The 69,685-nt window shown below is 57.1% G+C and overlaps 1 protein-coding gene and 1 long non-coding RNA gene across 2 annotated transcripts; one reads left to right on the top strand and one right to left on the bottom strand.

Moving 5' to 3' along the window:
• The first annotated feature begins 34,577 nt into the window (after positions 1-34,577).
• LOC125171146 (uncharacterized) lies at positions 34,578-36,990 on the top strand. Its single transcript, XR_007154203.1, has 3 exons — positions 34,578-34,832; positions 35,514-35,632; positions 36,385-36,990. It is a non-coding gene; the product is annotated as an uncharacterized LOC125171146 (long non-coding RNA).
• A 6,629-nt stretch (positions 36,991-43,619) lies between these two features.
• LOC125170686 (collectin-43-like) lies at positions 43,620-53,344 on the bottom strand. Its single transcript, XM_047867356.1, has 2 exons — positions 52,790-53,344; positions 43,620-43,885 (listed from the first exon to the last, which is right to left on the bottom strand). Exons 1-2 carry the CDS (start codon positions 53,076-53,078, stop codon positions 43,620-43,622), a joined length of 555 nt encoding a protein of 184 aa, XP_047723312.1. The 5' UTR covers positions 53,079-53,344.
• Positions 53,345-69,685: the final 16,341 nt, after the last annotated feature.

Raw genomic sequence — 69,685 nt, 5'->3', positions numbered from 1 at the left:
TTGACCCTGAGCTGAGTCCTGGCCCTCACCAAGCCCTCCGTCTCCTGCCGGGAGCACGGGGCAAACCACGGGAAGAAGGACCTCCTGTCAGGGTCCGGGGTGAGCTGTTCTCAGCCGCCATGGGGCAACAGCTGTTAAGTGAGGGGGGGCACCCCGGCATACAGCCTCAGGGTCCCCCTGAAATGAAACCCAGCGGGGTGTCAGGTGGGGAGGGGGATACCCAAGGGATTCCTTGGGCAGAAGATGTGATGCTAATGGTCCTGCCCTCTCTCCATCCGGCACCCCTCCCTCCAGGCGGAATGGGGGTGCAGAGAGAGCTGGGGTACCCTGAGGGTAGCCTGGAGCCCACCAATCCTGGGCTGTGAACATTCCCTGCTCTGCCTGGGCCCCAGGAGAAGGCCTGTGGGTCCTCCGGGTGCTCGGGTCCCAGAGTCCAGGGCCCGGAGCCAAGCAGGAGCCTGCCAGTGTCGGCTGGGCTGAACCAAGGTGAGCTGCCCATCACCATGCGTCCTCCTCTGCTCCCTGGACCGGTCCCAGCACCTGCGAGGAAGCACGCAGCGCCGTGTAAGGGCCCCCTGGTGAGGCGTCCGTGCTGACCTGGGGGTCGGAGGGGGCCTCCCGGGGCGGGGGTGCGGGGCGGGTATGGTGGCTGGGCCAAACGATGGAGCCAAGCCACCCAAGCGGCCCAGCCCCCTCCCCCGGGTGGATTCCCAGAGGCGCTGAAACGGCTCATTGCACATTCCAGCACCCACGTCCCCGGCAGCGTGATTCACAACAGCCAGACGTGGAAACAGCCCGAGTGCCCGTCAGCGGGTGGCTGGATAAGCAAGACGCGGTCCACTCACGCGGGGGAATACGATTCAGCCTTGGCTGGGGCGGGACTTCAGACACCCGCTGCAGCGCGGATGGCCCTCGAGGACATTGTGCTCGGTGAAGTAGGCCAGTCACAAAGGGACAAAGGGCCGTATGATCCACTCGTGTGAGGCCGTCAGAGGAGTCAGGTTCACGGAGACGGATTAGATGGGGGCGCCGGGGGCTGGGGAGGGGGTGGGGGGTCGGCGTTTGATGGGGACGGAGTCTCCGTTGGAGGACATGAAAACGTCCTGGAGGCGGATGGGGGTGAGGGCCGCACAGCGGTGTGAACGCGCTTGATGTGACTGGGCCGGGGGGGCAAAGAAAGGTCACGACGGTGAATGTTATGCGATGTGCTATTTTATCACAATTGACAAAAGGAGACCCAAGTGACCCAAACTCACTGTGGGACCGTCTAGTGTGAAATGAATGAGTGAGGGGTGAATGAATGAATGAATGAATGGGGAAAAGCACAGGGGAAGTTTGGGGGCCTGAGAACTGGCTTCACTGACCCGGGCTCAAGCGTGTCCCGTGAGAGGCGGGACCCAGATGAGTGCCGATGCGGGGGTGTTTCCAGACCCCTCCAGACTCTGTAGCCGCAAGCAGGGTGGGGCTCCTGCACCACAGAGGCTCACGTGGGATCCAGGGTGCTCCCCGCAGGGACATCTGCCTGGGCAGGGGCTTAGCTCGGGTCGCTGGCGGGTCCCCTCTCGCCCTGGGATGTTCTGTGATGCTGTAGAACTCCCTCCCTCGTCTGTTGGGGAAACCAGAGGGGCTCAGGAAAGACAGCCACGTCCAGGAGCCTGGTGTCATCACCCGGGTCAGTGCTGGGCCCCCGTGGAGCCCGGAGGGGAGGGACACAGAGGGGCCAGGCGTCCAGCATCTTCTATAAGCTGCTGCCTTCCACCCTCGGGCATTTGTCCGTCCTCCACAAAGTCCCTCTGCAGGCACGAGGATGCCGTCCGGGGAGGGGGGAGGAGGGGGGCGGGGGCGGCCCTGGCAGCCAGTGCCAGCGGCACCAAGATCAAGGCCGGGATGCATTCCGTTAAACCAAAGGGAGAAAAAAAAGTCAATTTTCCAATACTTCTTCTTGAAGTGGTCTCTTGAAGCTGATTCAAAAATAATATTGTCTGACATTCAGCGGGGACAGCTCACAGGTTCCCAAGCACGGCCGTGCGATCGCTTTCAGGCCTCGGGACAACCTTGCTGCCGCAGCCTCCCTCGACACGCGGAGGAAGGAAGGCGAGGAGGGTTCGGGGGCTCAACGGGGCGCAGGACTCGGGGGGCGGAGCTTGAGCCCCGGGGCGCGTCTGCGCCCCTGCCCACGTGGCCGGCCCACGGCCCCCAGCGCGGCGCCAGCCTCCCGCCTGCCTTTGTCCCTGTGCTGGGGACGGACCGGGCCCTGTGCCCCGCCCCCCCCCCCCCAGGGTCCTGTCATGCACACACACAGCGCACTATATGCACACACCCAGGCACACACACACACACCCACGCACACACACATACACGTACACACGCAGAGAAATATTTATTTTAAGCAATGGATGGTGAGATATGGAGGCTGGGAGGTTCAAAATCTGCAGGCTGTGTGGGCACAGCAGGGGTGGTCCCAGGGAAGAGCTCAGGTTGGACTTCACCTGATGAGAGGGAGCCCACCCGCATTAGGGAGGCCAATTTGGGGTATGCAAATCCACTGATTTAAATGTTAACTGCGTCCAAACAAACACCTCCCAGAAAGACCCCAAATTAGATTTGACCAAACATCCGGGCACCGTGGCCCAGCCAGGCTGACACATAAGGTGGACCGTGACTCCGTCACCTGACCTGGGCGCCTCTCGCCCTGCCTCCCTCCAGGCGCCAGCCCTGTCGGGACTTTGATCCACCGAGAGGCCCTGGCACAAGGTCACAGCGGCAAAGAGGCTTCCCTGGTTCAACTCCCGTTGGCTCTGGGGGTGCCCGCTAGCGTGTCAGGGGCCCTCACACCCGCACCCTGGTGGGCCTGGCGGGGTGCAGGCATGTGCACCCCACACTTGCCAACATGGGCTGGAAGCTGGGTGCCCCCAGCAGGGAGCGCCCGGTCGTGAGCTGTGCGTGGTTTTGAGCCCCTGCTCTCAACAGACCCGCCCACGTGGCTCCACCGTCTCCTCCGCAGACCGTGCCCCCCGTTCCCGCTGCCTTCCCTGAATCACCCTCACTGGCCATAGAGGCCTGACGTGGGGAGGCCCGACGTGGGGAGGCCCACGGGGCCTTGTCAAGGCCACTCTGATCGGCCCTGAGCCAGGGGCACCTGGTCACCGCTGTGCCCTCCGCGCTTCGAGGCTGCAGGCCAGGGCCAGGCTGTGCAGCCTTCCTGGCCCGCCATCAGGGCACCGGGCTGCGTCGTCCTGTCTCGTCCTGTGTCGCTGCCACAAGCTGGCACGGATCCTCTTGTCCTGCCTAATTGACTGGTGGTCGAAACCCGCTCGGATCATCAATAATCTCTGATTAGAGCCGGATCCAGACTCCCGACAGAGGGCAGGCCCGCTTCCAGCCCTGGGCCCTCTCCCTTCCCGCTGCCCGGGTGAGCAGGACCGTGCCCGCCCCGGGAACTCAGTGGCTGGCCGAACGCTGGCCGCCCCTGCTGCGCGCGATGGGGGAGGGGCACGGGACTGCTCCCAGGACCACCTCCCTGGTCCACCCGCTGTCCCGGCCACCTGCTCTGCTTCCCCTTCCAAGGGCAGCGTGCCCACCACGTGCCCCCGCATGTGTTGCAGGAGAAGCTGTCTGCTCGGCCATGTGGACCAGGAGCTCAGACAATATGGAATCTGCCAGAAGAGGGGCTCTGAAGGGCTTGGCGGAGGGAGCAGGAGGTGATGCTATTGGAGGCCGGACCGGTCTCTGGCTTCCGGCCGTCCCGGCCTCCCGCCCCGTGTGCTCCTGCCAATGAGTCAGTGACGTGCAACCTGCAGGATGCTGGCCGCCGCTGGCCGTGGGCACAGGGCAGGGACGTGCCGGCCAAGAGGACAAATCCCAGTCAGCCAGGCGGGCATCAGGTCTGCTCCAAGCGGGCAGACCCTGTGGAGACACACGTGCGTGATTCCCATGCCAGGGGTCGCGTTAGCAGACCCGCAGGGCAAGGTGTGGCCCGCTGGGCAGCCTGTGGGGTTTGTGCCTGGCCACGTCCACTGTGCTGGCTGAGCTGGGGTGACCAGTGGGCACAGGTGGTGGGAGGCTCCACGTCCCCAGCCGGGCTCCGGGGCAGTGGCCGGGGCACAGAAAAGGGGAGCAAGTCCTGGTGTTAGACTGGCCTGGTCTGTGCAGGGAGGGCGTAGAGATGGGAGCCTGGGAGGAGCGAGAGAGCCCAGGGCTGTGCGCCCCGCGGGCAGGGCGCCGTTTGATGGGGAGGCCCCTCTCAGCGCCGCTTAGCTGGTGGTCTGGGCTCTGCACCGCCTCGTGGGGTGGAGGGTCCCTGCTCTGCTCCTGGGCTTTGGTCGCCCGAGTCCCAACATAACCTATCCCGGAGAAACTGGGAGCCTTGTGCGTCACTGACGGAACGACAGCCGAGCAACGGCGACGGCAAACGGCACGGCAGCTCCTCGGAGAACCACCTCGGGATCCAGACGTGGCACCCCCGGGGCACACACTCAAGAGCCGAGCGCAGGGACTCGGATGTTTGCACACCCGCGTTCACAGCAGAACCAGCCACAACAGCCGAAAGGCGGAAGCAGCCAGGCGTCCCGTCGATGCGTGAAGGGGTGAGCAAAGTGAGGTCCACCCAGACAGCGGGAGACGATTGGCCCCCAAAAGGGAGAAAACTGTGCCACGGGTCACACCACGGGTGAACCCTCAGGACAGCCGCCAGGGGGAGCCGGCCAGACACAGAAGGACCAGTACCGCGCAAGTGCGCTTACGTGGGCGGTGCAGAGCCCTCGGACTCCCGCGGACAGAGAGTGGATGGTGGTCGTGGGGCTGGGGGACCGTGGCTCCTGCGGTGGGGTCTCAGGTCAGGAGGACGCCCAGGTCCTGGGCTCAGATGGTGGTGAGGGTCGCACGACAAAATGTAAGTTTTATATCTTACCACGATGAAAACCAAAAAGCAAGAACAACGCCTATGAAACGCACCCAGGATGCCAGCCCCAAGTTCGGCCGTGGTTGATGTGGACACTTCCTCCGGCCACTCCGTTCAGCAGCGCCGGCTTCTGTGTGGAGCCACCCTGGAGGGGTAGCAATTAGGGAAATAAACGCATCCTTTATTTTTAAGTAGTTTTCTTAAGAAGAACACAGTCCCCTCCTCTTTCACGGGAGCCCAGGGTTGACGGCCTGGGGAGTCTTGCCTTCTCCTCCTTTGTGACACATGCTCCTGTGTTTCCGAAGTTCCCCACCCCACCCCACCCCCGCCGTAAGTGGTCAGTCGAGGCCAGAACACAATTCATGTCATTGCCCAAGTGCGGTCTGAGCCCAGAAGGGGAAGGGAGAGCTCGATCAGTCAGTCACCCGAGCAGAGAGCGGACGGGCCAGAGAGGCCTCGGGAACACAGCTGAGGAGGCCAGAGGACGCCGCTGAATTACGGGTCCCTGGACAGAGCCCACTGGCCTGTCTGAGGGTCTCCGTGTCGGGCCCAGAAATGGCGTGTGGAGATAAATAACACGTCTTTAATGATGCTAGAAAACCAATGCTAACCTGCTGTCAGATGGGCCATCGGTTGTGACCAGATGCTGGTTGGGATCCACAAACACTTCATTGTTCCATCTGCTTCCACGGAGAGCAGCCACTTTGATGGATACCGGGAAGATGCGTTTGCCTCCGGATTTTGTCATTTGCTTCACGTTGAGTTGCTTAGTTGACTTCACGGGCCATTGCCGGGCAGCAGGCTGGGGATGGCTGTGCTTCTGGGGCGGGGCACGGCTGGAGGGGCGCAGAGCAAGGGCACTCCGGGCCGCTCCTTGGGCCCAGCTACCTCTTCCTGGTGACCCACGGGCCCTGGTGCCTGGGACGCCCTGTTGCTCTGCACCTGCTTGGAGAGGCTCCTCTGCCTTGTGCCACTTGCTGTCCTCCTTCTAGGACAGCGGGACAGACCAGGATGGACCAGGACAGAGTCCCTCCCTCCCTGTCTCCCTCCCTCCCTCCTTCCTCCCCTCCCTCCTTCCTTCCTTCCTTCCTTCCTTCCTTCCTCCTTCCCTCCTTCCCTCCTTCCTTCCTTCCCTCCTTCCTTCCTTCCTTCCTTCTTCCCTCCCTTCTCCCTCCCTCCTTCCTTCCTCCTTTCCTTCCCTCCTTCCTCCCTCCCTCCTTCCCTCCTTCCTCCCTTCTTCCTTCCTTCCTTCCTTCCTTCCTTCCTTCCTTCCTCCCTCCCTCCTTCCCTCCTTCCTCCCTCCTTCCTTCCTTCCTTCCTTCCTTCCTTCCTTCCAGCAGCTGTAATTGGCTGCTGAACAAGCTAATTTTCTCTTGTTTTATCTGCAGAGGAAACCAGTTCATTCATTTATTCATTCACTCATTCACTCATTCATGCTCAACTGTTCACAGTTCATTCATCCATCTGTCCAATAAGTCACAGAGCCCACACGCTGCTGTGGACTCTGTGAGCCACAGACTGCCGACACAGCATGGAACTTTGGAAGACCCCTGCTCACACTTGCCACAAGTTACATCATGTTTGTCTAATTGTCTCACTAAAACAGCCGGCTCCTGTTGTGTGCAAGTCAGGGACTGTGGACATGTGGAGGGGGAGGCAGCCCAAGGCGGACGCCCACAGAATAACCCGGAAGGAGCTCGCAGGGGATGGGACTGTGTTCCGTGAAGCAGGGAAGTCCTCAGGGATTTCCTCTGAGTCCCAGAAACTGGGAGCCCAGGGTCCAGGGAAGGCCAACGTCCTTCCCAGATTGTGGGTAATGGCCAGTGGAGCTGGGACTGAGACAGCTCTTCAGGGGCTCCCTCCTTCCAATGGGGGCAGGGTAAGGGCTGCAGGAGTCTGGAAGGAGGTGTCCCAGGTGGAGACCACATGACCACAATCCAGGTGGAGGCGTGGCCCAGAATTAGGGGGCCTGGGAGGGGTGCTGCGGGAGGGGCAGGTGGCTGGGGGGAGGTCAGGGCAGTCCTGCAGTCCTCCTCTGCTGTGACCACACCCCCTACCACGCACACTGACCTTCTGGAGCCCTTGGGGCCCTGGGCAGCAAAGCGTTTGGGGCTGAGCATTTAGCTGCTCCCTGCATGAGCACAGGCCAGTCTGTAGCACACAATTTCATTTACACTGTTATCTCTGGAAAATTCTTGGGGTCAGCGGGGCACCGTGGGGCAGGGGCAGGCGGGCATGCTCCAGTGTCCCTGTGATGCAGCTTCCTGACCCCATTTCACAAAGATGTGATTCACAAGCCCAGGCCCCTCCCCACCCCCTGCTCAGGGGACCCCCACCCGCCACCAGGACCAGAGCCGGGAGCTCCTCCCTCTACCCCCTGGGCAGACCCACTGCACAGGTCCCTTCTGGCTGAGAGGGAAGTGAGTCAGGAGCTGGGCATAGGCTTGGGGCGGAGGGCCTGCGCTGGGGATGCCACAGGACGGCTGGACGGCCCGCCCCCACCCCCATGGCCTGCCCATCAAATCCAGCTTCCGCTTCCACCCCCGGAGGGCAGGGTCTGGTTTCCGTGCCCAGAAGCAGCACTGGGGCTCACGGCCAGTTTGCCAAGGTCCCTCTGGGGGTCTGGGGAGGAAAGTGCTGGTGCGGACGGGTGGAGGCAGGACGCAGGGCGGAGACCGAGGTCCTGCTCGTCTGTCCCCACTGCCCTGGGTGTCTCCTCTCCCGTCCGGAGCTCTGGGATCTTGGTGCAATACGTTCATGTTTTATTTAAGTGGGGAGGCGCTGATTGACATCTCAGCGTCTCCGACTCCACGGAGATCTTTGCACCTTCGGGTCCTCTCCTTCCCCGCCTGCTCCTCTCCAATCTCAGGGCTGCTGCTCCTTGTGCAGAATTTATTAGCTGCCTCGGGGATGATAACGAAATCGGTTTATTACACCGTCTTATCTAAGACAAACCTGACCTTGGCACGGGGTGGGGGCAAGGGGAGGGGGACCGGTCACCGCCTCCCGGCAACTGCTAACTCACCCCGGGAGAGGTGTCCTCGTTGTCTGGGACACCTATTCCCTTCCCAGGGGGACATGACTGGGGGCCATCACAAGACCCCGAGCCTGGAAAGTCCCTCACCGCACATCAGAATGGAGGTTCAGGCTCTGTGTGGCTGGTTAGGTGACGAAAGCCGGGGTCCAAATGCCCGTGCTTTCAGCTACTTTAGTAAAGGGTCCGGGGGAATCTCGGAGGACTGGGGTCCACAGCTTACCAGGCAGCACGCCAGGGGCGTATCAGCCCCCCAGGGGCCACCAGCAGCCAGTGGCCGGGTCTGCCCGCCCTGGCTTGCTCTCCTGGTGCCCGCTGGCTTCAAGGGGCAGTTTCCGGGGCAGCTGAAAAACACACGGACCAGCGTGCAGCCTGGGGCCGGGCTCCTGAGCTGGCCTGGAGGTCCCGGAGGTGCTGCCTGTTTGCGGGCATTCTGTCCCCAGCCTGGTCCCTGGGGAGACACCTGAGCGGACCTTCTCAGCAGGGGGGCGGCGCGGGGCCGCTGTGGACGCGCACCACTCAGAGCCGCTTCTGGAAGGGCTTTCTGTGTGTCCCCAGGGAGGGAGGGAGGTCTGCTTCCAGTGTCCTGTGGCAGCTTCGTCGGGATCTGACTCAGCCTGGAGCCGGGCTGCGCTCGGCCGGTGCCCAGCACGGGGGCCAGAGCCTGGCCTTCTACTCAGGGTGAACCCCCAGGGCGGCCCTTCCCTGCCCCTCACCCCCCGGGGGTGACCCGGGGCTGCCAGATCCGTGTCTGAGCCCCAGGACTCTCGCCCTCAGATCTGTTTCCCGCAGCTCCTGTCTCGCCGCCACCAGCTCCCCTCCACCTGTGGCACTGCCCACTCTGCCTCAGCGTCCCCTCTTCGGAGCCCTGCCAGCCATGGCGCCTCGGGCAGAGTCCAGGGTCCCCACCTCGCCCGACACGGGAAGTGGTGCTCGAGAGGAGACCCCGGCGGAGATGTCCCCACTCGGTGGCTCTGATGTCTGCCCGCCCGGTGGGCACAGAGCAGCCAACAGAGACAAAAGCCGCGGCCTCAGGGGTGCAGCTGGAGGGGGGAAACCATAACTGACCAAATCCAAATGCAGGATGTCGGGTGGCCTGAATACGCATGCAGAAAAGTGCATGTGGTGAAGAGCCGAAGGAGGAGGCTGGGGGGGGGGGGGGTCCTCCTGCCATGTGGGGGGTGGTGGGGAGGGGTTCTCGGTGGATGGTCGGAGCGACTAGTTTTGTCTTAATGCTTTGTTCACCCAATGCTGGTGGGAAGGGAATGTCAGGATCTTGATTGTCTGGGTGGAGAGAGTGACCTGAGCCTGAGGACAGCCCCAGGCCAGAGGGGACGCAGTGCCCGTGTGACAGGGCCATTAAGAGCACAGACCAGCCCAGAGGAAGTTTGGGCTGAGCTGGCCTGGCAGCCACAGGCCAAAGAGAGAATTCAAGGGAAGACAGTTTCCCTAGAGGTGGGCAGGGGAATGGAGAGGAGGGGGAGGAGGAGGGAGGAGGAGGAAGAAAGAGGGAGGAAGAGGAAGAATGAGGGAGGAGGGAGGAGGAGGAAGGAGGAGGAAGAAGAAGGAGGGAGGAGGGAGGAAGAAGGAAGGGGAGGAGGGAGGAGGAGGAAGAGGGAGGAGGAGGGGGGAGGAGGAAGGAGAAGGAAGAAGGAGGAGGAGGGAGGAGGAGGGAGGGGGGAGGAGAAGGGAAGAGGAGGGAGGAGGAGGAGGTGTGGAGGAGCGTGTGGGGTCCCTGCAGAGGACCTGGATCGGCAGCCCCGCGGACCCGGAGGGCCAAGGACGGTCCTTCAGATCTGCCCCACAGAAGGCCTTCGTGAGGCGCGTATTTAATGGTGTCTCGGGAAAACACACCCAGGAACAAAATGAGCAAGCGGTGGAGGGTCTGTCCGGGAGGGAAGGCTGAGGGCGTGGAGGAAAACGAGCCGTGCAGAGACCCGGCAGATAAATGAGAAGTGACAAGGCTGCGGTGAATCTGGCTTCGCTGGAATTAGCGGCATAAGGGAGGGAGCTCGGGAGCATCGCGGCAACACACAGGGAAGATGCAGACAGGATAATGAGGCGGTCGGTGATGCCCGCGGAGGACACACGGTGAATCGTCGCCTCTGTAACAGAAGCCAAGGCGGGTGGGCGGGGCGCTTGCAGGCGGCACCAGGGAGGGCAAAACCTCCCAGCACTGAATGAGCTGAAGATGTTATCCGAAAATCTGACACAGAAATAGCTGCAGACGAACCTTGATTAGGTTATTGGACTTCAGAGATAACAAAATAATTCTCTGGACGTGGAGGCAGAAACGGAAAACCGCAGTCACTCACGAGACACATGCATCAGGCCGCCCGGCTTCCTGGAATGCCAGGTTCCAGCACGCGGTGCGTGAAGCCCGGAGCTCAGGCACAGAATTCACGGTGGCAGATGTCGGGGGGATCCGTGTCCCGCCCGAGCCCAAGCAGGAAGACCGTGTCTGCAGCGTTTTCAGGGGACTCACTGTGACCTGAGAGTTTTGTCATTTAAATATGGAGTTTCGTATTTATTTTTTTGTTGTTGAGATATAAAAATGAGAGCCAGACATTCTCAAGCAGGAAGGAACATACAGAACAGGTCAGCAGGGAGGGCTTCTTGAGAAAAATACAGGATCCGGGCCAATTAAAATACAAAAAACGAAGGCACCCAATTCAGCACAGTATCAATTCCGAAGAATAAATATCGGTTACATGACGTAAAATGAACAAACCTTTCAGAATTCCTAAAAAAAAGGGGGAGAGTTTTAGGTGAGGCCAAGGCAGGACAGCCGCCTGGATGCACAATCTTCAGAAAGAAGAGTGTTCTCCGGGAAGGGAACGTTTGTTGTAGATTATACACAGTTTTTACGTAAAAAGTTGTAGATTATTAGACAGGAAGTTTCATACCTTATTTTAAGTGTCTAGGACATGCAAGGCTGTGTGGCTTTAATCTCATAAGAACTAAAGTAGTAGTTCCTTTTACATATCCTGTGACCAGAATGCTTCCTTACGGTTACTTTCTTTGACAAGGCAGATGCGCATGTGTGCCAGGGGCAGAAATGGTGCCCATGCCTGATGGCATGGAGCCCGGAGCTGCTTTGGACTCTGTGTCCCCCTCTCTCTCTGCCCCTCCCCTGCTCGTGCTGTGTGTCTCTCTCTCTCTCTCTCTCAAAAATAAATAAAACCTTAAAAAATTAAAAAAAAAAAGAAAGAAATGGTGCCTATGCTTTGAGGTTTCACTGAGTCGTTTTGACCTCGGTAAAAGTTAAAGTGTAGCTTCTCTGAGAGCCCAGGAGCAGGGCCCACAAGCATTAAAAGTTGGAAATTTCCTTTATCCATTATATTCGGGGAAAGGTGCATCCAGCAGAAATTTTATATCCAGCTAAATTGCCTCTCAGTGTCCAATCAACCCACAGACCTTCCCCAGCACAGGAGCCTGAGGACACAGGCCTGGAACAAGCCACGCAGACAAAACACCTGCTAGGCAATCAAGACAAATAACTTGGTTATGGAGGTGCGGGGGCAGGGGCAGGCAGTGAACATGGAGCCTTTTAAAAACTAAGACACAATGAAAGACACTACATGAACCATTGTCTTAGAACAAGCTTGACCTCTGTAAACTTTGACAGTGTAAGAACGACAGACAGGATTGAAAACACACCAGGGAAGCTGGAGGTGAGGACAGGGCGGCAAGGACCGTCTCCCCTTCCCCTGTGAGCGGCCACGGGTCCAACATAAAATGGGAGTGTGCTGAGGGAAAAGTAATGGTGTCAACCTGAGGGTTTAATGCAATTATGTTCCCTCTTCTTGGAGGTCACGGAGGATAATAATGCCAGTGGTGGAGGGACAGCTAAGTACAGAATTCTTCCCGTGTCTCTTCCCTCCCTCTTTGTCCTTTTAACGGGGGTAAAATTAGATCGAAATCTCGCTGCAAATACAACCAGCACCATTAGCTCACTTTGTACGGTTGTTCCCACCCTTCATCTGCCTGTCTGCTCACCTCTGTCTCTGCCCGTCTCTGTATCTCTCTTGTCTCTCTAGCGAAAGCCATCTGGAACCCCTTTCCCATCCGGCCGTCGTTTCTGGGCGGTGGGATTGGAGGTCATTGGTTGTTTTCTTCTTTGTGCTTTTGAAATTGCTTTCTTTCTTCCTGAGAGAGGAGCATTGCATTTGCAAAACCGGGGTCGTCACTCTAAGTAGAAACAGAAGAGCTGGATTTGCTCCCCCACAGCGCGTCTGGGGCAGGGGGGCTGGGGGCCGGTGTGGGGCCCACTGGACACGTGGTACGTGCCCGATGAGCCGCCGTGCTCCATGTCCGGGATGCTGGGACTCGGGGTGAAAGGCAACCTCTGTCTTCATCTCGGAGCGTTGCAGGGATGAGGGGGACCGCGTCCCAGCCAGGTCCTCTGCCCCCCACGCACCTGTGCACACCTGGGGGGCGGGGGGGAGGCGGGCCAGAGGACCTCCAGCTGAGCGTGAGAGAGGGGCAGAGTGCCGGGGCGCCCCCGTCCCCACTGTGGCACCTTGCACACCCCCTTATGCGGCGTTTACCCCCCAGCCACTGCCGCCCTGGACCGTCATCGCCCTGAGGCCGGGAGCCGCCCCTGCGCCTCCGCGTGGGACAGCCTTGTGCGGAGCGGGCGTTCAGCGTGCGGCCCGGCAGGAACGGATGGATTTAATCTGGCTGCGCCCGCCAGGTGCGGGGCCCCCACTTCTCACCTCCAAAACGCAATCCTCCCGAGTCCCGGGCTCCTGCGGAAACCTCAGCCCCTCGCAATTAAATTGCTTTCATTTCTCTTTATGAACTGACGCGTGTTTGAATGACCTGAATTTCCATGTGCTCTGAAGGCGGCTCTTGTGGGGGGCCACCTTGCCCCCCCAGGAGGCCACCTTCCCCCCCACCCCCAACCCCCGCCTCTTCCTGGTTAAAGGAAACATCAGGAGAATGACAAGCAGAAGGGTATTTACTACTTGGAAGAGCTCGGTTTGCTCCTGGAAAAAGGGGGGGGACGGGAGCTCCTAGAGCTTTTGCTCCCAATAAAACCGCTGAAGCAAGGTCAAACATTCCCACGAGGAGATAAAATGTTAATAAATGACGGCCATTGTCCCACATTTCTGAATTTATGCAGTGCATCTATATGGCACCGCTCTCTCCTTGGTTAAATCCAGCGAGTAATTTCTGACTGTATTCATTGCCGGAGGATATATTTCTTTGGAGTTAAATATCACTAGCTGTGCATTTTGATACGAGGAATGCAGGCTGCAATTTATAACCGACAAGGCCGTCAGTGGATCCGGGCTGCGCAGGGAAGCAGGGCGCACCAAGTGTTCACAGGCCCCAGTGTTTATTTTAGAATTCATTGGTGAGGAAACATCATTTCAAATTCCACTGTCAAGTTCTCATCCGGGATTGCTCATTCCTTCAGCAGACGCCCAGGGGCGGGCAGATGTCCGGCACCGGGGTCTCTGACGCCCTGTCACCCGCCTCCGCTCTCCCGCGGGCTCACCAGGCCCCAGGGGCGGCGGCACAGCGTCCCGGCCAGGGTGAGGCAGGACGCCCGAAACCCCCACAGAGCGGACAGGTGAGGAAAGACGCGACGCTGGTCTGGGGGTGCCCGCACCTTCCTGCTGGGGGCTCGGGGGGCCCTGGGCCTGCCTGGAGAGGCAGAGGCTGACGACCAGGGCTCCAGGAGGGGCGTGGGGACCTAGACCCACAGGCTTTGCTCCTCTGCAACCAGCCTTCCCCTCCTCCCCTCCCTGCTCCCTCCTCCCCTCCTCCCCCTGCCTCCCTCCTCCCTTCCCTTCTCCCTCCTCCCCTCTCTCCTTCCTCCTCCCCTCCTTCTCCCCTCCCTCCCTACTCCTCCCTTCCTTTCCCTCCCTCCTCCCACTCTCCTCCCCCCTCCCCCTCCCCCCCTCCTCTTCCTCTCCAGGCCTCCTCCTGGACTGGGGGAGGGGGGACACAGCAACCCCTGTTGTCTGGTCACAGTCCTCGGGAGCCCAGTAACACACTGGGTGGCCTTCTTCTGTCCTGCGTCCCTCTGCTGAGCATCTGTGCCCGTGAGTGCTACGCTCTGTAGAAGCCTGTGAGATACAAGCCTGCCCTGTTAGGAGGCAGGAGCATGCAGGCCAGCAGGGAATCCAGCAGGCCGGGCAATCAGGCTGGCCTGCTGGCATGTGGAGGCTTTGGAACCACACTGCCACCTGCCTGCTGTGTGACCCCGGGCAGGTGTCCCGACCTTTCTGAGCTCCTCAGATCGCACGCAGCATGGGGATGATATTTCCAAGCTCAGAGGTTTGCTGTGGGAGTCAGGCTGATGGTCTGGGGCAGAACAGGCAACCAGTCCGCACCCTCTCTGTGCATCACTCCACCGATCCCGAGGGAGGCACAGATGTGGTGATGGTGGGAAGCCGCCCGGGGCTCCAGTGACCTCCGCCCGGGGCTCCGGCGACCTCTGGCAGCCATCCAGCCTGGGTCCGTCCCCTGACTGTGGGGGACACTCCCAGCTGCTGCCGCCCTCGCGGGGCTTGTCCAGCCAGAAAGGTCATGAGACGCACCTGTTGCCCGAACCAGTGCCGGGCACATATTTAACAGTCAGGGCGTGGTATCGCGTTATTTAATTTTCCCTGTCATTGAGAGCAGCGGGTCGCCACCCCAGGCACACTGGACTGGGCGGTCAACAACTGACCGTCAGCCCTTCTCAGGTGGCGCTTGCCTGGCCGAGGGAGGGGCTGTGGGCTGCCCGCCGTCCCGGCCCTCAGATACCATATGGCTCCAAGCACGCCCCAATGTGTACTCTTTGAAAATAGCACAATTCTGAAGCCTCCTGACAAATTTTATGGGTTTTTCTCTTGTGCTAATTTATGGAAAACTAGCTCTTAACCATTTATCCACAAAAGGGCTGCTTGAGCCTTGGCTGTAAAAAATCCATCGGCAGGACCGTCTCTGTTTCTTCGGAAACGACTGTCCGTTACTTGCAGACGGCCCGGGGAAGAGGGTTTTTCTCTACGGAAATGCACCTGGGAGCCCCCCTCTCTCTTCTGGTGCCATCTTGGAACACGTGGGCAGAGACCACACCGTGCACGGGTCAGAGGGTTCCCGACTCTGGCTCACCTCGGGCGGGCAATGGCTGCGGCCTGTCTGTCTGTGACATCTCCCCACTGGCCTCCATCAAAGGGCCCCCGCCGGGCACCGGGAGACACGGGGAGAACATGCAGGCGGCTGCACGGAGGATGAAGAGGGAGGGGCTCAGGGAGGGAGCTGGCCCCGCCATGGGCTCAGCCTCTCCCTTCCATGCAGCTCTGTTCAGTGTCTCTAGGGGACCCGTGGCTAACAGGACAGGTCCCGCTCCTTGTTGAGGGGACGGCCTGGCTGGGGCAAGAGCACAGGGAATTGGGATTCCTGGGAGTCCTCGACAGGATCGGACAGCTCCCACTGTGTTCTGGGCCCTTCTGTGTTTTCTTGGGACAGAAGGCCGATGGGATTGTGCTGCCTAATTTCCTCATCTTACAGGAGGGCGCCCGGAGCCCAGAGCGACCAACTGGCTGGTGGAGGCAGGGCCTACCTGTGTCCTACGCTGGCCCTTCTTCCTTCTTCTGGAGCCAAACTGGCTGAGCTATCTGTGCACGGGGAGAAATAGCCAGGGAAGCTCTGCCTCTCCAGGCCTCTGCTTCCCCCCTGCAGCCGGGATGCAGCTAGGATGACAGGGGTGAGGTCCCAGACACGGGCCCCACTCGGGGCTCCCAGATGCAGCTGACGACATCAGCCCTTCCCCCCGTGCCGGCCCCAGGTGGGTGCAGACCAGCTGGCAGGTTTCTGTAGACAGACAGCGGGGCTGACCTAGGGGGCTCGTCCCCTCACCACTCGTCCTTCACACCCCTCAACGCTGCACCCCCGTGCTACCTTCTGACCCACGACAGGGCGTCCTGGACAGACCACTCAGGAGGGAAGAAAAACTCAGAAGCCCCCCAAGGACAATTCTGCCCACCCCGGTCTCCTCCAGGTCCTTTCTGGACCCCGACATCTGTCCCTTCTCCCTGCCACCTGCAGCCAGCTCCTTGTTCCGGCTTTTCCAGGCCAGGCGTGTGGCCTCCCCGAAGAGGGCCGTCGGGCCAGCACGTGCCCAGGACCTTCTCTGGTCCTCCAGGCGAGGAGGACGTGGCAGGGCCCAGAGGCGCTGAGAGTGTGGGGCATGAGCCTGCCTGACGAGGGTGTGGGCATGGCGGGGCAAGGTCACAGGGACAGAGCGCCTCTGTCTCTGCCTTGCTCCCTGGCCGGCCCCCCCGACCCCCCGTCCCTCTGCCACACCGGCTGCTGGACAGCTGGTCAGGGATGTCCTGCTCCCACATCCTGGGTGGGCAGGTCAGGCCAGGGGTCCCTGGGCACACATGGCCCCTTTCTTCCTCTCCCTCTGACACCTGCCTCCCCTCCCCCGCTGCGGAGCCACACGCACTGGGACTGTCAGAGAGCCGTGGGCCAGGAGAGACGCCGGCCGAGAGCCAGCACCTTCCCCGTGAGGCAGCTGTGCTTCGTGAGAAGGCCCCACAGTCCCAGACACGTCCCCGTCTGCCGCCTGAGGCCACCTTCCTCGCCGTCCAGCCCCCGCGTCGCAGACTTTAGGCTCACCTGCTCTGTGCTCTGCGCCCGCCCCGCCCACGCCTGGCCCCTGTGCCCTGCCTTGGGGTCCCGGGAGCCTCAAGAAACAGCCTTCCGGACCTTTCTCGTTAGGGGCTTAAGAAATGCACAGTGGTGATTAAGAAGCCACCTGGCGTCACTCGGGGCACTTAACGTACGTGTGCTTTTTGCTGTTCCTGCTTCAGATCCTTGTTCTGAAACAGTTACCACCAGGGAATCTGGGCCTGGGCCCTGCACTGCCCTCCCCCCGCCTGATGGCGCTCCTCCCCCTCTGCCGACCCTCTCCTGAGCTCAGCAGGGCCCCACGGGTGGCGGCGGGGGTATGCGCTCGGCTGCGGGTCTGGGGGCATCCAGGCGTGGAGGGGTGATGGCAGGGGCTCCGCTGGTTCTCAGGTGAGTCTGCTCCAGGACTCCAGGACCTGTTGCCTCCAGAAGTCCCTCCCTGAATCCAGGGGGGACAAAGGGATGGCCTGTGGGCTCGGTGGGGGGGGTGGGCCGGCAGGGGATTGGAGGAGGTGAGCCCCGCTGGTGCTGTAACTACCCACCTCCCGGGATGCCCTCCCCACCTTGTGTAGCCCGCCATGCTCCATACCCCCTCTCCAAAGCCCGAGCTAAGTCCCACCTCTGCTCTGACCCCCCCGCTTGCTGGCTGGCGGCCTTCCCCCCATCTCTGGAGCAGATGGAGAAAGTGGTTCACGTCAGGGCCCCCCAGTCCCTAACTCTGGGGCCTCACGGGGTGATGGGCCGAACGCTCAGCTGGCAGGGCGGGGATCCCCGTAACCTGCCATGCACGGAGTGTCGCCATGGACGAGCACCGAGCGAGAGCTCCCAGGCCGAGCGGTGGGGTCTGGCTCCAGGCCTCCCGGACCTCGAGGGCGGAGGAACCTCTGGGGGCCCGTGGGGCTCTCGTCGTATCGGGCAAGGACGCCTTGTCACACTCACGCTCGGCACTGACGACCACCAGCAGCTCCTCGAAGGAAGGGCCCCGTCTTGCACATTTAAAAATAGCCCACGGTGTCTTTCTCTGAGGCTGGCACCTAGGAGGGGCGCTGGACCATGTGTGACTCCGCCCCAGTTGCACCCGAAGGCACGGGCACTGCAAACACCTGCTCAGCGGGCCGCCCGTGTCCAGGATGCCCCGGGCGCACCTGCAGCCGTGCCCGGGCCTCCCCGTCGCCCCTTCCTCAGACCGGAGAGGCCGGCAGGGTCCCATTGGTGTGTCCCAAGGCCGCAGGCCGCGGCAGGGGGAGGTGGCGGGCGGACACCTGTGACCCTGATGAGGGAATCACTGGCTGGGCGCGGGTCTCAAGGAGCGCGATCAGAACACCGTCCGGGGAAGGCGATCTTGCTTGGCTTAAGCTACCAGAGGAATGCAGAGCGTGTGAGGCTGCGAACCAGCCGCTTCCCCGTGGTCCCCAGGCTGCCGAGCAGGCAGCGTGTTCCGGAAAGGTGTTGGAGAATCTGGCGAGGCTGGTGTCGGCTGCAACCCGTTCTAGACAGGGAGGAAGTGGCTCCAAGTGGGTCGATCCGGAGAGGAGGGATGTGGGCTCTCCTGGCCGCCGGCCCACCCGTCTGTCTGCGCTCCCGGAGCAATCTGGGCCCGGCCGCCAGCTCTGGGGCACTTCACTTCCACTTGGAGAGGGCTTCGTGCCTCCGAGAGCATCTCGTGCACACGCTATGGGAAAGAGAGAAGAGTTAAAAGAAAATAACCCTAATCCGGTCACTCGAACTAGAACTATTATTACCTTTTTCTTTTCTTTTTTTCCAGTATTTTTCTTTCCTGTGTGATTCCTTCCGGACTTTTCCTTCGTGCCTGAAACCTTAGCGGGAAGAGCCGACCGGGCCGCGGGCCAGGCCTATCCCGAGCACCCCACAGACCGCGTGCCCCCCGCTGCCACCGCAGGGCAGACGCGGAGGGCGGAGGGGCTGCCCCGCAGAGGGAGGGCCGAGCGGGACCAGAGCGCGGGCTGCGGAGACGGACCCTCCTCGCCCAGCACTGTCCCATGATGGAAACACAAGCACCTGTCGGTCCGGTGCCGCGGCTCACGCGGCCTCTGTCTTGTTTCCTCACGGACCAGACGTGGGCTCCACTCCTCTTGAACGTGTTTACAACACGCACACACCGCCACGTAGCTACCCGTCCCTCCGCGGGGGGCACTCAGGGCCTTGGCAAACGCTCACGGTCACGGTCACAGAGTCTCTGCCGTGAGGCCTCGGGGCTTACTTGCTCCTGGCATGTCAGGTCTTGCCAGAGGAATTCTTTCAGCAGGTGGTGACGTGTGCCTGTGGGCTGGACAGAGGGGGCTGGCCCACCGTGGCGGGGTCCGCGGGGTGGCGAGATGGGCAGGCGTCTCCCCCCCACCCCACCCTGCACACCGATGTCAGATGGCAGTATCGTCCCTGTCAGGGCGGCTGCTAAGTCATGGAGCCAGGATCGGTCCCAGGTCCAGCTTCCACCTGACAGGGGTGACCCCCCCCTCACGCACACACTCACAGAGTCATTCAGCCGTGCCTGCCCAGGGCCACCTTTGTCCTGGGCTGAGCTCTGCACGGAGTGAGCAGCTCTACGTCAGTGTGCAACGTGAGAAAAAGTCCCCGCATGCATGAGCTTACACTCATGAGGGTGGGGTGTGTCTGCAGCAGGTGGGGTGTGTGGTATGGGGTGTGCACGTGTGCTGTATGTAGTGGGGTGTGTGAGTGTGAGTGAGTGTGTGTGTGTGTCTAACCACAGACAAGCTGGTAGGTAAGTGTGTACACAGGACCAGCCCTCGGTGTGGGGCCTGCAGAGGAAGCACAGAAGCCGCCCCTGTGGCAGCTGGAGGGGAACGTGGGGGGGACTGCACTGGGTGCCCAGGAAGACCCCTCCCAGTAGGTGCCGTTGGAGCTGAAGACCTTTCGTTCTAGGGAACGTGCAAATGGTGTAGACACTTTGGAGGCCGCTGGCTGCACATCCTAGGTGTGGGCAGGTGCACGGGGATGACGGGGACAGGCCACCCGGGGCTCTGCTGACTCTGGCCTGAGCTGAGCAGGTTGCAGAGGGCCCTGTGTGGGCCCCAGTGCGGCCTGGGCACTTCCGGGGAGCCCCTCCATGCAGGGGTGCAGACGCTCCCGCCAACACCTGCGGTGATCGCCAGAGCCAGGCCTGTCCTCGGCGACGCGTCCCCCAGGCTGCTGCTCCAGCAGGGTCCCCGGTGAACCCACGCAGGGCGGGCTGTCCGCCGCTGCATCAGTCGGGCTGCAGAGGGAGGCCCGGAGGGCAGACCTACTTGTGCTGTGCGCTGAGGGCGTCCTGGCTGGAGCAGGGCCGCGCTGGGTCCTTGTCCTGGGAGAGGAGGGGAGGGAGGGGACAGACACCCCTTGAGGCACGACCTGTTCCCCGCAGGTTCCTCCCTCAGAGTCAGCGTGAGCTTCCACGACACAGCGTTGGCCTCTGTGACGGCGGGTCCCTGAGGGGAGAGTGCCCCACCCTCAGACGTGCGTGCCCAGCGTGCTGAGTGACCAGCCGGGGGCTCTGGGGCAAGTATGTCCTCAACCCCCAACCACACTGTCGCCTCCACACAAAGGCCACGTGCAGGCCTGCCACGTGAGCCTCCACGGTGCCCCATTAGGGCCACTGTCTTTTCCCAGTGGGGACCCCGGTCAGGTGCTTCTTTGGCTCTTCCCGGCTGTCCCCTCAGCCGCTCCCGTGGAGCTCAGGCCTGGTGCTGCCCGGGCCCCCAGTCCGGCTCCCCACCAACCAGATGGGGGCTCGCACGGCACCACCAGGCCGTCCCCCCACCGTCGTCTTGTCTCGTTGAGACCGCCACGCCCCAGACCTGCAGCTCGCTTACCGTGCCCTGAGTTCCCGCTGTCCCAGCCGTGAATCTCAGCGGTTCTCTTGACACGTCCCTCTCTCGCCTGCTCCCCAGGATCCAGGGGACGTCCACAGCCAGCTGATTTCCCAAATGGACCTAACATCCTCCAATTCTCTTCATCCTCTCGTTGACCGCTCCAGTCAAGACGCTGCGTCTGTCTGGCACCCCTGTGGATGAAAACTGAACATGTTTTGCTGTTGATCGATTTCCTTCTTTTCCTTCTCCCTTCTGTCAGCCTGTTGGGCCACTGGAAGGAAGACCACAGACTGGGAAGCTAGCTGACATCATTTCTCACAGTTCTGGGGCTGAGGTCCCAGGGCCCCCCTCCACTTTCCAGCCTCTCTGACCTTCCTTCACTTCTGAAGCACTGTGCTCTGGTCTGCCCCAGGGCCTTGGCACAAGCTGCTTCCTCTGAAACCTCCTACTATGCATCTCCTGTCCAACGTGCAGACCTCGAGGTAACTTAATGCTCCCTCCCCAGGGACCTTCTCTGATCTCTCCTCAATTCCCTCTAATCTAAATGCAGTCGACTCAAATCAATTCACTTGACTCAAAAACATGCAGTTAGTGTAACACGAATTCAAGCCTTTCTCAAGCAGACTCGCTTCCATGGAGCTCCATCCCAACCATCTCAACTTGGGACAAAACGTGTGGCTCAGCACCAGCTAGATGGAATTGGAAGGACAATGACCCACATTTCAGAAGTTCGTGGACAAGAGCTCTGAAAGATCCACAAGATAGCGAGGAGTTTCTGGAAAGGAACAGAATTCATTCCTGGACTCAGTCCCACTTGGTCATGGTGCCTCCTTCTTATGTGTTGTTGAACTCCATCTGCTCATGTTTTGTTGAGGAAATTTGTGTCTATACTCATGGACGCTGGTCCGTACCTTTCTTTTCTTACAACGTCCTGCTGACCTCACGGAATAGGTTAGGAAGTATTTCCTCAGCTTCCTGTTTCTGGCAGGAATGTGAAGAATTGGTATAGCTTCTTTCCTAAAAGTCTGATAGAATTTACCAGTGAAACATCTGAACCTGGTGGGGTTTTTTGGGAGGGGTGACATTAATCAACTACTGATTCAATGTTCTTAAGGGATACAAGCCATTCAGGTGATCTATTTCTCCTAATACATGTTTTGGTAGTTTGTGTCTTTCAAGGAATTGGTCCACTGAATTTAAGTTATCAGATTTGTGGGCATAAAGCTGTTCATGGAAATTCCTTTGTTTTCCTTTTAATGTCCATGAGATCAAGTATGATGGACCCACTTTCATTTCTGATACTGGTAATTTACGTCTTCTCCCTTATTTTCTTGGTTAGACTAGCTAGAGGTTTTCAATTCTATTGATTTTTTTTAAAAGAAACTATTTCTGGTTTCATTGATTTTCTCTGTTGGTTTCTACTTCTCAACTTAATTGATCTGCTCTAATACTTTTTTCCTGTTTAATTTTTAATTGGCTCTTTTTTCTCTAGTTTCCTAAGGTTGAAAGTAGATTATTGATTTTAGATATTTCTTCTTTTCTAATACATACATTAAATACTATAAATTTTCCTCTAAACACTGTATTCACTGCATCCCACAAATTTAGATGTTATATTTGTATTAAATAAGCTTTTAAAATCTTAGAGAAGTTTTACGTTTATAGGAAAGTCACAAAGATACAAAGAGTTCCCATATATCCCACACCCCATTTCCTTTCTTTTTAACATACATAAATGTCGCCCATTTATTAGTATTAACGAACCCATGTTGATACATTATTGTTACCGAAAATCCACACTTTATTCAGATTATCTTAGTTGTTAACCAATGTCCTTTTTCTGTTCTAGGATCCCACATTAGAGTCATCATTATGTCCCCTTAAGCATCTCTAGGCTGTGATGGTTTTTCAGACATTCCTTGTTTTTGATGCTGTTGGCAGCTTTGGAGAATACTGGTCAGGCCTTTTACACAATGTCCTTTAATTTGTCGCATTATCATTTTCATTTAAATTGCTTTAACTTTTCTTGAGTCTTCTTCTTTAAACCACGTGTTATTTAGAAGTGTGCTATTGAATCTGAAAATAATTTGGGATTTTCCAGATACTTTTCTGCTTTTTATTTTCATTTTATTGTGGTCTGGAAACATACTCTGTCTTATTTCTATTTTTAAAAATTTGTTAAGGTGGGTTTAATGGTCCAAAATGTGGTCTCACTAGGTGAATGTCCTGTGAAAACTTGAGGGGAATGTGTATCGGGCTATCATTGGATGAAATATTCTAGAAGTATCAATTAAATCAAGTTGTTCATTGGTGCTGCTCAGTTCAACTATGTCCTCACCAATATGCTGGGTCTGTTAGTAGCAGAAGAATGCTGAAGTCTCCAAAAATCATAGTGGATTTGTCTATTTCTCCTTGTGGTTCTAACAGTTTTTGCCTTGTTTATTTTGACGTTCTATTGGTAGGTGCATGCATGTTTAGGATTGTTATGTATTTGTGGAGAATTGGCTCTTTATCATTATGTAATTCTGTACTTTATCCGTGATGATTTCCTTTGTTCTGAAGTTGCCTCTGTCTGAAATTACATAGTTATTCCAGCTTTTTATTAAAGTTAGTTTGAGATATCTTTCTTTATCCCTTTAATTTTAACCCCTTTGCGTCTTTATATTTAAAATGGGTTTAGGGGCGCCTGGGTGGCGCAGTCGGTTAAGCGTCCGACTTCAGCCAGGTCACGATCTCGCGGTCCGTGAGTTTGAGCCCCGCGTCGGGCTCTGGGCTGATGGCTCAGAGCCTGGAGCCTGTTTCCGATTCTGTGTCTCCCTCTCTCTCTGCCCCTCCCCCGTTCATGCTCTGTCTCTCTCTGTCCCAAAAATAAATAAAAAACGTTGAAAAAAAATAAAATAAAATGGGTTTCTAGGAGACTACTTGCAGACTTCTCTTTGAATCGGTGTATTTAGACCATTCCCATTAAAAGTGATTACCGATATAGTTGGATTACCATGTATCTACCACATTTGTAATTATTTTCTCCTTGTTGCATTTCTTCTTATTTTTTCTCCCTCTTTTTCTCCTCCTTTTTGTGGTTGTAACTAGGCATTTTATATGATTGAATTCTATCTCATTTCTTAGCAAAGCAATTATATTCTTTCCAGTGGTTGTCTTGGAGCTTTTAATATAAAGTTAAATATTTGAAGTCCATCTATGTACTACTTTTCATGCAGTCTGCTTATAATCCCACTTTCTCCTTCCCATCACTACAGCATGGCTGTCACTTACTTTAACTCTCCGTATGCTATTGTCATCCAATATATTGTTATGATTTCAAGCAACTCTCTTTTAGATCTATTAAGAAAAAGAAGACTTTTACCTTCACTTAATTCTTCTCTGCTACTCTTCCTTTTTTTGGCAGATCCAAGTTTATGACCTATATCATTTACCTTCTCCTTGAAAAACATTTTTTTAAACCTTTCCTGCAGAGCAGGCCTGCTGGTGATGAAGTCCCTCAGTTTTGTTTGCCCGAGAAAGTAAATGAAATGCCATAAGAATAATAACAACCACCATAATAATCACAGATTTATATTTTTATAGCACTTTATAGCTTGCAGAAGTCTTTCACTGACCTCCTTTCCCCCACTGAGCTAATTGTTTTATCCTTGGTACCCCCACCTCCTATACTTCCTGTTTTGCATCTGTCCACACTCTATAATTGCTGACTTATGTTGCTGTCTCTTCCACCAGACAGTGAGTCGTTAAAGGCAGTGGCTGTGTCTGCTTAATTGTTTCATCTTCATAAACCTGACAGTTTCTCAGTATACACATTTTTTAATTAATAGACTTAATTTTTAGAACAGTCTTAGATTTACAGAAAAATGGAACAGGTAGCACACAGAGTTCCCATATGGCTCCATCCCAATACACTTTCCTCTATTATTAACATCTTGCATGAGTGTGGGACATTTGTTACAACTAATGAACCGATATTGATATATTATTATTAACCAAAGTCCATAGTTTACATTTTGGTGCACTCTTTGGGGTGAAAAGTTCTCGGAGTTTTAGCAAACGCATAATGTCATGCACCCACCATTCCACTTTTCATCAGAATGCTTTCTCCACCCCGCAAATCCCGTGTGCCTCACCGAGGCAACACTCCCTCTACCCCTGCAACGTTAGGCAACTACTAAACTTTTACTGCCTCCATAGCTTTGCCTTTCCCAGAATGCCGTGCAACTGAAGCCGTATGTATGGAGGGCTTCTTTTACTTAGCAATGCACACTTTTAGTTCTCCCCTGTCCTTTCGTGGCATGATTGCTCATTTGTTTTTAACTGCCAAATAGTATTCCAACATACGGCTGTATTACAGTTTGTTTCTCCCTTCGCCTATCGAAGAAAGCCTTACTTGCTTCTATTTTTTTGGCAATTGGAAATTGTGAATATGCTACTGTATACTACTACTATATACTGTGAGTTTTGTTGTTGTTGTTATGGACACAAGTTTTTGACTCTGTTGGCTATCACTAACATCTAGTGTCAATGTTCTGGATTGTGGCCATTCTAATAGGCGTCTGGTGGTACCTTGTGCTAGCTTGTAATTTTCTGACATGCAATGTTGAAAACACTCTTAAATGCTTTTCTGCCATCTGTACCTCTTCTTTGGTGACAATTCTGTTCAGATCTTTTGCCTATATTTAAAAATCGGGTTGTTTATTTTCTTGTCGTTTTAATAAGTTTGAGAACTTGAGCGTTAACAACTTCTTTGTGTATTTTAGATACAAGCACTTCATCACATATGTGTTTTACAACAACTGTCCCCCAGTCCGTGGCTTGTCTCCATTCTTTTAGCACTATCTTTGGCAGAGTAGAACTTTTTAATTTCGATGAAATCCGACCTATCAATTCTTTCATGCCTCATGCTTTTGGTGTGGTATCTAAACAGTCATCTCCAAACTCAGGTCACCTAGATTTTCTCTGACATTATCTTCTAGAAATTTTGTAGTTTTGTGTTTTAAAATTAGATCCATGATTGACTTTGAGTTAGGTGTGTGTGTGTGTGTGTGTGTGTGTGTGTGTGTGTGTGAATGAAGTAAGGTCTGTGGCTAAATTTATTTTACTTATTTTGTATGGATGTGCAATTGTTAAACACTATTTGTTGAAGAAACTATTCTCCTTTGAATTACCTTTGCTCATTTGAAAAGATCAATTGCTTATGTTTGTGTAGGTCTGTTTCCAGGCTTTCTATTCTGTTCCATTGGTCTATTTTTTTAATTCTTTCTCAAATACCATGATCTCTTGATTACTGCAGTTTTGTAGTTAAGTTTTGAAGTCAGATAATATCAGTTCTCCCACTTTATTCTTCTTCAATATTATGTTGGCTATTCTGGGTCTTTGCTTTCCCATACAAAATTAGAATCAGTTTGTCCATATCTGCAAAATAACATGCTAGAATTTTTATTGGGATTGCCTTGATTTTATAGATCAACTTGAAAGGAATTGACATCTTAACAATATTGGGTCCTCCTATCCCTGAAGATGAAATATGTCTCCATTTATTGATCTTCTTTGATTCTTCTTTTCATCATTATTGTTGGTATCCTCATGTAAATCCTATACAGATTTTGTTAGGTTTGTACATAAGTATTTAATTTTTTGTTATTAATGGAAATGATATTGTGTTTTTAATTTAAAATTTTTAAATTTTTTAAAAAGCTTACTTATTTTGAGAGAGAGAGAGAGAGAGAGAGAGAGGGAGAGAGATGGAGAGAGAGAGAGAATCTGAAGTAGGTTCCCTGTTGTCAGCACAGAGCCCTATGTAGGGTTAGAACTCACAAACTGGGAGATCATGACCTGAGCTGAAATCCAGAGGCAGACACTTAACCAATTAAGCCACCCAGGAGTCCCTTTAATTTCAAGTTCTTATTGCTCACAGGTAGGAAAGCAATTGACTTTTGTACACTGACCTTGTATCCTGTAACCTTGTTTTATGACTTGTTACTTCCAAGAAGTGGTGTGTGTGTGTGTGTGTGTGTGTGTGTGTGTGTATCTATTTAGGATTTTCTGCACAGACAAATATATTATCTGTAAACAAGTACAATTTTACTTCTTTCCCTAACAGCTTTCTTTTTCTTGTCTTATTGCATTAGCTAGGACTTCCAGGATAATGTTGAATAGAAGTGGTGAACAGATTAGATCTGATAACTAGTGGTGGGTAGAATTGTTCACAAGTCCTTTTATTATCTTTTTAATACCCATGGAACTAGTAGTGATCATGTTTTCATTTCTGATATCAGTAATTCGTGTCTACACTTATGTCTTTCTTAGCCATCCTAGAAGTTTATCACATTCATTGATCTTTCCAAAGAACTAGCTTTTAGTGTCACTGATCTCTATTGATTTCCTATTTTCACTTCTGCTCTAATTTTTATTATTTATCCCCTTCTTATTTAATTTTATTTCCTTTTTTCTTAAGAGATTTTCCACCTTTCTTCTTTTCTAATAGGTGCACTCAGTGCTATAAATTTCCCCTCTAAGCATTGTTCTTGATATATCCCACAAATTTTGATAGATTGGGCTTTCATTTTCATTTAGTTAAATATATTTTAAAAGTTCTCTTGAGACTTTTTTGGACCCATGTATTATTTAGCAGTGTGTCGTTTACTCCAAATAGTTTGAGATTTCCCAACTAGCCTTCTATTATTGATTTTTCATTTAATTCCATTGTAGCATGCAAGAATACTTTCTATGATTTATATTCTTTTAAATTTATTAAGGTGTGTTTTATGGCCGAGAATGTCTGTTTTGGTTAATGTCCCCTGTGAGCTTGAGAAGAATATGTATTCTGCTGTTGTTGAATGAAGTATTCTATAAATGTCAATTATATCCAGTTGATGGATAGTGCTGTTCCGTTCAACTATGTCCTTAATGATCTTGTGTCTGCTGGATCCGTCAATTACTGATGGGGGGTGTTGACATCTTCAACCCCTATAGTGGATTTGTCTGTTTCTCCTTGTGGTTCCCTCAGTTTTTTTCCCCCACATAGTTTGACACTTTTATTAGGTGCGAGCATGCACATTAAAGATTCCCATATATTTGTGGATAATTGATCCCTTTATCATGATGTAATGCTTCCCTTTATTCCTGATAATTTCCCTTATTCTGAAATCTTCTTTGTCTAAAACTAATAAAACTGCTAAGCTTTCTTTTGATCAGTAGTGCATGGTTTATTTTTCTCCATCCCTTGACTCAATATATCTGTATCTTTGTCTTGAAAATGGGTTTCTTATATATAATACACAGTTGGGTCCAGTTTCTTTCTTATCCCCTCTAATGGGAACCGCCTTTCATTTGCTGTATTCGGACTATTCACCTTTAAAGTAGTTATAGGTATAGCTGGCTTACTATTAACCATATTTGTAACTGTCTTCTATTCATTGCACTTGCCAGTTATTTCCATTAAAAAATATTCCTCTCCTTTTCTGCCTTCTCCAGTTCTTTTTAATGTTTTCTTTATTTTTGAGAGAGATAGCATAAGTAGGGAAGGGGCAAAGAGAGAGAGAGGGACAGAGGACCTAAAGTGGACTCCACGCTGACAGCAGCAAGCCCGATGTCAAGCTCAAACTCATGAACTGTGAGATTACGACCCAAGCTAAAGTGGGATACTCAACCAGCTGAGCCACCCAGACTCCCCTGCCTTCTCTGGTTTTAACTGAGCATCTTATTGTCACATTTGCTGTCCTCTATTAGCATTTCAATTTTAGATGTAGTGGTTTCTCTAGACTTTGCAAGATGCAAAGTCCACCTTCAAACAACACTATGTAATCAGGTCGCAGGTGGTGTAGTTACAGAATATTATTCTGGATCTCGTCCTCCCATTCCTTATAACATTGCAGCCATTCTGTTCATATATTCATATGTTATGGGGCATCTGGGTGGCTCAGTCAGTTAAGCTTCCCACTCTTGATTTTGGCTCAGGTCGTGATCGCATGACTGGTGAGGTCAAGCCCCATGCTTGGGATTCTTTCTTTCGCTCTCTCTGTACCCCTCTCCTGCTCACACATTCTCTCTCTCTCTCAAAATAAGTAAAAAAAAACTTTAAAAAATCCACGTTATAACTACCTGATACGTTACTGTTATTGTTACTTTGAACAGTTATCTATTACACAAATTAAGAATAAGGAAAATAAAAGATTTTATTTAACCTTTGTTCTTTCTCTGATACTCTTCATTTCTTTCTGTAGATCTTAAATTTTGATCTATTTAATTTTCCTTCCCTCTTAAGAATGTCTTTTATCATTTCTTGAAGGGCAGATCTTCTGTTGGAAAATTCCTGTTTTTTTTTTTTTTTTTGTTGTTGTTGGTGTTATTTGCTTGTTTGTTTTTTGTCTGAAAAAGTATTTCTCCTTCACTTTTAAAGAATAACTATGCTGAATACAGACATCTAGATTGGTGCATTTTTGCTTCCAATACTTTAAATATTTGACTGCAATCCCTTATTTTCCTGGTTTCTGGTGAGGAGTCTAATGTAACCTTATTCTAGTTTCTGGAAGGATAATTTAGGTTTTTGCTCTGCTTTCTTTCAAGGTTTTCTCTTTGTCTTTGGTTTCCTGCAGTTTGACTCTAATAAGTCTATTTGTAGATTTTTGGTACTTATGCTTGTTGTCCTTTGAGCCTCCCAGAGCTGTAGTTGGGTTTCTGTGATTAATTTTGGGAAATCTTAGTCATAATTACCTCAAATACTGCAAATTCTCTAACCTTTCTATCTTTTATCTCTCTGGTATACCATTACATACATACAATCCTTCTGTAATGATTCTGCAGTTCTTGGATATTCTGTTCCATGCTTTTCATACTGTTTTTTCCTATTTTTATCTCATTTTGCAACTTTTTAGCGAATGCATCAAGATCGCCAATTCTTTCTTCAGCCATGTCTGGTCTCCTTTCATAGCCTATCAAAGGCATCTCTTTGTTTCTGTTCACTTTGATTTCTGTAATTTCCCCTTGATTCTTTCTTAGAGTTTTCATCTCTGTCATTAAACTACCCATCTGTTCTAGAACGTTGTCTTCTTTCCCGTTGAGCCCTCAGCATACCCATCGTGGATGTATCACATTCCCAGGCGGACAGCTCCAGCATCTGTAGCACGTCTGGGTCTGCTTTGTCTCTTCAGACCGCGGTTCTGTTGCCTGTTGGCATGCCTTCTAGTAGTTTTCTTGGAAGCTGGAAATGATACATCTGGTAACAGGGACTGAGGAAATCCAGCTTTTCGTGTGAGTGTTACTTGGCTCTGCCTGGAGCTGGGCTGCGTTCAGTGGCTGCCCCCGCGCCTGGGGTCCGGTTCCCTTGTTGGTTTGCTGTTTCCCTTCCGGAGGACGTCTTTGGGTTCCCTACAACCTCCTTCTTAAATACAGTCTGCATTTTTCAGCTCTTTCATTTGTCACCTTCCGCCATCACACCAGAGCCTGGTTGGCGCTAAGGTGTTGGGGAGGGCAAGGGTTTCAGGGCCTTATGACTACATTTAATTTTTTTTAGCTGGCCTGAGTTCTGGAGCTGTGACTTTCAGAAGTGGCTTTGACCTTTTTATCCCCCCTCACTGAGACAAGAGGGCTGGAGGCCGGGAAGGCAGTGGGAACACAGCTTCCTTGGAGGGTGGGCTTTCTTACTGAGAACAGAAGCCTCGGGGATATCTGATTATTCCCCTGCCCCCTGTCCTTCCCTGATGTATCATTTCCCCCCCCAGTCTCGGCCTCCGATCTTCATCCTGAGACCCAGCTGGGAGAAAGGCTACAAAAGCCTGGGCCCCCTAGGGAGATGTTTCATCTCTGAAAGCAGCCCCCAGACGGCCACCTGCTGCCGTGTGGGTCCCACCAGCTCCTGGCCCGCAGCCCCCGCTCCCCGTGAGCTGATCCCAGCCGTGATTCTCCGCACCTCCCGTCGTCCCCCCAGTCGTCAGGGTGGCCGTTTGCCTCGGGACCTCGATTCTCCACTAGACCCAAGTTGTTGATTTTCAGTTTGCTCATTTTATTTTCATACGGTGAGGACGGGAGTGATGACCTTCAAGCTCTTTTTATGCTGAAGAAGGTGAAGCTGGGAGTCTCAGTGTATTCTGATACCTGGTGCCACGCCAGCCTGGCAGGTGCTTCCCCTGTAGGAGGGGAGGGATCCTCACCACTGGCCCCAGTTCCTTGCTGGTGACATGCCTTGCACCGCCCTTCCTTTCTGTCCTGACGGAGCGGTGGTCTTGCACAGGCCGGTTACTGCGTGGCCTTGCCGTAAAACCTTCTGTAGGCATAACTCCACCTCTGTGCGTCCCCAGCTGAGCCAAGCGCCAGCCCTAATCCAAAGGCCGTGGGATCTGTCCTGACTGTGTCTGTGTGTGACCCGAGGTGTGTGACGTGAAGTGCGAGAGTCAGGATGGTCACCAAGGTCAAGCAGCTGGTTCGGTGGGCGGGCTGCGCTTGGGTGTGAGCGGAGGACGCGGAGTGGCTGAGAATTCTGACTTTGATCTGAACGTCGACGGTGCCGTCAGGGGGACCTCACGCAGGCTCCGGTCCTCAGCTCCTCGTGGCTCCTGCTTGGCGCCCACACGTCCTGGGCAGCACAGTCCCCACGCTACAGGGCCTGAGGGCATCCGCCCAGCTCCCTGCCCCCACCCCAGCCCCCTCCCAAGTGCGTCCTGCCCTGTGGCCGGCGCGATCTGTGAAAGAAAAGACCAGCTGGTGCCGTTCACCCCGCTCCACACCTCCGAGCTTCCCCTAAACTAAAACCGAGGCGCCGGCCCCTGGTGGACGAGGCCTGGGCCACTGTGGTCCTTCCTCCTGGGCCCCCGGGTGCTCACCTGCTGGGTGGCCCTGCTCCGGCCGTGTGGTCTTCCTGCTTCTCAGCCTGCGCAAGCTCTTCGTGGGTGCTGGTAGGCCTAGCCTCTCCCCGGGCCGGCGGCTCCTCACACGACCCCCTTCAGCACCGCCTCCCCCCACCCCCCCATGGCCTGGCCCTGTCCTGGCCAGCCCGCACTCTCTCGCCGCCCCCGCCCCCCATGCTCTTCCCCCTGCCAGGCCTCGTGCAAGCGGAGAGCGCGCTCCCACTCGTCAGTCGTCTCGGGAGGGCCCTCGAAGCGGGAAGCCCAGCGCGGGGCCCTTGGGAGCCACACCTGCTCGCTGTGTATGCGTTTGCTCCTTTTCTAACCGTCCCTAGTTTCCTGCAGGAAATCAAGGTCTGCTTTGCTCCCGTCTGTGTGCTGAGCACGTGGCCTTCAAAGCGCCTTCATCTGTGGAGGAAAGAATGAAGCTGGAAGAAGCCGGTGTCACGGTGGGGGGGGCGGGGCCAGAGTCACGATGTGGGGGGAGGGGCCAGCGTCACGGGGAGGGGGGCTGACGCCACCAGGGGGTGGCATCAGGGGTGTCCGGAGTCACGGGGAGGGGGTGGTATCACGGGGGGAGGGGGGCGGTGTCACGGAGGGGGGGCTGGCGTCACGGGGGGCCTGCATCACGTGGGGGCTGGCCTCACGCGGGGGCCGGTGTCACGGGGGGGCGGGGCCAGAGTCACGGAGCGGGAGGGGCCAGCGTCACGGGGAGGGGGGCCGACGCCACCAGGGGGTGGTGTCAGGGGTGTCCGGAGTCATGGGGGGGGCGGTGTCACGGAGGGGGAGGCCGGTGTCACGTGGGGGGCCTGCATCACGTGGGGGCTGGCCTCACGCGGGGGCCGGTGTCACGTGGGGGGGGCGGCATCACGGGGGGGTGGCACGGAGGAAGGACAGGACCACAGGGGCCCGGGCGCGATTCTTGGAGTGCCCCCCCCCCCCCCACTCGCTGCAGGTGAAGTTTCCACGAGTCCCGGGGGGCCCAGCGGCAGCTGTCTGAAGACCCCCCACTCGTGGGAGGCAGGAGACAAAAGGCGAGGTTCCGGGTGGGGGCAGGAGCGGAGGGGAGAACGTTAAGCCAGTGAAAACCCCTTTTGCATGTGCGGCTGTGAAACTTTTATATAGAGATTTCTCAACACAAGACATGAATAGTAACCGTGCTTTCTTTTCAGTAACTGCCAAAGCCTCAGCCCCCGTGACGCCCTCTGCAAGCTGGGCGATCCCCGGGCGCCCTGCCCCGGGCAGGAGGCCCCCGGGGAAGGAGGTCGGTGTCCAGGCCGGCCTGGGACTCCGGCAGCCGCTTCAGAGGGCGCCATCCGGGGTCTGCCCACCCGTCTCTCCCCGGCCAGGGGCGAGGCCGCCTCCCGGCCGCAGAGCCTGGTCCACAGCAACCTCCAGCGGCCCGTTCCAGAACCTTCTCCCTCCCAGGACCGACCTCGGGGGGGGGGGGGGGGGGGGCGGGAATCCCAGATGATCTCATGCTCCATTTGGGGCTCGATTCTGCCACCCTTTGGCCGTGGGACGTTGGCGATCCCCCCCCCCCCTACCCCGTGCTGGGCCTCAGCTGTCCAAGGGGACAGAGGCCCGGTCAGGCAGCCCTTGTGACTCTGGCTGCACCGATGGAGCATGAGCCCGGCCGGGACGGACGCAGGCCCTGGCTGAGCAGGACCCTGGGGTCGCGGGGTCCAGGTGGGGGCCGGGGGGGGGGGGGGTGGAGGCGAGAACCAGGGGGAAAGATGTACCCCTCCCTCTTTCTCTTCGTCCTCCCCCAGCTCAGCCCTCCCTCTCACCCCACGAATCAGACGACTTCCTTAGCGGTTCTGGGAGGTCTGCTCGCTGTTAAAAGCGAGCAAGCTGTAGTGTCTGCTTCCGCTCCTGCACCCGCTGGCATTTTGAGCCCTCGATGTCACAGGCTGGCTGTGCCCCGGCAGCCCGTCACACAGGTAATGATGTACGCGGGATACTCAGGTGCGGGCTCTTGAGCCCTGACTGCGGACCGCAGGGCGGGCACACCTGTCCCTCCCCTGCGTGGATCCCTCCGCCCCCACCACCGCTCCCTGAGGGCATGGTCTTCAACCACAGCTGACGAAGCAGGGCGCCAGGGACGGGACAGATGTGTGCAGGGTTCACGGGCCTCCTGACTGCAGGCCCCGGGCTGCTTCTCCTTGTCGGCCTGCGGATCAGTGTGTGCACGTGTGTGCAAGTATACATAAGTGCTTGCATATGAGAGTGCCCGTGTGCATATTTTTGAGTGGGTGTGAAGGTATACGTATGAGCACACATGCACGTATACATGTATGTGTGCACACCCACGTTAGAGCAGACGCGTGCATGTGCACACATGTGTTTGTGCACACGTGTGTTTGTGAGGCTGTGTGTGTTTGTATATGTGTGCACACACGTGGACTCGTGTGTGCAGGTGTGTGCGTGTGACCGTATGTGTACATGTGTGCGTTCATGTGGGTGTATACGTACACACGAGTGCATGGGTGTGTGTGTGTCTACGTGTTGGCATGTGTGTGCCCGTGTGCATGTTGGAGTGTGTACATATGTATGTGAGTGTGTGCACATGTGTGCATGTTGGAGTGTGTAAATAGAGATGGGAGTGTGTCCCGTGTGCATGTTGGAGTGTGTACATATCTGTGCGCACATGTGTGCATGTTGGAGCGTGCACATGTGTGTGTGTGCATGTTTGAGTGTGTAAATATAGACAGGAGTGTGTGCGCGTGTGTGCATGTTGGAGTGTGTACATATGTGTGTGTGAGTGCAAGCCCACATCTCACTGCACATCTCAGTGGAGAAACGGAGGTAGTTTCCTCACACGCAGGCCTCCCTCACTGAGGACCTGCCCCCCTAACACGACCCCGTCCGTGTCCTCAGGCACCTCCCCCACCCCTGCACGGCGTCCTCCAGCGCCAGGGAACTGTGACCTCCCTCCCCAGGGCAGGCCCTCCTTCCTAGGTCCTCCAAGCGGGCCCTTCACACACCTGCATCATCTCTCTGCTGATGAAGGTCTCTTGAAATTGCAAGTCGGTGGCGTTTCTCCGAGGTCTCCCTGGAGGGGCCCCGCCCGAGTCCACAGCACGGGGGTCTGTGCTCATCAACACAGAGGGGCAGGCTTGGCCGCCGTCATCCTCCCCATCTTAATTAGGCTGTCAGTCTGTTGGTGACAGGGGCCTGTCTCTTGACCCTCAGAGTCCCCAGCCCCGCCCCATCCATGGCAAAGGCTCTCCGGAGACAAGGAATGGTCAGCTCGGCTGAAGAACCAGAGCCAGAGGCACATCCTCTCTCCCTTGCTTCACCTTATTTCTATTCCACGCAGCCCCCAATTGCAGCAGGGTCGTCTGTGCAGGCCCCTGGGGAGCAGCGGCACCGGGTGCGTGGAGACTCATCGGCTCCATGGCTGGTCCTTCCAGAACACACGGCCCTCTCAGCAGACAGGACCCTGAGCAAGACCGGTCCATTAGGAAGACACTGAGGGCTATAGAGCAGGAGCCTTGAATGATCCGCACCTTCCTATCAGTCTTCCCTACCTCACGCGGCAGACCTGGGCCTGCACGGAGCCCCAGCCCAGCCCCAGCCGTTACCTGGTGAGTTTGCAAATGGCGGCCGGTCCCCATGTGCTCTGACCAATTGGGTTATCTTTGGGGAAAACCTGAGCTCTGCTCCGGCTCAAGAAGCCACTCCGTGCCCAGGTTTCCTCAGCGTCTTCAAGATGCTGACTGTGTGAGGCTGCTCCTGGCCCCTGAACGTGGGCATGGGCCCCCTGCCCTCTGGACTTGGTCTCACTTGCTGGCGTCCGGCGTAAAGGACCCCCAGCTCCTTCCACAAGCAGATGCGCACCTCACGCAGCCACCTACTGCTCACACTCAGTTTGGGAACTTACGTTTGTATTCAGCGTCAGGTGAAAAGCACTTTTGTTTTATTACACAGAAGTTTTCACAGTGATTTTAAATGCTGAATAAATGGCCCACCAAGTGGATCTTCCATAGTTTACTTACTTGCTGCTCTCCCCGCTGCCCCCACAAAAACACCATTGATGTGCTCTTGCCTGTTGGCTCATGTTCTGCAAAGAACCTCGTGGACCCTCCACTGGATGGGACGGTTCGGGAGGGCCCAACTGGAGTCAGGGAGGCCAGTGGGAGGCTGCTGCAATGCGGGGGTCTTGGGCAGAGCATGCCTACATGCCTTCATTGTACGTTACGTTGAAGATCTTTTTCCCCCTGCTGAGACTCCGAACAACTCAAAATCTAGTTCTTGGTCTCACTCAGCTTCGTACAGTGAGCACTTCACACAGAGTCTGGTCCCAGGAAGTATCCAGTGAACGCGGACTGAACACCGAGTGAGTGGTGAGCCGTCAGGAGGAGCAGAGGCCGTGAACCTCATGCAGGTCAGAGAAGGCTCATTGAGGACCTGATCGGACTCCGGGATACCTGGCATGGGGGAGAGGAGCATCTCAGAGAGCAAAGTTAGCACCAAGGGGCAAAAGCTAGAGGAGGTCGATTGAGGTTCCAATAAGGAAGACTTTCAGTGAAGAGGGGTTTCCATTGGGAATGGCTGATCAAAAGGGGGAGTTACCTCATCACTTTCTGGTTCCTACCAGTGCTTAGTTTTCTTCACAGTCTGGATACCTTTAACATATTCCACAAGTGCTTGTTTATTTTTACCTGTCTTTCCTCGTAGAGGGAAAGAATTTTTTTCACTACTAGAGCCCCAATTACTCTAACTGTGTAGCATACATTGTAGACTCTCAAATAGCATGTTCTGAATGAACAGAGGATAAGTGGGTAGATGGATGCATGTGTGGGTGGATCATTGTATGGGTGGATGGGTGGATGGATGGATGGATAAGTAAGCGGGTGGATGGATGGATGGATGGATGGACAGATGGAGAGATGATAGATGGATGGATGATAAATGGATGGATGGATGGATGGACAGACAGATGGATGGATGGATAACTAAGTGGATGGATGGATGGACAGATATATGGAAGAATAAGAGGATGGATGGATGAACGAGTGGGGGGTGGGTGGATGGATGAGTGGATGGATATGGTTGGACTAGACAATCTCCAAGGTGCCATCCAATTACGGAATTTACCTGCTAAGTTCTGCCTCCTTTACTGCATTATCTCCCCAGCTTTTTGACCTTGAATAACTTGAAGTGGCTTCCTGGGTGTGCTTTGTCTCCATCTTCTCCACATCCACCTCCTGGTTGAATGCCTGCTCCTTTCTATTGGTTGTCACCTTGGACTGGAAGTCTGTCCTCTCCTACCACAGTGCAGTTGAGCAAAAGAGGTAACTGAGCCCAGTGTTTGCCAAATTCCTATCACGTGGTAACAGGTGGCCCGAAAAACATTACTTTTATGAATGCGTTTGGGAAAACAGTGCCTTAGGTCCTTCTCTTGGAGATTCAAAATGCTCAGTCCCGTTTCTAAGGCTCTAAAATGCCCTGTCCACCAGGTTAACCTGTGTAATGAAAGGTTCTCCAAATTAGTTCACCGCGAAGCCCTTCCATTGTCAGGAATGAAAGACATCACTGAGTGAGTAGCACCGTGGACCTGGGCTTGCGCAGAACTAGGCTAGAATCTGGGGTCTGTGTTCCACCAGCGACAGCCTCACCTCCTCGTGTCTTTCCTTATGAAACAGGATCTCAGCAGGGGACATAAAAAGTAAGAGAAAACATGAGATCATTTTGCTCGGCACCTGGTGTGTATAAACTCAAAAATGCCATATGTTTGGGGCGCCTGGGTGGCGCAGTCGGTTAAGCGTCCGACTTCAGCCAGGTCACGATCTCGCGGTCCGTGAGTTTGAGCCCCGCGTCGGGCTCTGGGCTGATGGCTCAGAGCCTGGAGCCTGTTTCCGATTCTGTGTCTCCCTCTCTCTCTGCCCCTCCCCCGTTCATGCTCTGTCTCTCTCTGTCCCAAAAGTAAATAAACGTTGAAAAAAAAATGCCATGTTTATTAGTTATCATTCTTATTATTTATTTTTATCGAGGTGCAATTCACATTGAACGTTATATTAGTTTCAGGTGCACGATGTGATGATTCCATATTTGCACACACCACGAAGTGAGCACCACAATAAATGTGACGAACACCTGTGACCACACGTACTTCCAAGTTTTATCACGTGCTGAGAACTCTTTTTTTTTTTTTTCAACATTTATTTATTTTTGGGACAGAGAGAGACAGAGCATGAACAGGGGAGGGGCAGAGAGAGAGGGAGACACAGAATCGGAAACAGGCTCCAGGCTCCGAGCCATCAGCCCAGAGCCCGACGCGGGGCTCAAACTCACGGACCGCGAGATCGTGACCTGGCTGAAGTCGGACGCTTAACCGACTGCGCCACCCAGGCGCCCCCGTGCTGAGAACTCTTAAGGTCTGTCCTCTTAGCAGCTTTCAAGTACGCAACCCAGTGTTGTTAATGATCGTCCCCCTGCCTCACATCACGTCTCTGTGAGTTCATTATTTTATAGCTGGAAGTTGGTCCCTTGGCAACCCTCACGCATTTTACCCACCCCTGTCCCAGCTCTGGTAACGCCAGTCTGCTCTGTGTGTGCAAGCTGGGGCCATACAGGGTCGTCCTTCCCTGTGTGACCTACTTCACGTAGCACGATGCCCTCAAGGTCCATCCGTGTTGTAAGTGGTAAGATCTCATTCTGTTTCACGCTGACCAACATCCCACTGTATATATACACCACCTCTTTATCCATCCATCCATCCATGGACACGGAGGCAGAGTTATCGTTTTCGTTGTGCTAAAACACACACCACTGGACATGTACAAGCAGTGACACGAAAGACATTCGCAGTGTGACACAGCTGTCACCATCGTCTGCTCCCACACTTCATCACCCCAGATGGACACCCGTACGAACGTGTCAGCAATCATTCTCTGCTCCCCCAGCCTCTGGCGGACATGAGCCCACTTTCTGTGTCCGTGGGTTTGCCCACCGTGAACACCGCACGTCCGTGGAATCATGATATGTGGTCTTTGGTGACTGGTCCTTTCACCGAGCGCCACGTTTTCAAGGTTAAGCCCGTGGCAGCCCGTGTGGGTGCTGTGGCGCTCGGCGCCCGAGGAACACACAGGCTGCTTTCCCATTCGTCATCTGATGGCCTTCTGGGTGGATGTTGAGAAGAGGGCGCCAGGAACACGCACGTGCGTGTTCGTGTTTGGTTATCACCGTAACGAGGATCACGAGAGTTCACGGGCCTAGGGAGGAGCGCTTGGGTTCTCACGGGCCCCTCGCTCTGTCCTCTGCAGCTGGAGATCCGCGAAACCTGGCACCGTGTCCACGGCTTCCCACACACAATGTGGACGAGGACCCCGACCCCAGAGCTGCAGCCCGGGGTTGCCGCTGGGATGGACTCCCCGGCACCGCCCGTCCCCCGCGCTGTCACTTCTGTTCGTATTTGTTCTTGCCTCGCGCTGTGACAGACTGGGGTTCAAAGCCGCCCGATGGGGGACTTCCCAGAGACTGGGAGAGGCTCTCCGTCATCAGCCCGTGGCAGGCGGGACCAGCTCATTTCCTGCCCGGTTCTGATACCCCTGCCCGGCTCACGGCGTCTCCTGCTCGTCAGAGGCGGACAATGAGGCCGAGGGTCACCCCCTTCCCTCGGGATCCGGTCCACGCCGTCCGAGTCCGTGAGGGCCTCGTTTTCCCGACCCACACACACGTCCCGGTAGAATGCCCACGCGGCACGACCGCCCCGGCTGGCGTGGAGCACGAGAGGGGCACTGCCAGATGCACGCCCGCCCGCGGTTACGGCGTAAACAGGGAACCACCGAGACGCAGAAAAGCAAGACCCGGGTTTGTCCTTCACTCTGCCGGAAGGCACAAGCCTCGACCCCGTCTCGGAAAAGGCCACGCGCCAGCCGTCTCAGCGAGCAAGGCGGACGGCCGGCGCTCTGGGGGGCCGGGAGGAGAGCCACGCTGACACGCGGCCTCAGGCACACGGGGCTGATTCCTCCCGGACAGAGGTCCCGAGGGGTAATGAGGCCGTTGGCTTGGGGATCTGGAGGGCCCCCCAAATGTCCCCTCCTTCCTTGTTCCACCGCCCCAGAGGGACTCTGGGGCGAGCCTCCATCCGGTTGGAGCCTTGTCGCTCTGTCTGTTCCTCCGTCCTCTGTCCGTGGCGGGCCTCACTAATCGGTCTCTGCACTCAGTGCCTCTGAGCCCAGACTCTTCCCCGCCACGCTTTGCGAGGTGGTGCGCCAAGCAGGCCCCTTCATTGAACAGGTGGTGAGCGGTCGTGCGTATCTCCTTGGCTTGGAGTGTATTCTCTGCAGAGGTGTTCACGTCACGTTCTTTCACAAGAGCACCTGGGCCCCTGCCGTGGGGAAGGCACTGGGCTTGGCACCCTGGGAACCTGACCACAACCAGACATCGTCCTGATGGTGGAGGAGCGAGTGGTCGGGAGGGAGGGCGTCCGCTGTGCTCGGCATGTAATGGGGGATGTGAGAACAGGAAGGCAAGACTCATAAGCTCTGCCGAGAGGAAAAAGGATGCCTCTGCAACGAGGCCGTGTCAACTGGGTTTTGAGGGATGAATAGGAGTTCATCAGGTAGAGGCTGTAACATCTTCAGAGGCTCCGGCCCAGAGCAGGTTAGGGAGTTCGGGGTTCCACAGGTGCTGCAGGGTGGCTGGAGGGCAGGTGTGTCTAAGGGAGTGAGTAAGAGAGAGGAGATGTGAGAGGCAGGCAGAGTGCTGAAAACCGAGGTTTTGTGGGTGATGGCAAATCACTTTAAGTTTCTAAACAGGAAGTGACACAGTCCTATTTATGTGTAGAAATGTGAAATTCAGTAGAGGCCTTGGGGCTCTTCCAGGGCCATGGGTTGATATGGAATCTCAGAGACCGCAGAGAGAGGGTGTGACACAGAATCAGACTCCTCCCCTCCAGCCTCAGGGACGTCCCGGCAGAATCAGATTTCTCCCCGGGCCTCCGCGGCCAGGCTCAGGGCCTCGGCTGTGCTCAGATCCCACACCTGATCACAGGCCCGCCCTGCAGACGCTTCGGCCTCCAGAGACGGTCGGGAAGGTGCGGCCCGCAGGGGACTCCCCGCCAGTGCATTTGGTGGGTGGCCCGCTAAGGCCCCTCTGTCCCCACACGTGGTCCCTTATAGTTCTGGCGCCTCTACGTGTCAGGGTTCCTTCGGGGGCAGAGAAAACAACAGGAGCCCCACAGACAGACGATGGACGCACAGCCTCACAACTCTCCCTTCCCTCTGCCGCCCTCCCTCCCCACCCCTGCTCCCGGGGAGGCGGGCCTTCTCCGGGCTGGAGACTGAGGCAGCGAGCAGGTTTCACAGCTTTGCGACCCGAGAGGGAAGTCCCCAGAGATCTCGGCAGGCCGGTCATCGGGCCCCAGGGGCCGGGAAGTGGGTGCCAGACGGGCCTGAGCCCAATTGTCAGAGCCCAATTGTCAGAGGGCGGGCGGAGCGCGGGAGTCTCTTGTCGTGTGTGCTAGAGGTGAGCCCCTCGAGGGGATGTGAGGGAACCACAGGGCTCCGGGCTTTTACGGCGAGTTCACAGGCTTCCGCAACACGTCCTTGCCTTCCCCTAGTGTGGGGGTGGGGGAGGGAGAGAACAGAAAGACCTTTCCTTTATTTTATTTTATTTTACTTTTTCTCCAATTTGTAAAATCACGCCCTCTGAGAGCACAGTGCCTCCGGGCTCGAGTACAAAATTTGAAAACATTCAATTAAAAACCTGGGAGCAGCCTTTCGGGGGGCTGGGGTTAGCGCGGCCCAGCAGAGGCCGTCCGGGGCGTGCAGAGACCAGAGCAGGAGGAGCCGGGGGGCCTGCCTGGCCGGGTTCCAGGCCCTGGGCCCCGTCTGCAGGTGCGGCGGGCAGGGCCGCGAGGCTCAGGCTGGCGAGACAGCCACGCTGGGTCGGCGTTAATTGGAGGCTGGGGACGGCCGGGCCTGCACAGTCACGTCTCACGAGCAGACAGGCAGGTTTGCCGTGAGTGGGGGTGACGGTTCCAGGCGTGTCCCCCGTCCAGCGGGGCCTCTGTGCAGCCTCCTGGCTTGGGTGTCTCAGTTCCTTGCCAGAGACGTCTCTCTCAAAACTGAGGGTCCCCCTTCATTCTGGGCCGGTCCTTGTCATGGGTCCCCTGTGTCCCCCCAGGTTCATGTTGAGTTCTTATCTTTAACCTGACCTTATTTGGAAACGGGATTCGTTAAGAGGAGGTCACTGGGAGGGCCCAAATCCCCTAGCACTGGGGTCCTCATAAAAAGTGGAAATTTGGGCACGAAGACACATACAGGGAGAAGTTTTTAGGTGAGCAGCGCCCCCCCTCCCCACCTCGCCCCACAGAATTCAGGGAGCGCCATGAGGGTCACCAGCCTCTGTGGTGGCTTTTCCAAGCACATCGAGAGCCCTGGAACTCAGTACTTGAGGGCCGTGTGGTGGGTCACCGTTCGTGAGAGCAGGTGCTTAGCTGGGGACACGGGGGAGAGAAACGTGTCCTTTCAGCCTCGGCAGGTACACGTCGGTGGGTCCAGGTGTGCAGTCTGAGCCGCTAGAATAAATCTTCCTGTAGGAAGGTGGCTGTGACATCACAGTTGTCACTTTGTCTGGGGGTGGGGGGGGGAGTGCATTTGGGTAAAAATCCGCAACATGACCCCTTCTCGGTCGCCCTCGGAATTACAACCTACAGCTGCTGTTTCTCTGTCCTGCCCAGCCTGCAAATCAAGCCTGCTTGTCCCCCGCTCGCTGGGCTGCAGGGCCTGGACAGCAGAGGTTCAGACCCCGATTCAGACCCACAGTCACCCCGCCCCACCTGGAGTTGGTGGTGGATGGCAGGGCTCCCCTCTGATGGGCTCCTCCCCGCTCCCCGTCCCCCTGCCCCCCGTGCGTGAGCATCCTGACGAGTCCCCGCCCGCCCCCTCCCACCCCCCCACCCCCCCACCGTGCACGTGGGTCGAGCAGGTGCAGAGAACAGCCGTCACCACAAGCCCCTTCCACCGTCGGGGGCCCTCACGCCATCGTCTCGATTGTCCCGATGTCTGAAGGTGGCTCTCCTGTGCCCCTGCTTGGGGACCATCTATCTCCTGGGTGCCGTTCTCGCTAAGGTTCTGCCCTCTTTCTCCATTTCTTGCAACAGAGGAAGAGTATTTCAGTCCTACCTGCGACGAGAGTATGGTCCCTTTCCCGCCCCAGCTTTAAGAGGAGTTGAGTGGGTGTTGGTTCCTGGAACTTTCCCGTGGGATCACAAGTGCAGAGCCTCCCCGGGTGGGGTTGGGGCAGCCGAGCTGTGTCCCTCCCCTCTGGCCTTCAAGGTCTAGGGCTGTTCTCCTAACGCAGGTCCACGGCCGCCGCGTGCTGGTCCACACTGAGGGTGCAGACGGGGCCGTCTGGGGTGAGTGTTTGCCAGAACCGCAGCGGGACAGGCTCACCTGCTCCTCCGACCTCTGACACTGAGCTCCCGGAATGTGGCCGCGGACACGGTGTGGGTGACGAGCAGAGCTGGGGCCTGGAGAGCCGGCGTCCCGCGCAGACCCCAGCCAGCGCCACGTGCCTTCCCTGCACCCTGGCGACGCCACGGGTCATGCGGCCCCTTGTGACTTTGGTTTCTAAATGCCAGTCTATTTGTCACAAGTCCTGACCGAGTTTTCCCCCGGCTGCACCACTTTCTCTCGGTGAATTCGAAACCAACACAGAATCGCTGAGGGACGCTTTGCAGAGCCCCCCTCCCCACCCCCCCCGGTGTGGGGAGAGCCCTGCCACGGGGGGCAGAGCGCTCACCTGGAAAGACGGAGAAACCCCTGCCCGCCGCAGACTCTGCACGGCATGGAGGGCTCGCCCCGCACAGCACAGGTCGTGGCCTCACCCCTTGGAGGGCACAGCCCCACGGGGGCCGCGGATGCTGCGTGCAGACTCCCCCACCGGCCATCCCCGGGGGAGGACTGCGAGGCAGGCTTCCTCGTGGAAACAAGGGTCCGCACAACATGGACGTGGCCCCCCCTGAACCCGCCCTCTCGACTGTTCCTGAAGCTCTGAGAAGCTCCTTTTACCCCAAGATGGCCCCTGGAGTCCAGGAAGGGGAAGAGGTCAACGGCTGCCTCGGGCCCTTTCTCTTTCTCTCTCCCCTTGCCCTCCCCTTTCTCCCAGCCCCTCCCACCAGAGCCTGCTCTCCCCGAAGGATGGGAGAGGACGGAGGTGCTTGGTGCGGTCAGTGGGGCGGGCCCGGGGTTGAGGGGCTCTGGAGCATCAGCGGCTGTGTGCAGGGGCTCTGTGAGGCGGGGCAGGCGGGCCGGCGGCCCCCGGGTGTCTGCAGGGGCTCTGTGTGGACTCTACTCCCCTCCAGCAAGCGTGCGGGAAAAACACCAGTGCGTGTTCTGAGAGGCGCCCCTGATGTGCTGACGTCAGAGCGTTTTCAGCAGAAAGTCCGGGCTGGGCCTGACGCAGCGACGGGCCGGCCACCCGCTCTCGGAGCAAAACTTAACTGAGAGGAACAGGGCCGTCAAGACGCTGACAACGGTGACTGTGTCACACTCCGGGCACGAGGCTCCTTCAGCCCCTTTGCCCTGAAGACCAGGCCACCACACGTGCAGAAGCACCAGGGAACGCTGCCCGGCCCGGCCGCGCAGGGCGGCCTTGGGACACGGCTCCGTGCTGTCCTTTCGTTTATCTGTGAGAGAGAGACAGAGCGTCAGCGGAGGAGGGGCAGAGAGAGAGGGAGACACAGAATCCCAAGCGGGCTCCAGGCTCCGAGCGGTCAGCACAGAGCCCGACACGGGGCTCGAACTCACCAACCACGAGATCATGACCTGAGCCGAAGTCAGACGCTCAACTGACTGAGCCACCCAGGCACCCCTATTTATTTTTATTTTAATGTTTATTTATATCTGAGACAGTGAGAGACAGAGCATGAGTGGGGGAGGGGCAGAGAGAGGGGAAGACACAGAATCCGAAGCAGGCTCCAGGCTCCGAGCGGTCAGCACAGAGCCCGACGCAGGGCCTGAACCCATGAACTGCGAGATCGTGACCTGAGCCGAAGTCGCACGCTCTCCTGACTGAGCCGCCCCGGGGCCCCTCCACGCCGTCCTCACAGATGGGATCCCCCAGCTGGGATCCCTGAGACCCGGAAGGCGGTCGGGGTTCCTCCCCGAGTCCCGTCCAGCACTTGCCCGTTTGCCTGTCTGTGAATCATTTATAACTGAGCAGTGGGGGGCCTGGTCACAAACACACCCGCCGCGTTTGGCTCTGCCCAGGGCTGCAGATGCCCCCTCCCGAGGTGCCTCAAACAAACAATTATCGCAGTCTTTACGGATACTGCGCGCGGAACTGCTTGTCAGACCTGGGAATATCACCTCTCGCGCGCGCAAACAGGTCGTTACAGTTTGCGCGGCAGTCGGATTCTGCTCTGGTTTTGTGGCATCGTGGAGATGTGACGAGCTTAGCAACGATTGCGGGAAACACGTGCCGTTGAGTCTTTGGAAAGAAGGACTGCATTTGGGGGACCGAAACGGGATGAGAGGCACGTCACGTCACAGGTTTGTGCTTGGCGTCAGCCGAGGACTGGGGGCTGTGTGGCGGAACCCGCCAGACCCAGGGCACCGGGAGCTTCCCCTCCTCACCCCGGGGGAACGTTCACCCCCTCCTGGCGGAACGTCTCTGTTCCCCAGGGAGCCTGGCCTGGGAGTCGGGGGGCTGAGGAGTGTGCACGCTTACACAAATCCCACCTCCTCTATTTGCTGAATGTGTGAGCTTGTGCCTCAGTTTCTTGGAATAGGGGCCTGAAACGTGACCCTGGGGTTACTGCAAACGTTTGCCGACACAGCAGACACGGAATACGAGACGTCCCAGCTGTTAAGATGGGGATCCCCTTGTTCGGCTGAGCCGCAGACCCCGCCAGCAGCTGGGCCACCTCGGCACCTGTGTCCTCATCTGGAACAGGCCCCGTGAATCCCAGGCCCGCCGCCCTGGAGGGGTCATCGGGGTCCCAGCAACATGATGTGTCCAAACGACTCTAAGGGCTAATGGAAGGAGGAAAAAAAAAAATCCCCATCCCTCCCAAAAAGATGAATGATTTACTCATCGGGAATGACTTCGTATTCAGAAGACCGAAGCCTGAATCTTGGCTCCACAACTTTCTCGTCGGCCTGAGGCTACGAGGTGTTTGTGCACGTCCCAGAGCAGCCAAGGATTGGCAAATTCCCATGGTTCGGCGCACCAGCGTGTGGCGTTTGCTAAACCTCCTACCTTCGCTGGGCCGAGGGCTTTGGGCCGCTCAGGAGATATCCGCGTGGGCTCCCTGGCGCCTGTGGAGCCGGCTCCCCAACCGACTTACGACAGGTGCATTCCTGTTGAATCCGAACCTCGCGGTACCACGTGGCCGTGCGTGGGTCTGGCCGCGGTGAAAGGGGTTTTGCACCATGTGCAGGAGTGACTGCATCATCCTGCCTTATCCCTCTGGCTGGAAGCGGAAGCAAAAAGGCGCTGAGTGTGGCTCCCCCGCGAGATGCCAGCAGGCTGCTTGCTCTCTCTCTGGTCACTTTACGCGGAAACGGATGTAAGGCCGCAGCACGGCATCGAAGGAGAACTTGGTCCTCCTTTGGGAGGAGGAGCATGGCAGACCTTGCCCTCGAAGGCAGCAGAAAGATCCTTTCTGGGAGCGGACTTTCCTCCAGCCGGGCTGTCCTTGCAAACAAGGAGAGATCCCTGTGTTCTCTGACCCGCAGCCATGCAGACAGACCCCACGCTGACCTCCAGGCGCCTGTTGTGTGGGCGCGTGTCTATGTGTGCGCGTACGTATGTGTGCATGTGCGTGTAATACACACGTGGGCACGTGGCCAGACTGCTGGTTCCTTTGCACCTACAGTCACTGATGCGACCTGAGCCACTGACACCAGGGCTGCTGAAAGAAGTGATTCCCCGTCCCCCGCAGGCAACTTCTAGTCATGTTCAGATTCAACCTTCGACTTTTCGTCCATCCTGTTGACCGTCGGCTTTTCCAAGCCGGCCCCCGGCTGCGGCTCGCTGAGGTCGCCGGGGGTCCTCACCCGGTCATCCTGTGACACCCGTTCACTCCCCTTCCTGCACGTTGGACTGGCGTGCTGCACGAGTCATCCTCGACACGAGCCGTTGGCTGGCTGTCTGTTTAATTCTCTGCTTGTGCAAGAAAACATTCATCAAGCAAAATCTCCAACAGTATTATTAAGGATCTTTATATGGTAGGTTTGGGCTCAACTTGGACGTCTATGCCTTTGGATACGACTTGCTTAATTGGGTCAGATTCACCCAATTGCCCACTTTCCTCATTTCCACATAGAAAATATTTGTTGGTTGGGTGGTTGATTTTATTTGCCCTAAAATTACTTGTCCCAGAGTGAGAACATTCTAGGATTTAATGAAGAATCAAGCGTTCCTTTATTTTCCTGCGTTTTATGACAAGACTCCAACATACTTCAGCGCTCGGCAGGTCTGAAGGTCTGTTGCTGTTGAGGGCATTTACCCGGGCCGCTCACCGCACACCAGCTGGCAGGCTGCCTGCATTTCTGGCGCCCCTGGTGGGTCCCAGATCCGAGATCCCTCTGCGCTGTGTGTGTGAACCCCTGGCTGCCACTTGTCCTCAGCTCCCCAAGTCTCCCTTCTGTTTGAGTCTTGCTCCCGTTTTGAGAGAAGCCCATGACAGATTCTGGTTTCCGTCTGAAAGGCCACATCGGGGCGTCCTTGGGGGAAGGGTACCTTGGCGCTGGGTCCCCGAGCCCTTCTGCGCAGAGGTTCAGCATGGGACTTCCCTTCCTCCCCGAGGGCTCACCTTCTCCAGGATCCCCTCTCCCCACCGCCGCTGCCCCCTCAGGCTCGCGCCTCTGCAGGCGCTCGAGGGGGACGTTACCTGCTGTCCAGTACGGAAGCGCTCCCCTCTGACGGAGATGGGACTGCCTTGCCGCTCAAAAAGCCCCATTCCCGAGATCTTTTTCAAGGGATAAGAGGCAGTGGTACCGTCCTTGTTCTCCGTGTTGAACGTGCAGCTCAGCACCGGCCGTCGTTTTCTGTGTGAACAGAGGCCAGTGGGTCCGGGCTCTCAGCGGCGGTCGGGGGGGGGGGGGGACACAGCACACGCAGGACGTGCTGTCTGGTTCCCGCGAGGACACAGTGTGACAGCAGGAAGTCAGGAGGCTGTCCTGGGAAAGAGTGGCCGACCGGGACGCGAGAGCCAGGCGCAGGTGCAACCCATGCCCACGAGGACAAGTAAACGTGGAATGAACCCGAGAAAGAGAAAGGAGCCAAGACGCAGGAAAGGTCAAAGGGGAAAGGTCAAATGGTGGAGGTACGGGGAGAGGCCAGGGCCTGACGAGTGGCTCACACCTCTTGTCTCCCATTTCTGTGGCTCAGTCTATGTTTGCGGTTCTCCTGAGTCACACGGCTGTGCCCCGGGTCCCCAGCGTCAGGCCCAGGGCCTGGAGAGCACAAGGCCACCACGTGTCCTGGGGACATGTCCGGGCTCTGGCTGAGCTGCCCTGACAAGAAGGCAGGGGTGTCCCGCTGGTCCAAAGCAGGCCTGCCCCAGATGGTGCAGGAGGGCCCCAGACGGCACGGGAGGGCCCCAGACAGTGGGGAAGGGCCCCAGACGGCACAGGAGGGCCCCAGATGGCGTGGGAGGGTTACTCCGGCTTGTCAACACCGGCCGTGAGGCCCTTGGGTCATGGCCTTGGCGAGAGAAACAGAACTGAGGACAACAGTCCCGTCCCGGTGGCCGTTGAGTGCACCACGCAGGATGTCACCTGTTCCCTGCAATCAGGTGTGCTATGTGTCCGTCCCTGCTCGGGAAATTCATGTCTGTGTGGGATGCACAGAAAGCAGAGGCAGGATGGACACAGCCGTGTCCCAGCTGCCCCCAGCCGTCTGTCCCACGGCCCGTTGTACTGAGCGCCACTCAGGACGACCATCGTGCAGCTGGGTTTGCCGGGCATGTCCACCCACACTTTCCTCGCCGAACCCTCACCAAAGCCACTTCAGCCTGAGGCCCTGAGCACCTCCATCCTGGAGGGGGGAACCTGAGGTCTGGGACGTGCAAGTGACCAGGGGCGGGGGGGGGGTGAGGGGATAGCACTGGGCCCAGGTCTCGCCGTGCCTGTCCACGCACCGGGCGACTGAGGACAGCACCCCATCAGGACCTCCAGCCTCTCCGGACAGGGCTCCTGCACGGGTGTGGCCGGTGACAGACTGGGGAGCAGCACCATGGTTTGGAAGCTCCCCTTGGGCGGCCGACGGGCACAGCACGTGGGGCTGGGTGTCTGGGCTTCTCCAGGTCAGGGCGGCGGGGGGGCAGCTCCCAGAGACCCGGGTGCTCGCTGGGCAGAGATTCTGATGGAAACCTTGGGATCCCTAGGTCACTTCCTCTGCATTTGATCCATCAGCTGTCATTATGGCAAGCCCGGGGCCAAAGAAGGTCAGATTGTACCTCTTGATGGGACCAGGAGCCGGTCAGCAGGGGAGGAACTGAGGGTGGCCAGCATTGGAACCTACCTGCTGCACCTGAGGAGGAAGGGGAGGAGGGGGGAGAGTGGGAAGGAGAAGGGGGAGGGGGAGGAGGGGGAAAGGAAGGAAGGGGAGGGGAGGGAAAGGGAGGAGGGGGAGTGGGGGGAAGGGGAGGAGGGGAAGTGGAAGGGAAGGGAGGAGGGGAAAGGGAAGAGGGGGAGGAGAGGGAGGCAGGCACACAGTAGGGTCCATTCCTGTCGAGCAGATGACACTGGAGAACACCCCCCGCTTCCCGGAGCCAGCCTTCCCGAAAGGGAGCAGGTGCAGAGGGATGCTTCTTGGAATTGAACATAGAATTAGCAACATGTTACTCCTGCCTTAATGACAAAGGCAGGCAACTCGACCGAGCGATAATTAGCGCTGACTGTTGTGCGCTTGGTAATAGTATCTTAGCCTTGGAAAGATAAGTGAGATGCGGGAGTTGCCCACGTGCATTAAACATGCTTTGGTGGGTCTGGATCCTGTCTTGGAATTTGGTGACAAAAACATCTCAACGTGTTGGTGGCCAGTAACCACGCGGGGGTCTTTTCTTGCCACGGTGCTCGTGGTGCACGAGCTGGCAGCGGCTCCCCCGCGGCAGATGGTCTACGGTCGCCCCTGAACATTCGCCCAATGCGTTCGCCCTGATGGAGCACTTTGGATTGTCACGAATGCACTTCCCCCAATCATTTTGAGCTGCCATTTGGCTCCTGAATACTTTGCACAACCCCAAATGGTTGTTTTTCAAGAAACATGCAAATGGGGTATGTTGTCTCTCAGCCGGAGTCTTCCCGGTACTTTGGGGGGAAGATGTCCCAGAGGCAGGCTCCCCTGGAGAGGGTCCCGCTCTGACAGCAGACCAAGCAACAGACCGGGGCGCTGCTGGGGCATCCCTCCGCTCCCTCCGTCGGGTTCAGACCTCAGCTCCCCCCCTACTGCCTTTGACCTTGGCAGGCTTCCTCCTTTCCGAGCCTCTGTGTCTTAATCTTTTCGATAGGATAATGCCATCTGCCTTGCAGGGTGGTTGGAGAGATCAGACGAGATTACAGATCCGAGACGTCCGATGCCCTCGGTATTCGGAACAGCAAAAATCGCTGATACGGGGGCCAAGCCGTCCATCCGAGTGTCACTGAAGAGGCAGCAGCCCACGGGAGCAGACCCTGGGCGTTTGCCCGCTTTCTCGCCCGCAGCGTGGCTCACTTCCGTGGGAAGACGCAAGATGTGATGGAGAGCAGAGTGTGGGTGTCAGCTGCGTGTGTAATTCCCGCGTGCGACGTGAGGACGGCACCACGGGGGTGTCTGCGGTCCCGCGAGCACGCCGGTTCTGCGTGTGGAAGGTAAGCCCTCCAAAGAAGGTTAACTGTCTTTCGTCTAGAAACGCCTTTCCTGCGTCGAGTGCCGTTCGCGAAGTGCCTGTGATGACCCCACGTGCCAGGGCACCGCGAGGACGGGAGCCCGTCACACACGCGCCCTGAGGCCGGAGCGCACAGCGGCACCTCCGTAGTCACCGACAGACCTTCCTTCTGCACACACCCAACGTGCGCCGACAGCCAGAGCTGTCCCTTCTCACTCAACACACAGGAGTTCGTGTGCGTGCACAAGCGTTCACTTTGCTACTTCGTGGGTTCCCGAGCACTGTTTGGGGAGTCAAGTGGGAGACCAGAACAGCCTACAAAAGGATCTGGAGCATCGTTCTTAAATTCCACCTGTAGTCCGTTTGCACTCAGTGATCAGACCAGAGAAAGGGACGGCGGGGGGGGGGGGGGGGGGGCGGGGGCGACTGAGAGCCCCGAGTCACCGGGCCCAGGTAGGGTCTGCCTTGCAGGACCCCCTTGTCAGCCGTGTGGGGATGGAGACAGGAGCGGCCCTGTGCACAGATCTTCGGATCTGAACCCCACGGGGTTGCATGAAGACCGTGCTCCCCGCTCACCGGGACACCATTCAACGCCCCGCTTTAAAAAGCAAGGCTATCAGGGTTTCTTTGCTTCCTATTTCCATGCAACAAACACAATCTAACGCTTCATTGTCGGACAGCGTAGCAGAGTCAGCTTTTGTTGCACAAAACACCCCAGACCTCAAAGTGAAAAGAACAGTCATCTATGCAGCTTGTTGTCTTGTGGGTTGGGCTCAGCTGGGCCATTCCCTTGGCCCTGGCTGGTTGATCCCGGGGTCTGTTGCGGGCTGACCGGGCGGCCGCCCCCGGGGTACCTCCCCTCCCTGTAGGTTAGCAGGAGCTTCCGCTCCTGGTGGTGAGGGTCGAAGGTTTCCCAAAATAAGAACTGGAGCGTGTGTGGCTTCGTGAGACTGGCTCAAGATGTGCGCGATTTGCACGTCTGTCCCGCTCTGTTCATTGGCCAGAGCACGTCCTAAGGCCCACTCACCTCTCAGGGCCAAAGGCCGGAAGGAGCCGCAGCCTTTGGGCCTCCTACCACACACTGAGGCAGAAAGCGAGTTATGCAAACAGAACAGAACCTCACTTAAAAAAAACAACAACAACAACAACAACAAAAAAACCCCAAACTAATTTTTCCCCTCAGAGATGTCTTAGCACACATGTTAATGAAATACCAAAAACTAAAGCTAAATCAAGCATAATTTGACATTGAAGAAAGTGTCTGATGGGGCTCTACCCCCCCATCTCAGTTTTCTCCCACATTCCGTAACATTATCGGATTTTATTCGTTTTGTGCGCTATGGATTCAAACATAGCTTCTACACCAATTTAATCCAATCTCTATATTTAAATCTGAAAGTGCCTGCCAGCTGAATTGCATGTTTTTACAGAATTAAGCTTAAAACCAGGGAGTGGCAGCGACGGCAGGGTGGGGGAGAAGGTTTCCATGGAAACAGCACACAACATCTCCGATGCGAGTCAGATTTGTGCAACATTGGGTTTGGAACGTGTGGGCGTTAATGGGAGAACCCTAACCAAGCACACGCAGCCCCAAGCCGGTTACTCACATGTTTAATGCAACAATACGTTCAAGGATCCCCACGTTCTATAAGAAGAGAGAAGCGGGGTGCTAAGTGCTGTTGGTAATTATCTCCTCCAGGTCAGTTCCGAAGAAGGAACAGGAGGGTCTGAAATGCAGTAATTTTGCGCGAGAAGTGGGGGCGCTGCAGAGGCCAGGAGGAGGAGGGGCTAGGGGAGGAGGAGGGGCCAGCAGGAGGAGGGGCCATGAAGAGGAGGAGGAGGGACCATGAGGAGGAGGGGGGGCCAGGAAGAGGAGGAGGACCAGCAGGAGGAGGGGCCATGAGGAGGAGGAGGAGGGGCCATGAGGAGGAGGAGGGGCCAGGAAAAGGAGGAGGGGCTAGGGGAGGACGAGGGGCCATAAGTAGGAGAGGCCATGAGGAGGAGGCGGGGCCATGAGGAGGAGGGGCCAGGAAGAAGAGGAGGATCACGAGGAGGAGAGGCCAGGAGGAGGAGGAGGGGTGAAGAGGAGGGGCCATGAGGAGGAGGAGGGGCCGTAAGTAGGAAGGGCCAGGAGGAGGAGGGGTCAGGAGGAGGAGGAGGAGTGAAAGGAGGGGCCATGAGGAGGAGGGGCCATGAGGAGGAGGAGGGGCCATAAGTAGGAGGGGCCAGGAGGAGGAGGGGTCAGGAGGAGGAGGAGGAGTGAAAGGAGGGGCCATGAGGAGGAGGGGCCATGAGGAGGAGGAGGGGCCAGGAGGAGGAGGAAGGGCCATGAGGGGGAGGAGGGGCCATAAGTAGGAGGGGCCAGGAGGAGGAGGAGGAGTGAAAAGGAGGGCCATGAGGAGGAGGGGCCATGAGGAGGAGGGGCCATAAGTAGGAGGGGCCAGGAGGAGGAAGGGCCATGAGGGGGAGGAGGGGCCAGGAGGAGGTGGGGCTCCCATTTCCACTTCTCTCCAGAGAGAGAACTATCTGTGAGTGCCCAGCTGGGGTGCTGGTGGTCAGCGGTGCCGGGACTTCCCACTCGGCCGCCCCCCACGAGTGTTCAGCGACACCTGCGTTGATCCTCACTGGCCACAGGACCCTGTCCTTCCCTGGAAAATGGTTTGCAAAGTTCACAGCCCCACGGGGTGCATTTGCCCCACCGTGCTAACGACTTACCCAAGTCGTGCTGTGCCCGTGCTCCTGGGGGCTCCCATACTCCTGAGTCCGTCCCCTCGAGAACTTTCTGCCCGAGCGTCCCTGGGGGCCTCTGCACGGGACGGCCCTTGCTCCGGGGCCCCCTCTGACCCACCCTGCCGTCCGGGACCGACCTCCACAGCGGCCCCTTCTGCTGAGGGTGCTCTCGCTTTACCTTTGACCCCGGCGGGTCCCGGGACCCGCCCCGAAGGAAACGGGGACTTGCTGAGGGCGCCGGAGGGCCCTCCCTCAGTGACGAGGGCGGCGGCATCTCCAGCCGGCTCCCCAAGGCCCTTACGCGCCGCGTGTTCAGGGCCACGCTGTCGGGGTGATGGCGGACGCGGCTGGGCGCTCAGCGTCCTCCCCAGGCCCTGGCGCAGAGCCGGGAAGGACTCTTGAGTTTGGGTGAAACCCGCCTCTTCTCCCTGCGTGGACGTCGTGGACTCTGCAGCCGGCAGCGCCTGGGCTCCCCGGGCAGTGACACGCACGGGAGGCCCCGTCCCCCGGGTGGAGAAGGAGCTGGAAGGCGTGTGTGCCGCGACAGAGCGCAGCGTCAGCGCCGGGGGTCCCCAGTCCGCTGCCATGGGGCCGCCAGGTGGAGGAGCCCGGCCTTCGTTGACCCAGACGGCGGGCAGGCCGGGGACAAGGCGCCGGGGCCCCCACGGTCACGGGAAGACACCGCGGGGCCCTCGGGCTCCCACGGAAAACCACCGCAGGTGTGCGGCCGGGGAGAAAAAGAGCAGAGCCACGCGGCCAAGTCTGGGGGGACGCTTCCTCGCAAAGGCGACTTGTCTGGTTTGAGTTTCCTCGAGCAAAGCGACCGTCGCGGCTGAGGTCCAAGCGCGGTCGGGGCCTCTGCCTTTCGGGGCAGAGGGGCCCAGACCTTTGGGCCGCGATTCCGGAGGTCGTGGCCCCGGGCCGGCCGCCCGCAGAGCCCCAGAGGCTTGTCCCCGACCGCGAAGGCGGCGGACGCCCTGCCGGGGACACCCACCGCCCCACCTGCTCCCCGAGCGCGCGCGGGAACACGGGCGGGGACAATGGCCTGCGGCTGCGGACCAGCCTCTGCCTCTGAATTCGCGGAGCCTCACGGGCGCGTGCACCCCACGGGCCTGCTGCCGCCCCGCCCCCCCCCCCCCCCCCCCCCCCCCCCCCCGCAGGAGCAGCAAGTCCGCGGTTCCGAACCCGCAGCCCAGCTGCACTGCGGGACGGCGGCCGCTCGCGGGGCGCCCAGGCCGAGGGACGCACAGATTTCCGAAGCCGGTGCCCGACAGGAGTTCAAGTGAGGTGACTTCGGGGCGGTGTCCTCAGGTCACCGGCCAAGAGCCTGGGCTTTTCCAAAGGGAGAGAAGTCGCAGACGTTGAAATACACGCCTGCCCAGGACCCCGTCCCAGGAAAGGGGCCACGCCTCCGGTTAGATGTGTAGACAGACTTCCAGTGGTGGGTCCTGACTCCTGTGGAGGGAGGAGAGTGTGAGGACCCTTGGCAATAGAAGGGACCCTCCCTCTCCCCGCCCTTTCTCCCCCCGTCCTCCCTCCCCCTCCCCCCTTTACCCCTTCCTGCTCCCTTCCCCTCCTCCCTGCCTTCCTTCCTCTTTAGCCCCTCCCTTCTCTTTCCTTCCCTCCCCCTTCTTTTCTCTCTCCCTCCCTTCCCCCTCCCCCCATTGCCTCCACCTCCTTCTCCCCTTCCCTTACCCTGCCATCCCCTCCCCCTGCCTTCTTCCCCCCACCGCCCCTTCTCTCTCCCTCCCTCCCCCTCTTTCCTCCCTTACTTCCTCCCTCAACTGCCTCCTTACCCCTCCCCCTTCCCTTCCCTCTCTCTTCCTCCCTCCCCCCTTCCCCCTACCCCGTCCCTTCCTCCTCCCCTCCCCCTTCCCTCCATTCTTCTCCCCACCCTTCTCCGTTCCCCCTCCTATCCCTTCCACCTCCCTTCTCTCTCTGTCCCTCCCCCTCCAGTTCTCCCTTTGCCCCCTCTCCCTCCCTTCGTCCTCCCTCCCCCTCCCCTGTTCTCAGTCCACATCCTCACGACAAGCACCAGGTACATCCTGCTTGCTAACCACCTGCTGAGGTGCAGGGAGCACAGGGGGAAGGAGACAGTCCCATTGCTGTCCCCATGCCGTCCACATTCTCCTGGGAGCAAATTCTCCGTCACTCCCCACATCTAGCCCCTGTATTTGAGCCTCCCCACACCCTTCCCTTCAGACTGTGCACACAGGTCTCCCTGAAACATCTGTGCAACACGTCCCACGGGCCTTCGCTCATTCATTCTACAAACATCTAGTGAGCGACGTGTGGTGGGAGACGAGGCCTGAGTGTTAGGGGGTCACGAAATCACGCGTGGCATTCTGGGTCCCGGTCAGCACATGTTCCGGGAGCACTCTTCCACACGCGGGGACACAGCTGCAGGGTGGGGGTGGGGGGCGGCCAGGGAGGGGACTGGCCTCAGCCACCATGTGGCTCACATTCCTGGAGGGGGTCACCTATTATCGTCACAAGAACCAAGATTCCAGGCACGTTCTTGAAGGGACCCTGCTCTGGCCCGAGTGGCCCTCCCCCAATGTGGAAGCCCCCGGATGGCGTGGTCTCAGGCCCTGGGCCCTTGGGAGGTCATGAGGTCAGACCACTGGGTCCCACCGACTTTGTCCCAAGAAACTGAAAGAACTTCTAATTTGCAGAAGGGGGAGGCCTGCGAGAGGCGGGCTTTGAGGAGAAGTCAAGAGCACAGAGTCACAGGCAGGGCTGCAGATGTAGGGTGTCGGGGTGTAACTTTGGGGGGATGGGAGGGAAGGAGGGGGCAGGGAAGACGCCTGCAGATGAATCTGGGGTCCGGGATGGGGATGGCTGCGGGGAGACTGTCCTGAAACTCAAGCCTGGTGAGGACGCGAGGCTGGAGGTCAAGCTGGCGGGGAGCAGGGTGAGGAGGGAGGAGACAAGGAGACAGCAGGGTGGAGGCTGGGAGGAAGGACATTTTCAGAAGGAGCTGGACGGACCCCGCTGTCTGCTGGGAGCTCTGGGAGCAAGGTGGCCGTGGGACCCCGTGCTGATGGGGACCCCGTGCTGGAGGGACCCCATGCTGGTGGGGACCCTGTGCAGGCGGGACCCCATGCTGATGGGACCCCGTGCTGGAGGGACCCAATGCTGTTGGGGACCCTGTGCAGGCGGGACCCCATGCTGATGGGACCCCGTGCTGGAGGGACCCCGTGCTGATGGGACCCCGTGCTGGAGGGACCCCGTGCTGGTGGGACCCCGTGCTGGCAGGGACCACTTGCTTGTGGGAGAGCCTCCCGCCCCCATCCCAGTCCAGGGAGGTGGCAGGGACTGCACCCGATGCGTCCTGCCTCTTTTTATTTTTATTCTTTTTAATTTTTTAATATAATTTCTAATTTTTATTTTTGAGAGAGAGAGAGAGAGGAGTGAGGGCAAGCAGGGAGGGACAGAGAGAGAGGAGGACAGAGGGTCTGAAGCGGGCTGTGCACTGAAAACACAGAGCCCCGTGTGGGGCTGGAACCCACAAATGGCGAGATCACGACCTGAATCGCATTGGGACGCCCAACTGACTGGGCCTCCAGGCGCCCTGTGCCCCGCGTCCCGCCTCTTTCCAATGTGGGGTGACGCCAGGCAGGAAACGCACGGCAGAAGCACCTGTCAGCTCCAGAGATGAACGCATTTGGCAGGGGTGTGGAACTGCCCCCTGTGGTGTGGTGGGCGGGCCCTCGCTCTGGCGCCCCAGAGAGCGGCAAGCAGCCACGGGTGGCAGGACGGGGAGGCCACCTGTGGGCAGAGGCGCTGGCCACGCTGAGCAAGGCCCTTGCTGCTGTTACCCTGTGGCTCTGAACTTGCACCGAGGTCTCTCCCGGGAGCAGTTAAACGCTTGCTCTGGAAATGGTGAACAAGCACGTTTCCTCAGCCAGCGTCCAAGGTGGGCACTTTGCCTGGTCGGTCGGCTCAGCGCGCGCACGGCCCCTGGCCCAACGCGCGTCCTAAATGCGCAGCCGCCTGCACAGCCCGGCCCCAGTTCGGCGGCCCGACGCGTCTCATCTGTCGCCGGCTCCGAGAGGGACAGCGGCTCGAGGAACCTGCACCTCTTTGCGCCTCGGGAGCCAGGCTGAGGGAGAGCAAAGGAAGAGGCTGTTGAATTGGGAATCTTTGCTGTAGGCATTTTCTCCCTTTGAAAACTATTCTAAGAGCAGGACTGTGCAAAGTGACTCCAAAATGTAACTCCAGACTCTCAGACTGCAAACTGAAATCCATTTGCTTAAGTCGGAAGCAAGCTTTTGAGTCTCGCTTGTTTAGATGGTTTTATTCTATTTGATGCACGTTGTGAAAAGAAGCACATTTCCCGGAAGGGTTGGTGTTGCTGAAAGTCTTGGAGAAGCCAGCTGCCTCCTGCCCCGCAGGGAGCCTCTGTCCTGCGTCCCTCCCCTCACCCTCTGCCAAAGTCACAGTGAGCCTCCTTGCTGGGGTGTCGGCCTGTGAGGATGTGGCCCTGACCTGCAGGGGGGTGACAGCTGCCTGGTCGGGGTCACCGGTGCGTCCCCACACGTGCCCCAGCCAGCCTGGTGGCCGGGATGTGTCAGCTGCCTCATGTGACTCAGGAGCAGACGGGCGTCGGTCACCCCAAGACCGCTCGCTCACTGAGAGCCCCACTCCAGCTTCACCCCGGTTCTGCCCACCCACCTCCTCGCTGACGAGAGAGAAGGGTTGGGAGGACATACTTGTTCTGTCTTCTTCAGGATTATTGTGACTTCGTTACCTGTTCAGGAAGGGCTTGTAGAAATCCCAGGGGCGCCTGGGTGGCTCAGTCGTTTGGCTCAGGTCATGATCTCAGGGTCATGAGTTCGAGTCCCGAATCTGAGTGTGGAGCCTGCTTGAGACTCTCTCTCCCTCTCTCTTTCTGTCTCCGCCCCTCCTCTGAGCTTGCTCTCTCTCTTCCTCTAAAATAAAGTAAAACAAATACCCCCCCCCCCCCCAGCCCTCCTACCTGCCTGGCCCTCCAGTGTGAGCCCCCGACCTGCCCCGCACAGCATCTCCCTGCTTGTGGTCCTGGGGGACAGATACCACCCCTGGGCTTGCTGAGGGCTCTAGTGGGCAGAGCCCACAAGGCCGTGATGACTACAGCAGGTGAACTCTTATTTTCAGTGTCTCTTTTTTTAAGTATTTATCTTGAGATAATTTTACTCAAAAATACTGAAAAGACAGCGTAGAAACCCCTCTTGTCCCTTTTTATGCAGATTCACCCGTTTGCAATATTTTGCTGGACGCGCTGTGTGCTCTTTTCATTCCTTACTCCCGTTACCGCTGCTGCGTGAGTGCCTTGAGGGCGCCACTCGGGCCAGGACTCTTACTCCTCCCTCCCTGAGTGTGTTTGCCAAGACTGGGGACATTCTCTTAAATAATCACGGGACTTCGTCGGCAGTTAAGTAGTCTCACCTAATGATGTCTCAGCAATGTCTTTCAGGGCCTTGTTTTCTGGATCAGAACCCAACCTGGGGTCCAGTAGCTGTCACACTTCCTCACCCTCCTTGGGTCCGGAACGGTGCTCAGCTCTTACGTTTCATGTCACGGGCACGCCTTCCTAAAAGGCCCCAGGGCTCCACGGAGGAGCGCAGACTCCGGTGTGAGCCAGAAGCTCGCGGCGCACTCACAGACCCCACGCGGCAGGCGGGAAGGCGGCCGTGCCAGCCGCGTGGGCCCCCACGGCCAGATCTGGGCACCAAATAGGTACAAGTGATGGGTTAAAGCCCAGTAAACAAACAAGTGTCTGCGAGTGCACACTTCCAGTAAATACGTAATACGTACAAACAAGCCTGTGCGTAAGCTTATAAAGGGGTGGGTGCGGGGGGTGGGAAGCGTGGAATGCCCGCTGACGGGCCTCGGAGGGACCAGGGACTTGGGAAGCAATCATCCGCAAGAAGAGAAGCAGGGGGTTCTGCTGTGCGTCCTCAGTGGTTTGCTCTGGGAAATGCGGCCGGGATGGTCAGGGGACAGGACATTTGCTCATCTCGGGGCCACCCTAGAGATTACTTGCTAATTTCAAAATGGAAACTAGGAGCCATGCGAGTGGTTAACCAAGTTAACCGGGAATATACGCCACCGATGTGGGGCCAACAGACGCATACCCCTGGGCATGGTTCCCCAAAAAGGCTAAATAAGCATCATTTATGCAGTAATTCAGTGAAAAACACGTGTAAACCAAGTATAATCACTGGGAACTATCAAGGAACGCAAAATGGAGGGACATCTTAGGAAGTAAGTGATGGGCACCCCTCCAAAGTACGCGTGAAAGCGTCGCTGACTCCCGGGATTCACAAACCAGTGTTTTCCACCCAGACCACCTAAGACAGCGGTGCCTTGTGTCCCTCCGAAGGCAGCCCAGACTCTTTATCCAACGACGTTTCTACAAGTGGCTTCGCCCAATTCCGCATCTCTCTAAGGACGACGTCTCAGCACTCAAATTAAGAATGAGCCAGCCTCACGAGACCGTCGTCCCCAATTCCGCTGTACCCTGCAGGCGGCAAGAGCTGGCGGGGGGGGGGGGGGTTCCCGTTTAGTGGGTGTAGGTGGAGAGTCCTGAGGGATGTATCAGCCAGGATCAGTCACGTTTGTTGTCTGTCTTAATGCATCACCGTGGAATAACTGCTGTCTTGCACACGCATGCACACAGATGCCTGTTCTGCAGAATATCACAGGGGCTTTGCTCCACAGCGTCTCTCGGGGCCCCAGGCTGAGGGAAGCCCCATCTTTCCGAGGCTGGACCACGTAGAGAGTAGCCTTCCCGGCCAGCAGGGTGGGAGGGGAATTTAGGGAACGGTGTCTTTGAGGTAAGTGCACCTGTTACCTCCACGTGCAGCCCGTCAGTCAAGGGCAGACCCTTTGTGCACTGCACTGCCCCGGGGGCTGGCCCTCCTGGGTCCGCACAGGAAACAGACGTGGACGTTGGTGGGTGCTGTCACGCCTGCCCCAGGGTTGGGGGAAGGAGGTGAGGAAGTTACTCGTGGCCACGGGGCTTCGGGATCTTGTCTTCGGAAAGACCCTCAGCATCAGTCCACAGTTCAGCAGCTCTGGGTTCCGTGTGGAAAACGAAGTGCGCTGAGCAGAATTAGCTGTGGATGCTGGGATGACCCCCAAGCGAGGAGGAATCCTGCCTTCCCTCAAGACAGGGACTTTGAAAGCCAGCGGTCACTTACACGTGTCTGTCCTGGCTGCCGGCCTCACCGAATACACTCATTGCATGCTTCTAGTGCATTTTCTTGGTTTTGCGAATATCTTCCTCACCGCCCGAGGCTGCTGGGGCTCATGGCAGGGGCATGAAACGGCCAGCGCGCCTTGAACTGCATCCCTCACGGTGGGCGGCTCCATAGCCATCCAGGAGGAAACCATAGCTGATATTTTGCTGTCTTTGCACGCGGCTCTTGTCGAGTTTAGAAAAGGAAACATGCTGCAGGCAAAGGGTTTTTTTTCCCCCATATTTTAAAAAGAAAAAAACGCATCTTCTTCTAATTCCCCTGAAATGTCGTTCCTGGCTTCTGAGACGCCCGCGGGTCTTTATCTTACGTGGGGCAGAAGTGGCCCCACCGGGCGTCTGGGGACGGGTCTTGTTGACTTAGAATTGTTCACTTGTTTCCTACATCACGTTTGCATTTGGTGGGTTTTCCAGCAGCAGCAGCAACAACAACAAAACACAAGGATGCGGGAAGCGTGACGCGGCCCCAAACCATCATGTCTGTCCCACTGGCCCGCTGGGCGGGTTAGAGTCACCGTCAGAGTGCAGCCAGGTTAGCGGGTGGACGACACGACGTTCTCCAGCTCCAGCCCTGGTTAGTGAACATGCTCCCCCTGGGGTAATTGGGGGCATGTCCAGTCCCCACCACAGCCCTGAGGCTTTGGTGGAGGACAGAAGTTCAGCACCACAGGGATCCCCGGGCCCGGGGTTGCCCAGCACTGGGTGCATGGCGGGGTCTGGAGACGGTAGGGAGCCCCGAAGGCTGGCGTTTTCCTCTTCGCCAAAGTGCCGCTGTGGATGTCGCTCAGGAGCAGAGAAGACCCAACAGTGAGAACCTGGCTCCCTCTCCCTCCCGGGGGGCTGCCTCAGGGGCCTTGTCCCCAGCCCCCCCCCCCCCGCCTCCCCCATTTCCATGTCCGGTCTCATCAGTGAGCATCTTCCGGGCTTGTGGGAGCTGTTTCGTCATGAGATCGTGCCCTACTCAACACTGGCAGGCAGCAGACCTCCCTCCACCATCGTTGGGGTATAGACCGACCTGGTCGTGTTCTCCAGAGGAGGGAGGTGTCCCCTCCCTGCGCCCATGGCCACGGGAGGGAGGTAGAGCCATGTGCCCTTCGGAGGGGGGAGATTTGGGGGACACACGATGTTTGCAGGCAAACAAGAGTGCCTGTGCAAAGTCACTGAGTGCAGGCCGTGCTGCTGGGTCGGAAACCACCGCATCTCAAACAAAATTGCATTTCTCTCCTTGTCCACAGCAGATGGTATGAGCTGTTGTCTCCACCGGGAGTCTGACCACCAGCCACATAGGAGGATAACCCGTGCGGGAGAAGAGGCGGGCCTGGGTTCTGAGGCCATCCCCCCTCCGGCTAGAGATAGTGGGGTGACGCGCTGACCAGGTTGGGATTCATTCTGCCGGCAAAGGGGCACCTTGGACTTCGCCGACCAGGCTGGACTTTGCTCGTGTTTACATTTCAGGGGGTAGATTCGGTGAGTGCCAGCGGGCCCCTGGACAGTGTTGCAGTGAGGGAGGGGGGGTTGGCCCAGGGTTCTGTTGCCTCAGTGACTAAGTACTCAGTACCTGCAATGCCACGGTCCTTGCCTGTTCTCTGACACCTGCTCGAGGACAACTTGTGGAGAGGGGCAGTCTGAAGGATGCGCAGAGGAGGCACCTAATATGGCCTGGGGGCGGGTCCCGGCTACTGACGTGGGACAGGTGACCTGAGGACCAAATACAGGCCGTCCAGGCAGAGAGGGCAGGGGGGCAGTGACAGCAAGGACAGCCTCACGGAGGCCCAAGACACGGTCAGGGCCCCGTGTTGAAGGAATTGCTGGTGTGGGCTGGGGGGTAGGTGCGGACCCTGTGCGTCCGGGGGCTTCGCCGTTTCTCGGGGCAGAGTGGGCTGGAGGGTGAGCTGAGCCCATCGGCCCAACTGCAGCCCGTTCGCTTCCCACCGGGTGGACATCACCTGGGGGACGGGGGACCACAACACGCATGGAGGAGGAGGCATCACAACGCTCACAGCCAGGACATGGCGTCAGCCTCCCAGAACACCGGAGGCCACGACTGAGCGATATCAAAAAGGAGAGAGGGCCCACGTTATGTGTGAGCAGAGCCAAGGCCACTGGACGCAGCCCGGGACGCAGGTGCCCTTCTCCCCGCCCCCGGAGCGCTGGGTGAGATCTACAGGTTCCGGCGTTGCCCCCGCTGGCCGGCCCTCCTGAGCCTCGGTGAAAAGAAGACACCGGTCGTAGCTGTGGACTTAACCATTCAAGGCAACGATTCCTCTCCCCGGCATACGCCGGAGAAGTGAGCACGTACGTTCACACGGAAATGGTCCACGAGCTCACAGCCACACGGTTCACAACGGAGTGGGGACAACCCAACACCCACGACACGGCCCATCTGGGTGGCTCTGCTCTCAAAGCCTTTCAACGGATCAGGTCAGGCCCACCCAGGTTATCCATTTCGATTGGAGCTCACCTTCTGTGTTTTCCTTCCCCGTGGGTCACGGCCGCGGATGTATAGGGGGAGAATATGCCAGACATCCGTTTAACCTCCCGGTCAGTTTAGAATGTTCCCTGGTGTATGGCTGCAGATAGGACCCCACCCACGTTTTTACATCATTTCCTTTTTGCGGTCTCTGCTTCGACCGCGCTCTGAAATGTGCGGGTACACGTGAATCGTCTCTCCACGGCGAACGGGGCCCCGGGGCACCGTGGGACAGCCCGCTGACACCCCAGGTGGGCTGGCGCATCTACAGATGCTGACGGACGGCCGACGCCTCGCTCAGAATGGGGAACCGGGCAGCTCAGGACCGAGGACTCGGCTTCCGCCCGGCCAGGTGACGCGGTGCTAGCCCAGGCTGACGGTGCCCTTAGTCGCGGATGCTCGCGGGAGTTTCCGTGTCTCGGCAACCCCCCACAGCCCCTTGCTCACATGGCACACGTTTCCAGAAAGGGGCGGGTTTCGGCAAAGGGCCGTAGCGTGCGGGGGGCGCGCTCATGGAATTCTGCCGCCTGGCTTGTGGTGTTACCTCGGCAGTGGTCCGAGAGGGCAGATGCCATGGCGTGGCCTCCAAAGCCACACACAACTCGTCCACGCCATTGCGCCCCCACCCCCCGCCCTCTGGTGCCCGTGGTTCGCCACCGGCTTCCGCCCCGGGCACCGCGGAGACACGGGGTCCCATCCCCCTCTTTCCGGTCGAAGCTGAAAAGTTAAAACCAGCATTTCCGTCATTTGGTTCCCTCGCCGGGAATTCAAAAAGCAGAGGCATCTTTCTTCCTCTCCCGGGTTAGGCAAACAAAGCCGCGTGATGCAAACGTTGGAGACAGCGTCTCGTCCAGCCTCATGGGTGTGGTGGGGACATGGGGGTCTCGGTGGTGGCCTCTCAGGGAGCCGTGTTGGAGCGTCCTCACTGTGTCACACAGCAACCCCCCCTCCCCTGCCACCAGCTTCTGCTCCTCCGTCCCAGCCAGCGAACCCCAGATTCAATCCCTCTGTGCCTGGATCCCCTGGAAGGCGCCTGTGTGTGTCACTCAGCACAGCACCTGGACACAGACACAGGTTTGCATCCTGACCGAGAACCCCAGAGCCTCCCTGGAGGGCCGCCTGGGGGCTCAGTTGGTTAAGCGTCTGACTCTTGATTTCAGCTCAGGTCGTGATCTCACGGTCCGTGAGTTCGAGCCCCGTGTCGGGCTCTGCGCTGACGGCTCGGAACCTGGAGCTGCTTCGGATTCTGTGTCTCCCTCTCTCTCTGCCCCTTGCCTGCTCACACTCTGTCTCTATATCTCAAGAAGTGAGTAAATATTAAAAATATATGTATTAAAAAAAAAGAAATCTTAGTTGAATTCGATAACTGATCATTTAGGTAGCTTGTTTTGTTTTGTTTTGTTTCTCCCAAGCTTTCTATTCACCAATAAAGAGTGAGCCCATGGGGCGCCTGGGTGGCTCAGTAGGTTGAGTGTTCAACTCTTGATTTCAGCTCAGGTCATGATCTCACTGTTCGTGAGTTCAAGCCCCGCGTCGGGCTCTACACTGACAGCCCAGGGCCTGCTTGGGATTCTCTCTCTCTCTCCTTCCCTCTCTCTCTGTCTGCCCTTCCCCCCAAATAACTAAACAAACCATAAAGAAAAGAGCCTCCCTGGAAAGCAGTATTTGCCCTTAAGGAAAAGTGTCCACCCGTGGGCAGAGGGCTGACCCCCTCCCCATGGCCTGAAGCACCGAGCTGACACCAGCAGGCCCGGGTCATACGGACCTGGCTAACCGTCAGGTGTTCCGGGGCCTGCAGACGTACAGGAAGTGGGGGGAGTGTGCCCCATGAACCATTCAGTTAGGACACATCAGACGAGGTTCGGGTGGCTCTTCAGCCTTCGCCTGTCGAGCTGCCCGCTGCCCACAGGTGAGGCCCACCTCCGGAGCCCAGAGCAGCGCGGGCAGATGCTGCTGTCCTGCACTCAGCCAGGAACTGGCCGTCTGTGGAGGTGGGGGTGCGGGGAGGTCTCCATTACGGACGGTTATTCTGGAAACAAGGGGGCTCGTCCCCTCGGAGCACATGCTCCACCGGCAGTGAAAAGCCAGCATGCCACCAGGAGGCCCGCAGGGCCCCTGCCTGGCAGAGAAGAGTGTTCTGTGATGGGTCCTGACAGTCTTTGTTCTAGAAAATGACTCGAAGGCCTTGTTTCTCAGTCAGGGAGCTCTCCTTGCGGTCCTCTGCCCACGGCCGCTCAGCGGCTTTGAAGCCTCCCTTCCCCTCCCGCGCAGGGGGCACACGGCACCATGTGTCTCCACATTATCGCCCGCCTGGAATCGCACAGGCTCAAATGAACACAGTTCGGAGGCACGGTGCCTTCACCCCACAGGCCCTTGGCTTGATTATAGATGTGCTGGGCACACATCTCTGGGAACTGTGAACCCATGAAGATCGCCCGAGGGCTGACGGAATATTCTGGGCGAAAGGACTGAGTGGGTTTGGCCAGCAATGGCATGTAGGAGTGTGGGAGAATAATCAATCTGTGATCAGGGCGCGAGGATGTGGCAGGGGCAGCTCCCTCCGGGGGTGGGTGGTAGGTGGGGGGGCGGGTTGTGTATTTCCTGTGAATGTCAGCAGGTGCATGGGGCCTGTTGGTGGCCCGGCGGGGCCCCCTGTCCCCAGTGCCCGCGCCAGCCTCCTGGATGACGGGGACGCGGCGAGTGCCTCAGGGCCGCGGGCGCACACAGGCTGGGCCTCCCTCCCTGCTGCCCAGGGAGCCTTGTTCTTGACGGAGGCGCTGTCTTCCCACAGAGAGTCCGCTAAGCCTCCAGACACATCAGGGCTCCAAACACGTAACAGCATCCGAATCAGGGAGCAGGCCAGTGACCTCGCAGAGCAAAGGCCCACACCAGGACACAGAGAGGCCGTGGCCCCCGGCCACACGCTGCCTGTAGGAGTGCCACTTAACCCCTCGGTTGACGGCCAGCTGGAGTCCAGGGTGCAGGGCCCTGCCTTTCCAACCAGGCGCTGACAAACAAAAAGGCCCCCCGGGGACCCCTCTGGGGAACGGGTTTTATATTCTAGGAGCAGAACAGTAGAGAAGGGAAAAAGAAGAAAGCACTTAGCAGCCCTCGGAGAGGCTGTCCATGGAAACGACGAGTCACGGCCGCAGGCGCTCAGCAGCCACCCACGCTTGCTCTGCCCGCGGAGGGAGCTGCCCATCTCGGAGACCAGCTTCCTGGCACAGCAGCCTCTCCGCCCACACACCCCTCCGCTGTCCATTGCTCTCTGCCTCACTGCCAAGGCCAGGGGTGCCCAGACCCGCTGGGCCTGAGGCCCGTGGGGCGCTTATTCAATACAGATGCATAGGTTGTGTTACAGGAGGGCTTACGTCCTCCCAAAATTCATGTCCTAATCCCCAGGATCTCAAAACACGACCTCACTGCTGATCTTAATTAGTTAAGATGGGTCATACTGGACTAGGGTGGGCTCCTGACCCAGTTAGACTTGTATCTTTGTAAAAAGGAGGAATGTGGACAGAGAGATGCCTGGAAAGAAGGTCATGGGAAGAGGCACAGGTCACAGGTACAAGCCTGCCAGGGAGACAGGCCTGTGGCAAATGCTCCCTCCCAGGCCTCAAAGGACCCAACTCTGCTGGTATCTTCATCTTGGATTGCAGCCCCCAGAACCGTGAGAGGGTTCACTTTGGTTATTTCAGCTCCCGCGACCACGGCACTTTGTTGGCAGCCACAGGACACTGACACAGGCCCCTTCCCAGAACCAGAAGCACCACGAAGTCTCGTCTATTCGCCAAGCCCTGGAGTGATTCTTATGGGTTTCTGGGCACAGTCCCAGGGACAGGGTGCGGAGCTCGGGGAGCCGATGGGCGGCCCGGGGATGTTGTCAACATGCAGCTCCTGGTTCGGCAGGTCTGGAGCCTGAGATGTCGCACGACTATGTGCTTTCACACGGTGCTGCCTCCGCGGGTCCACAGGCCTCACCGTGGATAGCAAGGCACCAGTGCAGTGGGATTCTCGCACAGAGAGTCGCGACCCTGAGGATTTTCCTTCCAGGAGGCAACTTTCTTCCTGCCGGCTCTGAAAGCCACGTGGCATAGTTTTTTTTTATAAATTTTTTACTTCTTTGTCTCCCGTATAAGGTAACACACAAACATGCAGTCTGATTAAGTGATCTCACGTTACAAGGTCATGAGGGACGATGCGGTCACGTACGTGTGTGGCCAGGTTGCCTTGGGGTTTTTTTTTTTCTTTCTTTCCTTAGGGAGGGGACCCTACCACACCAGTGTTTGTTAGAGACTGCTTCAATAGATATGTGGTTCCCTTGGTGCGCGGTCCCCCCGGATGCGCGGTCCCCCCGGTTGCGTGGTCCCCCCGGTTGCGTGGTCCCCCCGGATGCGCGGTCCCCCTGGGTGCGTGGTCTGCCCAGAGTCGTGATGCATCCAGATGTGTGGTCCTTCATTTTGGAGCTGAGGGAGTCCTGCTGGGTTGTATGCCCACCGCAACCTCTCCACTCTGCAGACCCCAGAAGTGAGGCATAGAAAAGCCTAGGGCTTTCCAGAATCACACCTCCAGCTAGCGGGAGGGCTCAGATCTGGAAATCTCTCGATTTCTGGTTTTCTTGTCTTTAGGTGTATCTGGGGTACCTGCCTCTGGGCTGAAGGAAACCTGGAGTAAAAAAGGGAAATACAACTCTCTCCAGAAGATTCACGATCCAATTAGGAAGACTCATGAACTACCTAAGGAGAAATGATAGAGGCAATTAAGCACTACACTAAAGCCAGTTATCGTGAAGGTCGTTCATTGGGTCAGCCTTCCCCGGTCTGGCCGGGGCCTCCTTGACTCCCCATGGAGGGACCTATCATGTAGCAGCCGGACCATCGTCTGGGATGGTGGCACAGGAGGGCGTCTGGCACCAGATGGACACCGGGTCATGAGGAGGTTATACAGCGAGGGGGGAGGGGGCAGTTTGTCGGGTGAACGTTTCAGGTGACCCACACCAGCATGTGAGTGAGGCTTTGGGCTCCCGGACCCTGTGTGTTTAGAAGGAAAGGTCTTGTTGGCCTTGCACCCATGCCTCACGGAGCCCGGGTGTGAGGCTGCCTGCACGTCACGCTCACGCCCCTCCTCTGGCCGGGCGGCCACTGCTTCTGCCTTTCTCTGGGGCCTCACCTCCCCGCACCCCACCCCGTCCGCAGCCCTAGAACAAAGAAAGGAACGAGCTACCCCAGGGAGGAAGGAGGTCTCATTTTGCACACGTCCCTGCCGCACGCTCCCAAGCGTCCGTGACGGGTCACGTGAGCTCCCTCTGCGGTGACAGCGGAGTCCTGCTCTCCCCAAGAGGTCCCCGTTCTGCCACCGCAGAGGCCCTTGGAAGGGAGGAGGTTGACTGAGAGGCACACCCCTCGGGTTCTGAACTGGGAGAAAGATCTTCAGGGCGGTGCTGCTTCCCTGGTGGGAGGTGGAGTGAGGACCATGCCCCCTCCAGCCGGGGATGTGGGTGCCTAGGATCCTGGAGAAGGCGAGGGGACAGATCCTCCCCCCCCCCCCCCCGGGGGCCCGCAGGAGCACTGGTCTGTCCAAACCTGGACTTTAGCCCAGTGAGACCATGTCAGGTCTCTGAGGGCAGACTAGGGTTTCCACCTGCCTGGTTTTTCCCGAGGCACCCCTGGTTTTGCAGGGAGGGAAGGGCTCGCACAGGGCTGGGGGTTTTGCTGCCTGCAGTAGCTGGTCCATCGCCTCTGCCGGTCTCAGCACCATCCAGGCTCCTTCTGAACGGACACAGCAGTGTAGACGTCAAGGCCGTGGCTCTGCAGCGAGCCTCCGTGGTCTCTCCTCATCTGTGAAATGGGAAGAGATAGCTCCTTTCCTCCTCGTGAAGCTTGTGACGGTTAAGAGCACACCCAACAGAGAAGGTGGTCGTAAACGTCAGCTATTAACGAGTGTCTCTTTCCTTCGTTCTGAGTTTGTCCTTTTTTTTTTTTTTTTACAGCAGGCTCCACACCCAGCATGGGGCCCAAAGTGGGGCTCGAGCTCATGACCCTGAGATCATGACCCGAGCCAACACCGAGAGTCGGATGCCTAACCGACTGAGCCGCCCAGGCGCCCTAAGCCTCTGACTCTTGACTTCGCCTCAGGTCGTCTCACAGTTTGTGGGATCGAGCACAGAGCCTGCTTGGGAGTCTTTCCTCTGCCCCTCCCCCACTCTCAAGACACATAAATAAACATTTGGAAAAAATCAAACCAAACACCAATGTGACTACCACCAAGATGAAGACACTGAGCATCACTGTACGACCCTCCTGGTTTGTGTCCCTCTGGACACCTGGCACAGAAACACCACGGGGGCAGTTTTCATTATACTTTGTTCCCTTTGGGGTTATTCCCGAAGGACATGTTGTAAAGTCTTTAGCTGGGGGCTTATTTACGTGGTGCTGTTTCTGTCTATGTTGTCCCATTACTTTTCTTTTTTTTTAAATTTTTTTTTTTAATGTTTATTTATTTTTGAGACAGAGAGAGACAGAGCATGAACAGGGGAGGGTCAGAGAGAGGGAGACACAGAATCCAAAGTAGCTCCAGGTTTCGAGCTGTCAGCACAGAGCCCGACGCGGGGCTCAAACTCACGGACCGCGAGATCGTGACCTGAGCCGAAGTCAGCCGCTCAACCGACTGAGCCACCCAGGCGCCCCCCATTACTTCTCTCTTCACCCAGTTCCGGTTTTGAGACTCATTCACAGCTTTGCTCTTTCTTCCTTTCCACCTGGGTGACCACCACCTTTTGGGGGCTGCGCACCGTGTGGTTATGCGGGGTCAGTCCCCAGCCTGCCCACACCCAGCCCCGTGTCCGCAGACAAGCACGTGTCTCGGGGCTATGCCCAGGGGGGGACCACGTCCAGGATCTCAGGGAACACGCATCCGCAGCATAGCTTCCGGTGAAGGGACGTTCTGTTTCCCACTGGGACTTTGTTAAGTTACGGCGTGCCCATTTTCCCCGTCCTCACGAGTACTTGGTCTTGTCTCCTTCTTAATTTTTATCGGTCTGGTGGGTAAACCCAAACTTGATAGAGTTTTAATCTGCATCCCCTCTTTGATAGTGAGTTGGACCATCATTTAAAGTATTTATTAGCTATTAAGGTGTCCCGTTTTATGAAACATGCTTTTATGTACTGTC

Source organism: Prionailurus viverrinus, chromosome B4 (genome assembly GCF_022837055.1).
Source record: "Prionailurus viverrinus isolate Anna chromosome B4, UM_Priviv_1.0, whole genome shotgun sequence".
NCBI lineage: Eukaryota > Metazoa > Chordata > Mammalia > Carnivora > Felidae > Prionailurus > Prionailurus viverrinus.
The sequence above is the reverse complement of the archived record's forward strand: the minus strand, read 5'-3'. Positions and strand labels throughout refer to the sequence as shown.

Excerpts from the sequence above, each read along its gene's own strand:
- LOC125170686 (XM_047867356.1), bottom strand. The coding sequence starts at position 53,078 with ATGCCGCCGCCCTCGTCACTGAGGGAGGGCCCTCCGGCGCCCTCAGCA. Across the intron at positions 43,886-52,789 it reads ACGGGCACAGCACGACTTGG|ATAAACGAAAGGACAGCACG; the intron begins GTAAGTCGTTAG and ends TCTCTCTCACAG.